The sequence below is a fragment of the Lytechinus pictus genome, unplaced genomic scaffold, assembly GCF_037042905.1.
Source record: "Lytechinus pictus isolate F3 Inbred unplaced genomic scaffold, Lp3.0 scaffold_26, whole genome shotgun sequence".
Classification (NCBI taxonomy): Eukaryota; Metazoa; Echinodermata; class Echinoidea; order Temnopleuroida; family Toxopneustidae; genus Lytechinus; species Lytechinus pictus.
Window position 1 is genome coordinate 59,919 of NW_026974146.1, and position 72,089 is coordinate 132,007.

General features: G+C 36.4%; 2 protein-coding genes and 2 long non-coding RNA genes across 4 annotated transcripts; 2 read left to right on the plus strand and 2 right to left on the minus strand.

Moving 5' to 3' along the window:
• The first annotated feature begins 1,524 nt into the window (after window positions 1-1,524).
• On the plus strand, window positions 1,525-4,073 carry LOC135158046 (uncharacterized). Its single transcript, XM_064115311.1, has 2 exons — window positions 1,525-1,546; window positions 3,112-4,073. Exons 1-2 carry the CDS (start codon window positions 1,525-1,527, stop codon window positions 4,071-4,073), a joined length of 984 nt encoding a protein of 327 aa, XP_063971381.1.
• A 1,075-nt stretch (window positions 4,074-5,148) lies between these two features.
• LOC135158030 (uncharacterized) lies at window positions 5,149-10,872 on the plus strand. Its single transcript, XR_010296860.1, has 3 exons — window positions 5,149-5,251; window positions 5,560-5,732; window positions 7,792-10,872. It is a non-coding gene; the product is annotated as an uncharacterized LOC135158030 (long non-coding RNA).
• A 10,594-nt stretch (window positions 10,873-21,466) lies between these two features.
• LOC135158031 (uncharacterized) lies at window positions 21,467-41,435 on the minus strand. The gene is made up of 6 exons (XM_064115291.1): window positions 38,871-41,435; window positions 38,066-38,416; window positions 29,685-29,769; window positions 28,050-28,098; window positions 27,517-27,617; window positions 21,467-26,605 (listed from the first exon to the last, which is right to left on the minus strand). Exons 2-6 carry the CDS (start codon window positions 38,299-38,301, stop codon window positions 26,459-26,461), a joined length of 618 nt encoding a protein of 205 aa, XP_063971361.1. The 5' UTR covers window positions 38,302-38,416; window positions 38,871-41,435; the 3' UTR covers window positions 21,467-26,458.
• A 10,622-nt stretch (window positions 41,436-52,057) lies between these two features.
• Window positions 52,058-53,033, minus strand: LOC135158041 (uncharacterized). Its single transcript, XR_010296867.1, has 2 exons — window positions 52,489-53,033; window positions 52,058-52,135 (listed from the first exon to the last, which is right to left on the minus strand). It is a non-coding gene; the product is annotated as an uncharacterized LOC135158041 (long non-coding RNA).
• Window positions 53,034-72,089: the final 19,056 nt, after the last annotated feature.

The window sequence follows — 72,089 nt, forward strand, 5'->3', positions numbered from 1 at the left end:
TGGGTGAATTTGATTCCAAGCCATGGTGTGTTAACCTTCAGCAAGAAATTTACCCAAGTTGTGCTGCACCCAACCCCGGTGAGGTAAATGGGTACCAGCAGGAAGTAATTCCTCAAAAAGCTGTGGGTACCGGCAGGAAGTAATTCAAAAAGCTGTGTGTACCGGACTCAATAGGCTATCTTAGCCAGGGTATTGTAGGTGCACCTTGAGCACCGAGCAAGGTGGATACGTGTGCTATACAATATATCATATATTATTTTATTTATTTAAAGAGGATGAATTCAAAGAGGAGACTAGTAAATTTTTAAAGCAAATCAGACAATTACAAATTTAGGAATTTTCGAAAGGTTTAATTACTATTCATAATTCATAATTTTTTTATGATAATACTCTGTTTCATGACATGCATTTTTCCTAAGATTGTATTCAACACATGTCTATTGCAAAAAAGTTGAAAAATCTGACTTGTTTTTTTTTCCACACAGAATAATTTGTCCTAAATCTTTTTTTTACAAGGACCCTTTGCAAGAGGAATTTCATATTAGGAAAAATGGTGATCTCACTGTGCTTTATTAAAAATGGGGATAACAAGTCAGTTTGTAAATAAATGCCCTTGATGTGCATATAAGATACGCTTACACTGTTCATACAATATCTAACCCATCTATTATATACTGCTTGTCCCTGCACTAAATTCATGTGGTTGAAAATTATTGTAGTTAAAATTAGACTGATAATTTGCACAAATTCCTGTTATTCAACCTCCCCTGCACAAATGAAGATTAATGAATAAATCATACTTTGAATTTATGATTATTGATGAGATATTTTAAGATGCATATTTATTAAATAGATGTGACATTGAAATAGAATTGTGGTACTTTAATGGAATATCATAGAATATGTAAACCATAATGAATAATAGAAATCTATACAATTGTACACACATGAGCATACCTTCTGTTATTCATTATAAAAATTCAATGGATGAAGTTTGTCTTGCATTAAAATAAATTATCTGAATTTAAAGATAAAACCATTAGACCTCTATCTATGGTTTATTCCCCCTTTTTGACTAATTATACATGTAAAATATAGTCTGAAGTCAAATCTACATTATAGATTATAGATGAACATATTTAGTTTTGTTTTTGAAGAGTTCAAAGCCAAAAAAACCCACTGCATATATGTCTTATAAATCCTTAGGCATTCTAATATTTGTGGATAGTTAAGTGGTGCGTATGGGGGTTTTGGCTTTCCATATACAGTGCATCCACAAAAAACTATAAATTGTGAAATGGCTGCCAAATAGAATATATATTACTTTGGGGAGAAAGACTTATATGTGTGGAAAGCCAAAAAAGTCAACTTTCAAGTTTCACTCAAAATTTGGAAAACTATTCATGCTTGAGCAAGCACTGCCCACTGAAACAAAGGCTATGGAAATTAAATGCATTAGGGTTCATAAACTGCCATTTTTGTGCAGCATTTTGACTTTAACACGTGGATCTCAGCAATGTGTTTATGAGAGTCAGGAGAATAGGGGGTAAGATAGGACTTAAAGTGAAGTATGTTGATGGGATAAAGGTCAACAAAACATTTGGCAACCCCTCCCCTCATCTCTACCCCCCCCCCCTTCTTTCCTCCTGAGAGACTAAACTCTGCCAGGCTGGGCAGGAATTAGCCTTAGTACAGTTTGTAATTAGGTTAGTCCTTTGGAACTTGCATTGCTAAGGGTGTTATGCTTAATTAATAAATGAGATCAGTTTTAGTTTCTTAGGCAAATTTCATGAATTACTAAATTGAAAGTTATTGCATGAGTGAACAGGAATTGTAATTTTAGTGTAGCATATTCATCTTGTGGACCTCAAAGGTGTGTTCGTGAGTCAGAGTAATGTGATGGTACCTGTTACAAGCAAGATGTTGAGATATGTAAGACTTGGTTAAAATGGCGTTCCTCTATTTTTTGTCCTTTTGTCCTCTATTTCCCAGGCTCCTTCTCTCTAGACTGTCTCACTTCCTGGATTGTAACCTATTCAAAACTTAACTGACAAGTGACTGGTGACTGAAGGTCTTTTGTTTTCATTGAATGATTACCAATAAATTGAATGATTATGATGATTTATGAAATAATTTATTGAAAAAAAACTGAATGTTTGATTTATCACATTGCACATTAAATGAGTTGATTTATTGATAAATTGTTGATTAAATGATTGATAGGAAAAAGCTGATGCCCCAATTCAGAATTTATCATTAAATCAACATTCTGCTCTGGACTTCACGTGTATAACAATAGCAAGTCTCTCAACAGGAGGGGAGGGTGGGAGAGAGGGAGGGGGCTAAATGTTCTGTTGACCCTTATTCCATCAACCTACTTCTCCCACTTAAGTCCTACATGTATCTCACCCCCTATTTTCCTGACTCCAATGAACACATTGCTGAGATACACATGATGAAATTCAAATGCTGCCAAAAAAAAAGTGAAATTTGTGTTCACTCATGCATTAAAGTCCAATTAACTAATTTATGAAATTTGCTAAAACAAGCAAATCTGGTCACATTTGGTCATTAATTTATCACAATGCCCTTAACTTTGCAAGTTCCAAAGGATTTAGCTCTAAAAAACTGACATTATATCTGTTCCCCTATAGTGAAATTTTTTTTTATTTCGCAGCAATTTCATGTGTATATTTTTTTAGACGCACTGTAGTACCGATCTGCGAACGTTTAAAAAAAAGACCTCTTTGGAACAGTTCTCATGATATGCATACAATTTTGGAGCTTAAACTTGCTTAAATGTCATCCTCAATAGGTCAAATAAGTAGTCTCTTTGCCAAAACTGTACATGCAATTGAACCGGGGTTGAAAACTTGCATCAAAATAAATGCTCATGAATTTGTGTGTTTTTGAAGTCTCGCTCGCCGATCTTGCCGCGAAATCCATGAAAATTTACACTTTTACAGTAATATATTGTAAAGACAATCCACGAAAGATAGAAATTATGTTCAAAATCACGGAAAAAGAAATTGAGAGAGATGAGTTAATCACATTTTAAAAATGACACATACTAGTAATTCAAATACAATCAAATACAATCCACCCACACAGACCGCTACCTCAATTTCCGCTCACACCATCACCCATCCGTCCACCAATCAGTCGCCGACACTCTCATCAGACGAGCCCACCAACTCAGCGACAAGGCACACTTACAGCAGGAACTCAAGCACGTGACCAATGCACTCACCACCATCAACCATTACCCCAGGAGAAGGATCAACACTCAACCATCCAGCCACCAACCCAGCACCAACAGCACCGAAAACCCATCCGAAACCAAGCCTATCGCCACCATAGCACTTCCCTACATCGGCAAGACTTCACACCGACTACAACGCATCCTTCACTCTGCCAACATCCTCGTCAGACACCAATCCTCTCGCAAGCTACACTCCATCCTGCACCCTCATAAGGACAAACACCAATCCAACAAGCAACCAGGCGTCTACAAGATTCCCTGCGACTGTGGCAATGTCTACATTGGAGAAACCGGCCGAGACTTCGACACCAGACTCAAGGAACACAAGACCCACCACCGACGCAGCGACTGGGACCGATCTGCCATCGTCAAACATGCACAACAGGAAAATCACCGCATAGACAGGGACAAGAGCCACCTAATCACCAACATCCGGCACTGGAATACCAGAAGGGTCAGGGAAGCCATTGAGATACATCAACACAACACCGTGCCTCAAGACCCAGGCCTCCACATCAACAGCATCTGGCACCCAATCCTACGTCACCACCCAACTTCCAACCAATCCACAACCAACTCCACAAGTAACCCGCCGTCCACCGTCACCCCACCAAGCCCTCCTACCCAACACAACAGTCTGATCGAATCACCAACTCAACCAGCGACTTCGCCGACGCACACACCACCGACACCTCGCTACAACCTCCACCGAAGACCCAACACCGCATCCGTACACCAGGCCACCCACTCACTCCCGCCGAAGCCTACCCGACAAGTTCGCCGACCAACACGCACAGAACGCCACCACTGATGTACCTACCACGCCGCCGACACACACACACGCCGCCGTAACTCACCCCGCCGTCTACACACTGCGTCCGCATACCACGCCAACTCGTTTCCCGCTAAAACCGCCGACCCACGCACAGAGCGCCACCTACGACGTCAGCCCGCCGTGACCGCCATCCCAGCGCTTTCCCCCACGTCCGCACGCATGCCATAAGTACCGCCGCACGCCAAGCGAACACTCACTCCTGAAGACGGACAGTCAACCTGCCCGAAACATCGAGTCTCTCTACTACTCATCATCTCTACTCGCCGACTCAAGCCAGCATCTCCTCATTAATCTTTCCTGGTTTACAGTCCTTTTCAGGACTACTTTCAAGAAAGAATACTCTACTCTCAAATCTCCACTTTCTCGCCTATCCATTTCTTCTCTTCTTCTATCCACTGTTTCTATAACACTTCACATGGTGTACCGTAAACCACATCAGCGATTGTACATACCACCATGCAAACCTTCAAACAACATCCAAATATTAGTAGGTTTAGAATCGGAGCTTGACTACTACCAAAACAGCAAAATGAGTGTACACACATGCAACTTCAGCACGCACACATGTGAAATGCAAATTCAGGATCCTGCTGGATCTCGCTAGCGTGTTCCACGGCCCGACGCTGAAACCCATCAGAGAAGATAAAATCGTCTTCCTACTAAATCATGCACCACTTTTGTGATACGCGTAAGCTGCATAGCGCGCAGTCGGCATCGAGCAGGATTGCCCCGGGATCCGCAGCGCGTCGCTGATGATAATTTGAACGGCTTCTCTAAAGCAATAGTTCGTAGACCTAACTGGCAACTTCATTCTTGATTGAGGCTAATACAATTTTTTTTTCTTTCAAATCATGAAAATGGCCCCCCAAATCATAAATAAGTTTGTTATGAATGATTCAATAACTTATTGGCTTATTCATTGGTATAAAATGATTTGATATTGTTCAAATTTTCAGACTTTGTCATGGAATTGTTTACTAGTAACCAACAGCCCCCCCCCCCTTCCCCCTCCCCAAATGACAATACAATAATGAAAATTTCATGTTTTTTTTTCTCCCTGTTCAATTCTTAGGAAACTTGTTAAGAATCAGAGGGTAAGATGTCTCAGTACACCTGGAAAGACTCTCCCTGGAGTAATGTTGGTGCTGCACTAAGTGAGTTCTTTTTAAGACTTCTAATCTAATACTTGTAGCTGGCCAAGTTTTCTTTACATAGGAATCCAATATATATGTTATGTATTTGATGTGTTAATGAAGTTTCCAATATTGCTGGTAACATTCTCATTGCTGTATGGCTATTATTTGTCTAGCTTCAAATATCTTTATGATATTAAGATCTTTTTCAGAGTTAATTTTAATATTATTAGTATCTTCTTTGGAGTTGATTTGCATGTACCAATACATAGTCTTGACAGTGAGGATACCCTTGCAAATGGCAGTTATTTTTACTTTGTTGATATCAGATCAGATACAGCAGAACCAGTCATCATTAGGTGCCCAGCCTGGTGTAGTAGGTACCCCTACCACTGTCTATGGTCAATCTATGGTGAGCAGTAATGGGTTAACAGGAGCTACAACATTATACTCTACTCCACAGCAAACCATGCAACAAAGACAAAATATTGCCATACAACAGGTAAAAGTCATTTAATTGTTGAGACATACAAAGTCCCAAGGAATTCAATGAACACTTAACATTAACAACATTTTAAAAGTTGAAGATGAATTATGCTGGATATCAAAAAATATCTGACAATCACTGAGCGTAAAAAAAATGAAAAAGAAAAGTATCTTGGTATTCCAATTGGTATTACTCATAATGATAATAATAATGTCATATGTTACTCTGTGTAGCAACTTCATTTCCAAAAACTGTTCTCCAAGCAGGCTCTGCTTAACATGATAATACTATTATCATTTCACTCAATTTGCAAACAATTTTAAATGAATAAATGTCTGACTGGTATTGGTTTATTGACTTTTTACAGGGTTGCAATTAATGTTCGTGCAATCCTTGTGTACAGCGTTGTTAATGTATAGTGTACATATACTTCCTGTACGCACTGTACATTTAGCATGACAAAGATACAGTGTATGCAACTTTTTTGTTTACATCGGATTCATGAGAATTTTTTTTAGGTTTTTACCGGGGCTTTTTTTTGTGACCTTAAATTCCTGGTTGCGGTAAGTTGATGCATTATGCCCTCTGAGATCGCTGCCATGGATCGTGACAAAAATTTGCTCAAAAGTAGATGACATAATAAATTGCACTACTTTCATATGATATGAATTATGCGTATTTATGCGTAATTCCTACTTTTTGATCTAATTCACTAAATGAAGTTCAGAGAAGGCTATTTTTGGGGGTGAAAATGTTATTTATATTATTCCTCACAGTTTTTTTTTGTAGTTTTTTAGACAATGTGAGGGAAAACGAACAGTAAATGAAAAGTACCTGGTTGTTTAATATAAGTTTCTCAGGACAAATTGATATTCTAAACAAGCCCTGAAAATTTGAGAGCGTTTACTTCAAAAATGGCGAAAATATGAGGTGATGAATTTTACATGCAGAAAATAAACTGTTTCTACATTTGTAGATGTTGGTTAGATATTTAAAACATTTAGGATGTTATCGCAGAGTTAATTGCACAGCTCCGCTGGGCATGCTTTCTCTTCCTGACTTCCTCTTTCTTACCCCCTCCCCATCCCTGATTCTCAACCTTCCATTCTCCTGTCTCCTAGCCCTACCCCCCCCATCCCTTATTCTCAACTTTTTATTCTCCTATCTCCTAGCCCTACCCCCCCCCTCCCTTATTCTCAACCTTCCATTCTCCTGTCTCCTAGCCCTACCCCCCCCCCATCCCTTATTCTCAACTTTTTATTCTCCTATCTCCTAGCCCTACCCCCCCCCCATCCCTTATTCTCAACCTTCCATTCTCCTATCTCCTAGCCCTACCCCCCCCCATCCCTTATTCTCAGCCTTCCATTCTCCTGTCTCCTAACCCTACCCCCCCCCCATCCCTTATTCTCAGCCTTCCATTCTCCTGTCTCCTAGCCCTACCCCCCCCCCATCCCTAATTCTCAACCTCCCATTCTCCTGTCTCCTAGCCCTACCCCCCCCCATTCCTGATTCTTAACCTTCCAACCTATCTATATAGCAGCAGAGTGTGTTAATGAGATATGTGAAAACTTACATTTGAATAATGTTACTGAAGTTCATTAGATGAAAACGACTCTTGTGTTGAAATATCATTTGAGAATTTATGGTATATTATATTTTTATAATCTCAACCAGCCCTTGCAATCATTATGCTTTGAAAGTGTATAAATATCATAGTACTAGTTCTTGCTTTGTAAGACATTATTTTGAAGTCAATGGCTACATCAAGAGAGACTTATTTGATTATCGCATCTTTTTACCTACGTGTACATAGCAATGATGTGCATACACCAATGCTAACCCCAAACCAATTTATAATCACTGCATTACCAAAAAAGTTAATTTCATTCCAAGATTGATTAGATGTACACTTAAACCATTCACCTTGTTGAATTGATCTGAAACAAAAAGTCTGGTTCAAATGACATATTCTGAAAAACATATGGGTGTGTTGTGGTGTAGTTGTTAAGACTCGTCTTTCAATCCGAAGGACATGGGTGAATTTGATTCCAAGCCATGGTGTGTTTTCTTTCAGAAAGAAATGTACCCAAATTGTGCTGCATTCAACCCCGGTGAGGTAAATGGGTACCAGCAGGAAGTAATTCCTCAAAAAGCTGTGGGTACCGGCAGGAAGTAATTCAAAAAGCTGTGTGTACCGGACTCAATAGGCTATCTTAGCCGTGGTATTGTAGGTGCACCTTGAGCACTGAGCAAGGTGGATACTTGCGCTATACAAATCATATATTTATTTAAAGAGGATGAATTCAAAGAGAAGACTAGTAAATTCTTTTAAGCAAATCAGACAATTAGAAATTTAGAAATTTTTGAAAGGTCTAATTACTATTCGTAAGGAGATCATATTTTTTTAGTATTTCATACTTTCTTTTTTAAATGATAATACTGTGTGTTTCATGCCATAAATTTTCCCTAAAATTGTATTCAACACATGTCTATTGCAAATAAGTTGAAATCTGATTCGTTTTTTCCGCACAGAATAATTTGTCCTAAATCTTTTTTTACAAGGACCCTTTGCAAGAGGAATTTTATATTAGGAAAAAGGGTGGTCTTACTGTGCTTTATTAGAAATGGGGACAACAAGTCAGTTTGTAAATAAATGCCCTTGATGTGCATATAAGATACGCTTACACTGTTCATACAATATCTAACCCATCTATTTGGATTACACATATATACTGCTTGTCCCTGCACTAAATTCATGTGGTTGAAAATTATTGTAGTTAAAATTAGACTGATAATTTGCACAAATTCCTGTTATTCAACCTCCCCTGCACAAATGAAGATTAATGAATAAATCATACTTTGAATTTATGATTATTGATGAGATATTTTAAGATGCATATTTATTAAATAGATATGACATTGAAATAGAATTGTGGTACTTTAATGGAATATCATAGAATATGTAAACCATAATGAATAATAGAAATCTATACAATTGTACACACATGAGCATACCTTCTGTTATTCATTATAAAAATTCAATGGATGAAGTTTGTCTTGCATTAAAATAAATTATCTGAATTTATAGATAAAATCATTAGACCTCTATCTATGGTTTATTCCCCCTTTTTGACTAATTATACATGTAAAATATAGTCTAATGTCAAATCTCTATTATAGATTATAGATAAACATTTAGTTTTGTTTTGGAAGAGGTCAAAGCCAGACAAACCCATGGCATATTTATATTCACATGTCTTATAAATCCTTAGCCATTCCAATATTTGTGGATAGTTAAGTGGTGTGTATGGGGTTTTTGGCTTTCCATATACAGTGCATCCAAAAACAAAACAAAAACACTTATATATTACTTTGGGGAGAAAGACTTGTATGTATGGAAAGCCAATAAAGTCAACTTTCAAATGACACCCAAAAGTTGGAAAACTATTCATGCTTGAGCGAGCACTGCCCACTGAAACAAAGGATGTGGAAATTAAATGCATGAGTGTTAATAGACTGCAATTTTTCTGCAGCACTTTGACTTTATCATGTGGATCTCAGTAATGTGTTCATGAGAGTCAGGAGAGTCGGGGGGGGGGGGGGGGGTAAGATAGGACTTAAGTAGGTGATGTATGTTAATGGGATAAAGGTCAACAGAACATTTGGCAACCCCTCCCCTCATTTTTACCACCCGGGGGGGGGGGGGGCACTCAGTATATAATGCATAGTGGGTATGTGCCGCGGAGGGGACCCCCATTTTTACACTCAAATTTCCGTTCCAAGGCATAGCATTTTTGTCTTATTGAGAAAAAGAACATAGAAAGCCGCTCCAAAGCATAGCATTATCTTCTCATTGAGAAAAAAAGAAGAAATGTATGTTGATACATGTAGTTAAGTGGTGTGTATGGGTATGTTTGTTTTTTGCTTTCTGTATTGTTACACAGAGTGCTACATGTATATTTGTGATTATGTGTTGATTATAAAAGGATATGTTCAAAGTGATTTGAATTCAGCTACATTTATATGGTTTAAATGAGAATTAATGTGCAATAAAATTTATTTATATGTACCAAATTAAAGTTTATTGATTACTTTTGTTGTTGTTCTGATGGGTAAATTAGGAGGGTTTTTTTTATCATCTACAAAGCTGTTGATGACATTATGCATGACATTGCTAACAATTTTGATTTCAAATTCATTTTACGAGAAATCACATATTCTGATGTTACGATATGCAGATAATTGTCAACACACACAAATAGTGCAATGTTTATTTCTGCAAACAGTATCAAAGAATATTATTAGAAATATAATCATATTCTGTTCAAAAGGCAAAAGTATTTTTGCCCCTGATTTGGCAGTCATGTCACAAAATCTGGTTACTAAATTAATCTAATGATTTTAAGTTTAAAGGAGAATGAAACTCTTGGAGCAAGTTAGCTTTTGTGAAAGCAGAAAAATCAAAGAATAAGATCAACAAAAGTTTGAGTAAAATAGGACTAGCAATAAAAGAGTTATGAGCATTTGAATGTCGAGATCAATAATGCTATGGAGATCCTCCCATTGGCAATGCGACCAAGATCTGTGATGTCACACACGTACAACTCTCCCATTTGAACACTGAAAATATACCCCAAAACATCTCTTTTTGCTCATTCTAATCATATGACAAATGATTCATCAATGATATAATGTTGTGAAACCTCTGTACTTGTCATCTCATAAAGAGAACACCTCACCTTGTGATAGACTCTATAAAAGTGAGAATATAAGTGAAATAAGTACTAAAGTAATGAGGGAGTTGTACGTGTGTGACATCACAGATCTTGGTCGCATTGCCGATGGGAGGATCTACATGGCACTAGTGATCTCAATATTCAAATGCTCATAACTTTCTTATTATTCATTCAATCTTCCTCAAACTTTCAACAATATGTTTCTTTGATTTTTCTCTTTGATATTGATTCAGCTGGTTTCAAGGGTTTCATTCTCCTTTAATGTTTGTGATGTTTGCAAAGATTTTTTTTATAAATGTTATAATTTTGCAAGGTAAACATTCCAACACTCTACATTGGAATTGAAGGAAAAGTCAGTTGATTTGTATTTATCATGATAACATTTTTTACAGAGACTTCCCATAAATGAATATTGAAATAAAAGGCTGAAATAGAAAAGAAGGCCTTGATGCATCGTTTCATTTTGTTGTGTGTGTATTTTTGTAATTATCAATTATTGTTTATTATACCTTGCAAGCAGATATCCAGTCATGGCTTCAATGTGTCTATAATTATTGAATGGAATAAGAACATAAACTTGCATCTTGCTATAATTGTACAATAGGAAATAAATAGCCTTTCCATTCCTGTTCATAGTTTAATATCTTTATTGCCCAACAAGAAATATGCAACAGATATGTATGAACTGAGAGAATACAATAAATAAATAACAACTTTATTTGATGCAAGGCACCATGTGACAAACAAATTGTAACAGCTGCTTGACTTTAGAAGAAAACAAATATTTGGTACATGTTGTACCATTTCCTAGGGTGCGTTTATCCGCCAGTTTTTTACCCGAGAATCATGATCTGAATCATGATTCAAATCATTATTCTGCAGAATCACGATTGCGTTTAGTCGAAATTGAATATAATCATGATTAGAATCACAAACATGAAACACGAAAAAAGGGACGTTTGGAAAGACGTTTCTGCAGAATCACGTACGAAAATGTTCGAATAAACAATATCGTGATTACAATCATGATTCTATGACCTCACTGTTGTGTCGGGCTACTTCCTGTTTGACTCTTGCCAAGCTCAAGGCGCTCTATATGCTCATTGTATGTACATGATTATGTACTACGCATGCATTTCTTGTCATGTTCAAGTTCTGTGTTGGTCATCGCATCGTCCACTACTTTTCATTTTTTGGTCATGTCTTCAAGTTCTAGTAAATGAATTAACTGGACAGACAATGATCTCAGTTGTTGTTGAGTATACAGTATCAATATTAAATTGGATCTACGCTGAAATTCACTTCCGAACACCATTTTGGATAAACTAACAAGATGAATAGAAGCATATGGACCCTATATGATAGAAGTAAACAAAATGAGGTATAGACTGAATTCTGGAAGCAAAAGATTTTTCGAGAGCCGAAACACGTGCGAAAAACTTCCTCTGTCAAACTGCGCACTAGTGATGCACACTGGATTGTCCCGAATATGAGGAGAAACAGCATTGGAATGAAGGTCGTCTAAACGCTGATTCTGTGATATTGTGATTCATGTTTGTGTTTTGAATCATGATTCAAATCATGATTCTGGCTTGAGGTCGCATAAACGCAGCCTTACACAATTTACCTTTTACAAAGATCATTTTGTACAATCATGTTTTCATTTACACTTCTCTGTACATTTCCTTCTTTGATATTACCATAACTTCGGTCCTTTATATTTCCATAATTTCTGTTTACAAAGATGAATTATTGTCAGGGAGATTGTGAAGATGAAAGTCACACTAAATAGTAGAATGATTGCACTATAAATATTTTTACCTGAAACTGGTTTGAAATCCAGGTCTTTCTTTGAATCTCCATGAACTACATACATGCATATACTGATTTATTAAAGGACTAGTCCACCAAAACAAAAAGTTGATTTAAATAAAAAGAGAAAAATCCAACAAGCATGACAATGAAAATTTCATCAAAATGAGATGTAAAATAAGAAAGTTGTGATATTTCTTAGTGTCGCTTAATTTCACAAAACAGTTATGCACATCCTGGTTGGTATGCAAATGGGGAACTGATGACATCACTCATTTACTATTTCTTTTGTATCTTATGATATGAAATATGAAATGTTATTTTTTTCTCCTCCCTTAACATGTGGAATTTCCATTTTTTGTCTCACCTGCATAGCAGAGTGAGACTATAGGCGCCGCTTTTCCGACGGCGGCAGCAGCGTCAACACCAAATCTTAACCTGAGATTAAGTTTTTGAAATGAAGCATGACTTAGAAAGTATATGGACCTAGTTCATGAAACTTGGCCATAAGGTTAATCAAGTATTACTGAACATCCTGCATGAGTTTCATGTCACATGACCAAGGTCAAAGGTCATTTAGGGTCAATGAACTTAGACTATGTTGGGGGAATCAAAATCAAAATCTTAACCTAAGGTTAAGTTTTTTTCCGGCGGCGACAATGAATTTTGGCCACGTTGGGGGTATTTGTTGAATTACCATCATATCTCTGTTGTTAAGTGTATTGGTCTAGTTCATTAAACGTGGAAATAAGAGTAACCAAGTATCACTAAACATCTTGTGCGAGTTATAGTAGTTTTCAATATCAGCACTGCTGCTATATTGAATCGCGTGATGCAGGTGAGACCGCCAGAGGCATTCCACTTGTTAACATTTTATAGTTCAGTCAAGTTGTCCTTATTGTCAAATCTGTAAAAAATGAAATATTGTATAATTCAAACAATAAAAAACACAAGAAACAGTGAGGGACATCATCGATTCTGTCATTTACATGTGACTAATTTGTGCATATAACTATTTTTTTTAAATAAGTGAAACCTTAAATGTCATAACTTTTTATTTTACATTTGATTCTGATGAAATTTTCAGCATTATGCTTATCTGATTTTCTCTATTGATTCAAATCAACAATTCCTTGAGATGGCCTTGACCTTTAACAGTATTGTTTCTGATATGACATAATAATGGAAGCCAATACTAGCATACACAGATGTGATATACAGTACTGCAATCTTCTTGATTCCAATGCTCTACATTCCTTTAAGAAATAATATATCTTAGAGATTTATTTAGATTTTTACAATAATCACAAAATATCACAAAGATAATCACAAAATGTAGATTTTGTGATTACACAAAATCTTGTTTTGAGATTTGTGACCAAGTATCTGTTTCACTGTTATAAGAAGAATCTTTGCCTTTGAATATCCAAAAATGAAAATCCATGTTTGATTGTTCGAAAAAGACATGAAATGAAATACTCAAAAAATCTGCTTTGCCCTCTATTAATCGTAGACCCGACAGGGGCTGTGCAGTGCCAGATTGACGAGGCTCTATCCCTTCAGTCATTGAATGCCAAACAGGGTAGCATCAACTCCCATCTTTTAACATCTTTTGGTCTGACGCGGCCTGGGTTTGAACCCCCGACCTCCCGGTTGTGAGATGGATGCCCTACCAACTGAGCCAACACACATTTTCAAAATGAAATGGTATTATAGTATTAAAGTTCTAGATTTAACAAGTTCTGACAAAGTTTAAGTAAGTAAACATCATGAAACAATAAAAGCTAGCAAACTGAGTTCATTGAAAATTGCTTTTAAAAAGTAAGCACATGTTGGTACATCTGATAATAGTGGTTTGGGAAAAAAAACATGTTCACTGAATAATGGCAAAAAGAATTTCATCTGGAATATTTGTTTGCTTATGAATTAATACTTTCAGGGTCGTTTTGTTTGTATTCTGTTTGAATTTATTTGCCCATTATTACAACTATAAAATGTCTTTAACCCCCCCCCAAAAAAAAAAAAAAAAAAAATTAATGAATAAATAAATAAATAAATAAAAAAATAAATAAATAAAAAAATAAATAAAATCATGTTGAAGATGGCAGAATAATAAGGAAAGGAAACAGACATGCCAAAAGATTCAATAAATAAATTTGATTTTAAGGACGTTCCACAGTTATGTTTGTGCGCATTATGATCTGCGCATAGTTTACACTCTGCGCGCTGACGTCACAATGGATGAACAGGTGATTGATTAGAGCTGATTTTTCTCATCTTCTGCACTTTAACTGCAGATCCGATGCGTTATTTCATGAAGCTAAAAAATTGGATTATTCCATGGACCATTCAAAAAAAAAATCTACAATTTCAAAATACTTTACTCTGCACTGCTGCCAAGAATCACGAATATTACCCCGATTTTGAATAAATGGTCGAGTGGTTTTGATTTTTTCTTCACATAGATAAAAAGCATTCGGCGCATTTTTGGTGTTTTAAAAAGCACATTTGCTCTAATAAAAATGCAGATAGTTTAAAAACAAGCACATGAACCCCTATTTTTTAATGTTTGTACCTCTTAGGTATACTTTCCTCTACAACTCTGCAAATTTTGGTGAAAATGACATGGATTTTGAATAAAGTGCAGCATTTATTGTACGTTTGTAGTTTGTTACTGAAATTTTACATTTTTTAGATTGGGGTTTTGTTATTGTTTACGCCTTTTTTAAGAGCTGATAGTGCTGTTAAACTTAAAATTGCAAACAAATAGCACTATAAATAGATTCTCCATTCTAACGATACAATTATTAACTCTCTTGCGAAATTTGATGACTTTTTCATGTATTTTGACTGAGTAATAGAGGTTTAAACTCATTGTAGTAATCTTGGGCGGTCTAAAAATGCCAAATTCTTTTGAATGCGCAATTCTTAAGAACATCGATTTGGGTGAACTTTGAAGCTTAATAGCAAAAAATCAAGCACATGGACCTATGTTAATTTTTGCATATTTCGAATATTAAGGTTCTAAAGTATCTATGTGCAAAGTTTGGTGAAAATGACATGGATTTCACTTTAACTGTGGAACGTCCTTAAATAATGAATTCGAAAAAATGTGATTTGAACATGCATAAGAAAGTTTAACAACCAAAGTTACCAAGCTCATCTACTGTTCAGATTTAGAACATACAATGGTAGCCCGAGTGATGAACCCTTAAAAAAATACACGTGGTAAAATGGTGGTAATTTTTTCTACCTGATTGCTAAGCATCAATGCTTGTAAGCAAGTAACCTGACGACTGACGGCTTAAAGTCCTCTCAGAGGGAACTGGTAATGAGGATTAATGCACTGGCGCACCAAGTGGGAATTGAACCTAGGTCATCAGAATATGAATGAGCTATCGCGCCTCCATGTTAATTTGTTACGCCTCAATGTTACTTTGTTAATTTATATCAATTGAAAATGTTCATCCATGAAGACCTGATCACACAAAATAAACAATACTATCGTATTGTGTGATTCAATTATGACATCCATAATGATAGGGTATAGTACATGGTACTATTGTATTAAGGTAAATCCTTTTACATCCATATTTATTTAGTACAGTACAAGGTTATACTGAACCCGTCTGTGATAAAAAATCTTTTCTTTGATTTGCATACCAATATGCACACCATGGCAACCAAACATGCATTTCTCAGAATACCTCTATAAATAAACCCTAAAGATATCAACATTAATTTGTCAAATACCTGTCATACTAATAAGCCAATGAAGGTTGAATTTAATGTCTTAATATCTTTACCTGTTTGAGTCCTTTCCCTTCCACTTTTCTCTTTTTATTTCCTTGTCTGTCCCTCTTTCTTTCTTTACATCCTATCTTTAGCTTTCTATCGTTTTTTTGTAGGCTAGGCAAAATTTGAAATGATTACAGTTATTGTCTTGCCAAAATTGAATTTTTTAATTGAAATTTTGAATTGAAAATTAAAATGTATTATACTAATTGTTCTTTTGTTGAATCTATTTATATATATATATAATTCATTTTGTATCTCATATAGAATATTCATACCTTTAAGTAGTGTCAAATCATAATCGACAGTATTTTTACTTCTATGTTCTCCATGTCACTCTCCTCTTCTTCACCACTTTCTGTTTTTCTCGCTACCTCACTCAATTTTCTCTTTGAACTTGGAGAACATACCCCCTCTCTCCCTCTCTGTCTTTCCATTACTATCATTTCTCTCTCTCTCTCTCTCTTCTTCTTCTTCTTCTTCTTCTTCTTCTCTATCCCTCTTCCCCTTTGCTTATTTCTCTCTTTCTCAAACTTCTAAGTTATGAGATACATCTTTTAATTGGATCTAAGTTTTGGTATAGAATACTGTAATTACGTTTTTATTCATTTGCTTGGTTATATCTGTATATTGTACTTCATGAATTTTTGTAAATTGGCCCTTTCGGCTTGTTCTGCTAGTCAATTTTTATATGCATATATACCAATAAATAATAATAATATTAAAAATATTTTTTTTAAATGTCCATTCATGATAAACTAATCACACTTAATTAAAAAAATAAATAACAAATAGTAGGCCCTATTGCTTGGTCCTTTCATGATATCCTATTGATATAGCACAGCACAGAGTATCAAGGTATACCTAATCAAGGTAATATCTAATCAGGTACTAATTTTCAATGTTCTACAGGAACCGAAGAGCACAATAAAAACTTTCAATAACTGTATGAATAGCAATATCCCATGAAATCCCAGATGACAAATGTCAATATGTTCTCTAAAAGACAAAAAAAAATGTAAGATAACTGTCATGTCTGTATAAATGTTATAAATAACACTATATAATATACAAATCATAGCAAAAAGGCATGAGTGCAATAATAAACAAATAAATAAATAAGGCATTTAGGAACGCTATACAGAGTACACTATTTCATAGTGTTTACACTGTAGATCAATTGGCAATACTTAGAGGCTACATCTATTCTGGATAAAAGTAAGTTTTCAACTGTTTCTTAAATCTGAAGAGAAGTTTTTAGATTTCAAAGTAATGGGAAGCTTGTTCCATTCTTTTGCCACAGCAACAGTAAAAGTATGTTCACCCGCCTTGCTCCAAGTTGCCTGATAGGTTAGTTGATAAAGACCTTCTCGTTTAGGATTGTGAATCTGAAGCATCCCCCCCCCCTCAAAATAGCAGGGGGACACAACTCCCTACTATTTCTGTTCTTTTATGATTGTAAAAAATTCATCATTCAAAATCGAAATAAAATATGTATTTTAGTATGAGATGACCTTACAAAATGACATGGAATTTATTTTTTTTTTGCTTGTCAAATTTCTTTTCATCGAAATTTCCTGAAATTTGGGATAACCTTTTTTTTTCTCGCTTGTCAAATTTTCCAGCCCCTTGTCCCCCTTACCTTTTGGGAGAGATTTCCGCCCCTGATCTGAAGTGCCCCATTGATATACATTGGTACATGATCATGAAATGATTTATACACATTTTTTTCCAATTTTATTTTATTTAACAGAAAAAAGTAAAGTGGTCAAAATAATTACAATGAACTTAGTGGATGGTATGAATTGAGGCATGTACAATATATGATATTTTTCTGTAAGTAAAACAATACAGATTATTACATATAAGGAAAATATAAACATTATATAATAAAGTTCTGAGAAAATGGAGGGATCCACTAAAAAGCAGTGCATGTATTGTGTGGACCCCTCTAAATAATAATTGTAGAATTACCTACGAAGACGGACACAGAGGTGACAAAACAGCAAAACAAAAAGCACAGAACAAGAAAAAATGGAAACACACACAAGGGATATGAAAATAAAAGGGAAAAGAGATAAAGAAAGATAATAGAGAGAATAAAGAGAATCTTAAATAATATTCTTTGTTTAACTGGTGGCCGGTGTAATGCCCTTATTAAAGGAAACCAAAACCCAAGAAGAGAAGCAATTTTATTGGAAAGAGTAAAATTTGAGGAAAAATATAAAACTAGTTTCATCAAAATCGGTTATGAAATAAGCAAGTCATGGATGTTTAAATAAATTTGTTGTACTTTCAATGGGGATCCTCAAATTGGCAAACGTGCTTCAAAATGGCTGATTTTGTGGACAACTCTCCATTTCTCAGGTAAAACGTATGTACAGTATCAATTTTGCTTGAATGACATTACTTCTATCACAGAAGGTGATGTGATACAGATGCGATGGATGAATAAAGGGATACAGGTCGGGTAAAGTACAAACCCCCCCCCCCCCACCATTATCTGTTGTTCAATCATCCGCATCTTGGTAAGAAAAATGATAATGATAATAACTGAAAGAATAATGATTATTTTTAGTATTTTATTTTTAGAATAATGATAATGATGATATTAATAATAATTATAGTCATTATTATAATCATTATTATAATAATAATTATGAAAAGAATAATGATGAAAAAAAGGCATTTGTATAGCGCCATCTATCTAAAAATAATCTATTCCAAGGCGCATTGCTTATTATCATTATTATTATTATTAGCTTTAGTTCGAGATGCACTTCATACTTATCCACTGGGTCACAATACTCCACACATTAATCGTTCCCGTTGAACATCGATTCGGAGCCCCTATTAAAAATATCAATTCAGCGCCCCCCCCCCCCCCACCAGGTTGAACATCGATTCGGTGCCCCCCTCTGTCAAACATTAATTCGGCGCCCCATAGGTAGAACATAAAGACGGTTGAACATGTTGAAGTTCAATTTGGCGCTTCCCTAGTTCGAACATCAATTTGGCGCCCCCTTGTTTGAACATCAATTTGGCGCCCCCTAGTTCGAACATCAATTTGGCACCCCCTAGTTTGAACATCAATTTGGCGCCCCCTTGTTTGAACATCAATTCGGCACCCCCTAATCTAAAAACAATTTGGGGCCCTCCTAGTTCAAACATATTGACGCCCGGTCAACATATTCTTTCCTTCTCTCTTTATTTCCCCTCTTCCATTCCTCCTCTCCCCCTCTTGTTTTCCCTCTCTTTTTTCTTTTCTTTCTTTCCCCTCCTCCTCTCTCTCTCTTCCTTTCCCCTCTTCCTTTCTCTCTTTTCCTCTTTTCCTTCTCCCCCTTTTTTTTCTTTTTCCCTCTTCCTCTCCTTATTTCTTTTCCTTTCCCCTTTCCTTTTTTCTTCTCTTCTTTCCCCTCTTCCGTTTTTCCTTCTTTTTCCCTCTTTTTTTCCCCCCTTTCTTTCCCCCTCTTCCTCTTTTTTTTGAGTAGGAGGGGGGCAAGACCCCACTGGCTTTAAAGATCCCTATTTTTAAATCAATATGAACAAATAAATCTGCTCGCAATTCGATTGGATAGATGTACAGGGGTAGATGACCGGGGTAGATGTCCAGAGGTAGATGTTCAAGGGCAGGGGTTCTCAAACTTTTATCTTTTAAGGGCCAGATCAGACTCCAAGTAAACCTGAAAGGGCCAGGGTGAAGTGGATACTTGGGGGGAAAAAATGTGCACGAAGCACAAAGACCCTTGCGGTCGGAGTCCTAGATGCTCTCTTGTGCAATCTGGCCCTTATTTTGGGAGCATTTAATCCAACAAATTTATAAGTTTCATATGGAACGCAGCGAGAGTCAATATTAATAACAAAATTGTAGTACTTTGTTAAAAGGAATCTAGATTGTACCTATACATACCTGGTATTGGGGAGACAGATAATGTCTTGAAGTATCAATATTTCTAAAAGTCAAAGTAGAATGAATAATAGAGCATGTCTGTTGTAGACTCTAACAAGGATTTCAGTCTCCTGGTCACTTTCACTATGGGAAAAGTGACACTGTCAGCAACAAGTTGCTTGAACTTTGGCACAAAAGGTGTAATTGCTAGACGAAGGCACTGGTGCAAATGTTCACTGGACAAGCAGGGGCCGTGGAAGTGGAGGGGGCTTCACCCCCCCCCCCACTTTTTTCCAAAACCATGTACAAAAACAAAAATGACCACATGATTGTGATTTTTGCATGGCCAGCCTCCCCCCCCCCCCCCACTTTGAAAACCGTTCCGTGGCCCCTGTCAGGGTACTTCAGTACGAGTTAGTTCTTTAAAATGTGGAAAATGCACTTTCGCACCTAGATCCAAACATGGTGAGAACAGCACTGGTCATCTACTAAGAAAGTAGATCAAACAGACAGAAAAGACTCCACTAAATTTTGTTTAAAAGTCAAATTAATTTGACTGTCATTACTTTTATTACGGTTAGGTCTACATGGCTACACAATGTAATTATATTGAGGTATGTTACATATTGTGACTTAAAGGTAAAGTCCACCCCAGGAAAATGATGACTTGAATAGAGAAAAATAAAACTGCCACAACACTGAAAATTTCATCAAAATCGGATGTAAAATAGGAAAGTTAAGGCATTTTAAAGTTTCGCATATTTTCACAAATCAGTGATTATGCACAACTAGGTGAGCCAGTCGATGTCCATCACTCACTATTTCTTTTGTTTTTTATTGTTTGAATTATACAATATTTCATTTTTTTACAGATTTGAAAATAAGGACCAACTTGACTGAACCATATATTATTAAACAATGCTAATTCCACATGTTCAGGAAGGAATTAATCGTTGTTTCCCTTGACAATAAGGAGAAAATTGGAATATTTCATATAGGAAAATACGAAAGAAATAGTGAGTGGATGTCATAGTCTCATTAGCATACCAGCAAGGATGTGCATATAACTGTTTTGTGAAATTAAGCGAAACTTTAAAATGTCATAACTTTTTTATTTTACATCCGATTTTGATGAAATTTTCACTGCTATGCTTGTTGGATTTTTCACGTTTTTATTCAAATAAACTTTTGTTGGGGTGGACTTGTCCTTTAAAAGTGATTTAAATAAACACAGCAGAGTCTCGCGGGCCGGATTGAGAAGCTCCGCGGGCCATAGTTTGAGAACCCCTGTTCTAGGGGGTAAATGTCCTAGGGGGTACATTCCAGGGAGGGGGTAGATGTCCGGGGGGTGGATGTCCAGGGATAGATGTCCGGGGGGCAAGGGTAGATTCCAAGGGGGTATATATAATACCTTTTATTTCAAACACTAATGGTCACTTTGGGCCAATCACCAAACACTTCCACATTATAAATCTATAGAGACAAAAAATGTCTGAAGTATTAAAAGGCAAAACAACTTTCAAAGAATATATGAACTTTAATATCCATACTTACATACAAATAATAAACTAATAATTGTAAGCTTTTGCACACATCAAAATATTTCATGTGTGGCCAGACTCGGGCTAATTCCACATTATACATCTAAAGAAACAAAGAATGCTTTAAAGAAAAACCAAACAACTTTTTTTAAATCCAACCTCTTTTTAAATATACTTAACTAGATATAATAAACTTATATATGTACTTATTGCACAAATAATGTTTCAAATATTTCCAGACTTGGGCTAAATCAGACAAAATGCAAGGAATCTTTCCGAAAGCTAATCATAAGGTTACAAAAATAATTGAAATATGGAAGTTTTTATTCACACACATACAAAAAGCCTCTTTGGTTTGCATTTTGGCACTTCATACTCCCGGGGAGCATTTTATGAAATAAATATATGAATTTCATAATATAATATGAAAAAAATATGACCTTTCACTGACTACTGTTCTAAGTTCCTGAAATCCTTGTATCTGATTGGTTCAGAATGAATTAGTCAGTGAAAACCACTGGCAAGTGCTTCACTAAATACTCCACCAAGGCTCTGTTGTATAACATAAATTGTGTGCTACGGTCACTGATTCCTGTATGAACACCGTATAGTACAAATGATTCTATACTAAACAACTTGAGCGCCTCTGGCAGTCTCACCTGCATCACACGATTCAATATAGCAGGAGTGCTAACTTTCAAAACTACTATAAAATAATCATTCACAAAAACACCATTTATATAATGATACAATAATACGTTCATTGACGATAAAAGACATTTGCCCTTGATCATGCGACCTAAGACTTGTGATACTTGATTACCCCTATATCCACATCTTATAAACTTTGAAAGATATGGCAGCAATCTAATAATTACCTCCAAAATGGCCAAAGTTCAATGAACTTAAATAACCTTTGACTTTTATTGTGTGACCTGAAACTCGCATGAGATGTTCAGTTATAGTTGATTACTCGTATGTCCAAGTTTTATGAATTAGATTCGTACAATTTCAGAGTTATGATAGCTATTCAACAAATACCCCCAAGTTGGCCAAAGTTCATTGATCTTAATTTAAATTTGACCTTGGTCATGTGACCTGAAACTCGCACAGGACGTTCAGTGATACTAGATTAAACTTATATCCAAGTTTCATAAACTAGGTCCATATACTTTCTAAGTTATGCTGTCATTTCAAAAACTTAACCTTTGGGTAAAGATTTGATGTTGACGCTGCACACGCAATCGCCACCCCCGTCGGAAAAGCAGTGCCTATTTTCTCACTCTGCTATGCAGGTGAGACAAAAATGTACTAAGTGGTACTAAAAAGCAATAGTAACGATGAATTCCTCCCATCTGGTCTAATAGTTTATGAAAAAGAAAAATATATATATTTCACTGATTATATAATACATTTTACTTCAAATACTAATGATCACTTTAGGCCAAACACCAAACACTTCCACATTATAAATCTAAAGAGACAAAAAATGTCTGAAGTATTAAAAGGCAAAACAACTTTCCAAAAATATATATAATTTAATATCCATACTTACATACACATAATAAACTAATAACTGTAAGCTTTTGCACACATCAAAATATTTCATGTGTGGCCAGACTCGGGCTAATTCCACATTATACATCTAAAGAAACAAAGAATGCTTTAAAGAAAAACCAAACAACTTTTTTTAAATCCAACCTCTTTTTAAATATACTTAACTAGATATAATAAACTTATATATGTACTTATTGCACAAATAATGTTTCAAATATTTCCAGACTCGGGCTAAATCAGACAAAATGCAAGGAATCTTTCCGAAAGCTAATCATAAGGTTACAAAAATAATTGAAATATGGAAGTTTTTATTCACACACATACAAAAAGCCTCTTTGGTTTGCATTTTGGCACTTCATACTCCCGGGGAGCATTTTATGAAATAAATATATGAATTTCATAATATAATATGAAAAAAATATGACCTTTCACTGACTACTGTTCTAAGTTCCTTAAATCCTTGTATCTGATTGGTTCAGAATGAATTAGTCAGTGAAAACCACTGGCAAGTGCTTCACTAAATACTCCACCAAGGCTCTGTTGTATAACATAAATTGTGTGCTACGGTCACTGATTCCTGTATGAACACCGTATAGTACAAATGATTCTATACTAAACAACTTGAGCGCCTCTGGCAGTCTCACCTGCATCACACGATTCAATATAGCAGGAGTGCTAACTTTCAAAACTACTATAAAATAATCATTCACAAAAACACCATTTATATAATGATACAATAATACGTTCATTGACAATAAAAGACATTTGCCCTTGATCATGCGACCTAAGACTTGTGATACTTGATTACCCCTATATCCACATCTTATAAACTTTGAAAGATATGGCAGCAATCTAATAATTACCTCCAAAATGGCCAAAGTTCAATGAACTTAAATAACCTTTGACTTTTATTGTGTGACCTGAAACTCGCATGAGATGTTCAGTTATAGTTGATTACTCTTATGTCCAAGTTTTATGAATTAGATTCATACATTTTCAGAGTTATGATAGCTATTCAACAAATACCCCCAACTTGGCCAAAGTTCATTGATCTTAATTGAAGTTTGACCTTGGTCATGTGACCTGAAACTCGCACAGGACGTTCAGTGATACTAGATTAAACTTATATCCAAGTTTCATAAACTGAGTCCATATACTTTCTAAGTTATGCTGTCATTTCAAAAACTTAACCTTTGGGTAAAGATATGATGTTGACGCTGCACACGCAATCGCCACCGCCGTCGGAAAAGCAGTGCCTATTTTCTCACTCTGCTATGCAGGTGAGACAAAAATGTACCAAGTGGTACTAAAAAGCAATAATAACGATGAATTCCTCCCATCTGGTCTAATAGTTTATGAAAAAGAAAAATATATATATTTCACTGATTATATAATACATTTTACTTCAAACGCTAATGATCACTTTGGGCCAAACACTTCCACATTATAAATCTAAAGAGACAAAAAATGTCTTAAGTATTAAAAGGCAAAACAACTTTCCAAAAATATATAAACTTTAATAGCCATAATTACAAATAATAAACTAATAATTGTAAGCTTTTGCACACATAAAAACATTTCATGTGTGGCCAGACTTGGGCTAATTCCACATTATACATCTAAAGAATCAAAGAATGCTTTAAAGAAAGACCAAACAACTTTTTTTAATCCAACCTCTTTTTAAATATACTTAACTAGATATAATAAACTTATATATGTACTTATTGCACAAATAATGTTTCAAATATTTCCAGACTCGGGCTAAATCAGACAAAATGCAAGGAATCTTTCCGAAAGCTAATCATAAGGTTACAAAAATAATTGAAAAATGGAAGTTTTTATTCACACACATACAAAAAGCCTCTTTGGTTTGCATTTTGGCACTTCATACTCCCGGGGAGCATTTCATGAAATAAATAGTCAAAATATGAATTTCACTGACTACTGTTTTAAGACCCTAAAATCCTTGTATCTGATTGGTTCAGAATTAATTAGTCAGTGAAAAAAAGTGCTTCACTAAACACTCTACCAAGTCTCTGTTGTATAAATAACATAAATTTTGTGCTACGGTCACTGATACCTGTACGAACACCGTATAGTACAAATGATTCTATACTAAACAAGTTGAGCGCCTCTGGCAGTCTCGCCTGCATCACACGATTCAATATAGCAGAAATGTTGACTTTTAAAACTACTAAAAAATAATTATTCACAAAAAAAAAACATTTATATAATGAAACAATACTACGTTCATTGACAATAAATGACATTGACCTTGACCATGTGACCTAAGACTTGTGATACTTGATTATCCCTACATGTATATCCACATTTTATAAACTATATCTATAAACTTAAAAAGTTTATAATAATTACCTCCAAAATGGCCAAAGTTCAAATAACCTTTGACTCTGGTCATGTGACCTGAAACTTGAATGAGATGTTCAATTATACTTGATTACTCTTATGTCCAAGTCTTATGAACTAGATCCATACATTTTTAGTTATGATAGTTATTCAACAAATACCCTTGGCCAAAGTCCATTGACCTTGTTCATGTGACCTGAAATTTGCACAGGATGTTCAGTGATATTACTTTTAAGACATCCCAGTTTTATGAACTAGACCAATACACTTACAGAGTTATGATGGCAATTGAACAGATACCCCCCAACATGGCTAAAGTTTTACCGACCTTGAATTACCTTTGACCTTGATCTTGTGACCTGAAACTCGTATAGGATGTTCAGTGATCCTTGATTTACTCTTATGTCTAAATGTCATGAATCAGATCCATAAACTTTCAAAGTTATGATGGTAATTCAACAGATATCCTCAAACATGGCCAAAGTTGATTGACCTTTGACCTTGGTCATGTGACCTAAAAATTCAGGGATGTTCAGTGATACTTGATTACTTTTATGTCCAAGTTTTATGAACTAGACCAATAAGCTTTCAAACTTATAATGGTAATTTAACAAATACCCCCAACTTGGCCAAAGTTCATTGACCCTGAATGACCTTTGATCTTGTTCATGTGACCTGAAACTCATAACAAAATATTCAGTAATACTTGATTGACCTTACGGCCAAGTTTCATGACTAGGTTCATATATCTTTAAGTTATGATGACATTTCAAAGACATAACCCTAAGTTAAGATTTTGATGTTGACTCCCCCAAAATGGTCTAAGTTCATTGACACTAGATGACCTTTGACCTTTGCTCATGTGACCTGAAACTCAGGCAGGATATTCAGTAATACTTGATTAACCTTATGGCCAAGTTTCATGAACTAGGTCCATATACTTTTGAAGTTATGCTGTCATTTCAAAAAGGTGAGACAATAATTGTTCATCTGCTGTCCGTAGGTATTTGTGACCATACATTAACGATAGTCTCATGTAGAACTTTAGATGGATAAGCTAGAAGACCTTGGATACTCCTTTTTCACCCCTCTCATGACCTCTTCAGCATGGGTGTGGCTAACCCCATGCACATCCATGTATATTTTTGTCATGGCCTCTGGTACAAGAACTTTAGATACATAATCAAGATACTGTATAAATAAAAACAAAGAAAATATAATAATAGTTACAGTAGTAGCTTTTTTTATAAGCGGTTTACATAATTATTATCCTGCACGCAATATATGCACTTTGGTATATAAACATTAGAATATAATAAATATATCAGTGAATTCTTGTCATAATTTTAAGATTTCTAGTGTGAATATGTAGAGTCTATTTACATTAAAACAACATCCAGTTGATACTTGATTTCGATCTTTTGACTTTTGACATTTCAAAGTAAGGGTACAAGTTCGCAACAGTATCAAGAGATATACCTTTAATATATTCTTGCTTTCTTTTTTCCAAAATATGAAAACTAATATACTTTGGCTATTGTCAAGTTTCTAGTTACAGCTATAGGCCTTGACAACTCAAATAGTTCTATTTTACAATCACCTTTTGTACAAAATTTTAAACAGAACATTTTTTATAAAATCTTTGAAAATAACTCAATTGTCAAATCCAAACAGTCACACAATTAATTGATTCAAAAGTTCAACAATCAAATAATACAGAAATTTTTCATTGGTTGGGGGATAATGATATTGTCGCGAGGTACCAATCTCTTTCCTTTCAGCGCATTCAAAAATTACCCATCATGTCCATTCCATCACAATGGTCATTCACCAAGCCCGAATTCATCGAGTCCGACATCATAATTTTGTTTTTCATAACTCAACTTTTTATTTTTCGCCGAAGATGGCTCACTTCGTCATTGTGAACACCTTGTTACAATATAATTAATTTTTCAAGCTTCTACTTATCAATTCTTTGAGAGATTTTTTTCTGCTCCTGGGATATTCTCATGCCACGTATGGATATGTTACTTAATAAGAGCTGGACAAAGTCCACTTGATATGACATAAATATGACAGACTTATTTGTGTTCAAGGTTTACCTTAATGTGCTTGTTGCAGTAAATCTTGACCAGTTCCCCCATGACTGCATCCATCTGATCTTCTGAGAATGGTCCCAGTCTAACGCTACTCCCCATTCCAACTGAAAAAAAAGAAATGACATTATTCAATCAATTATCCTTTTTGACTGATCCTAGCCTTACATTACTCACCATTCAAACTGAAAAAGAGAATTAAATCATTTCACTACAGTAATTCTCTTTTTTTGAATGGCACTGATCTCACATTTCTTACCATTTCAACTGGTAAAAGGAATATTATATTTGCATAATACTTTTTTTGATTGGTATTTGAATAGACCCAAAAGAATAACATTATTTCATTACGTATCTCTTCTTTGAATGGTACTACTGACTAATCTCACATTACTTGCCAATCCATTCATTTTTCTTCAATGCTTGAAAAGTCCCATCCCAACCCCATCCCCCCCCCCCCCTCCATTTCATTATTTCTATTCTTTGAATAGTCTTACAGGAAAAAAAAATCACATTTTAATTTGATTTTACTTTCTTACTTCTCTGTGGCCCACCTCTCTTGTAACATTGGTGCCTTTCACAAGCTCTCTGAAAGAAAATAAATTCAGGCTAGAGATAAGAATATTGTTGTAAATCAAGCAGCTGAGCATAAAAAAATCCTATCAATGTAAAATCAATTTGTAATTCTTAATTGTTGAGAGATTTCTTTTACTTTTATTAAAAGAGGTAATTGAATTGGGTTCAGTTCAAAGCATATTTATTTTAAGGAGTGAATATATTGATAGTTACACTGTATGTAAGTTTTTTTTAAAAAGATATTGAGCTTACATTGTTCATGTTAAAGCAGATTTTAAAGTAAAGATGAGCGCAAATCATTGGAGCTTTGTACATTTCAATGAGTATTAGTATCGTCTCTTTTGCTCTTTTAGCGTGATTTTAGATCCTGAACAATGAGATTCACCACTAAGCCTGATTCCATTTCATCATCAAGGCTAATTAAAATCTAGCTGAAATGATTGCAAAACAAAATGATTTCATGAGCTATCAATAACACCATCTGTATCATTTATCTGAAACCAAGCTCTCTGCTTTAGCTCAGTCTAGCAGACCTAATCACCCACTGAACACCCAGATCAACATATACCCTTTTTTACACACGCTAAAATGTCCTTAACCCCATACTATAGGTGGAGCTAAATTGCCATTTAGCCCCACCTACATGTATAGTACGAGGTTAAGCTTAGCCCATTTTCTTTTTACACAGCATTTTTGCAAAGTGGGCTAACCCCACCTTTAGTACGGGATTATTCGGCCCTGCAAAAAAGCAGGGTTATCCCAGCAATTGCGGTGCTACGAGCGATAGTACGGGGTTAAGATTGCTAGTGTAAAACGAAAGTGGGCTTAGCTCAACCCCGTACTATAAATTGCCATTTAGCCCCACCTATAGTACAGGGTTAAGGAAATTTTAGCATGTGTAAAAAAGGGTACGAGTCAAGTACTTGTACTACGAATGATTGACAAATGTTAGCGATTTTGGATATGACCCGAATGACCCCTCAGTGCGCTCGTGAATATTCATGAGCTACCACAAGTCCAGGGTTAGCGAGTTTCGTGTGTGAAAAGCAAGCATTCCTTATCCGAGGTTAGCAATAACGATTTGGCATGTGTGAAAAGGAAAAAAATAGTACGGGGTTAAGGATAGTACCGGGTTAGCGATAGTCGGGGGCTAAGAAAATCCTGTGTAAAAAGGGTAATACAGAGACATTAAATCAACCCACATACAGTATGAAGTTCTGCATTTAATCAAATACACAGAATTGGTTGTAGCTTGAAAACTCGAAGTGAGTTGATTGTTCATTATGCAAAATAGGGACAAGCAAATTGCCCTGGAACCATTATGGTACCCTGTTATCAATTTCTAGGTCATAAAAACTTCTATTATAGCTATGATTCAACTTGCTTACCTGTCAAAGGCATATTTGTTCAGGGGTGGTGTCAGGGTACTTTAATGGGAGGGGGAAAAGATGACCTATATCCTTTTTATGATTTGAATTTTAGGGGTATTAGCTGTCTTTTTATACTCCTATTTCTTTTCTTTTACTTTATCTTACTCATTAATTTTCTCCCACTACTTGAAAAACTGTCATTACATAGCATTCAGTCAGATAGTATACCTGGCCTAGAAAGACTTCGTTTAAATACCGCCTGTTTCGATGAGTCCTTAACACCATGTCATTGATCTTCAACTCTTTCACCAGCCTAGAAAAGAAATAAACAATTAGGCATACAAGTTTCTGCTCAACTGAATAGAGGTTATTAAAACTAAAGTAAATGGGTCATCCTGTTTATGTGTCTTCAGATTTGATGTGCAAATAACTGTTTTCACAAAATATCGATAAACTTTAAAATTCAATTACTTTTTTATTTGTTATCCGAGTTTGAAATTTTCAGCATTTTGCTATGTGAATTTTACTCGATTTATTCACATATAAATATATTCAGCCCGGACTATTCCTTTAAATGGTGACGCGCACATGACATGTAATGCGCAATCTTATTAATTGATACACAGCAGCACACGTCCTCTATAAGATGTGGCCCACATAGAAAAGTGGCTAAACCTTATTTTTTCATAACCACACAATGTTTTTTTTTATGGTTTCTTGTCAATTTGAGGGTGCTGATTACGAATCTGGATGCCACTTGTGTAACCTTGTGCATTTTCGCAAATTGGCAAAATCCAATATAGCTGCCAAAATATGCAAATTACCCATGAAATTCATAAAATTGCCTGCAAAATGGCTATAAAATGCATGAAATTGTGTGGTAGGAGTGAAATACTCTCTGAAAAAATAATTTTTGACAGAATATTCATTTTCTTGATATTAAAAATGGCCGCCATAGGTAAATGTTTACTCTATTATGTCTTTAGGGAAAACAAATTTTCACAAAAATGAGCACTTAACTGCAAGAAATCGTGATATATGAAAAAAGAACTGTATGCACATCACCATTATTAAAGAGATATATCATTTACTATCAAGCCTCTAAGATGACAAAAGAAAAAGGGTGCTTTGTTGACGAGAATGAAGGTAGAGTCCTTGAAAAAGCCCAAGAGATCCTGACCAATGAGAACCATGCCCTTCATAATTATTATAAATTGATGAGGTCAGGCAAACATTTGAGATCCCTTCCCGGCAGAACCTTACGCTTTGTAAATTCTTTCGTTCCAGTTTCAATCCAGACATTTAATAGCCATACTTGAAATTATGTTACCCCCTTCTTGCCTTTATCTTAAAGGGAAATGAAACCTTTGGAACAAGTAGGCTTGTGTCAAAACAGAAAAATCAAAGAATAAGAACAAACAAAGTTTGAGAAAAATTGGACAAATAATGAAAAAGTTATGAGCAATTGAATATTGCAATCACTAATGCCATGGAGATCCTCCTATTGGCAATGCGACAAGGATGTGTGATGTCACATGTGAACAACTTTCCCTTTGATGGACTATAAAATACCCCCAAAATGTCTCTTTTTGCTTTTTCTTATGGTGATACAAACTCTTTATCCATGATGTATTCTTTACAAATCTGTATAACGTGCTCTCCTATAGAAAGAATACATGATCTACTGATAGATGTGATAAAAGAGGCAGTTTTAGTGAAATATATACTAATGTAATGGGGAGAGTTGTTCATAAGTGACATCACACATCTTGTCGCATTGCCAATATGAGGATCTCCATAGCATAAGTGATCACAATATTCAAATGCTCATAACTTTCTCATTATTTGTCCGATTTTTCTCAAACTTTCGTTGGTCTGTTTCTTTGATTTTTCTGTTTTCACACAAGCTATCTTTTTTTCAAGGTTTCATTTTCCTTTAATTTCTCTTATTTTGGTTGTTGATTTGTATGTTTACAGTAAGTAACGGACTATAAACCGCACCCCTAACTTTGGACTAAAAAAAAAAATCCTTCTCACATTTACATGCATATTTGAGGTACGAAGAAACAAAAACTAAGTTAAAGATTTCAAAGCATCCAAAGAGATTAACGGTAAATGCGGAAATCTGCTGTTCTTGATCAATTCATCTACAAATGTTAACAAAAAAAGGTCCCGACAATATTGGCCACTTACACACTCACTCACCTCACAGTCACAATGTACACACACACAGCACTGCCGTTCTTGTACATTGCAAACTACGATACAGTACCAGTACATATGTATCTTAGTAAACTTTGATCTGTGTCTTTCCCGGCGTAGGAGGAAGAAACATTCACATTTCTTGCATCACAACCTCATAATCACTTTCAGAAACTGGATGTCTTAGAATGAATTTGGATACGGGTTTACAGGAAGGTTCAAGAAACAAAGAAATTGGCTTTTTTTTTTAGTTGTTTTTTACAGCTTCGTGTCGTCTCGTGTGTGGTTTACATGGAATCTTATGAAAAGCAAACGGGAAAGAAAAAATAAGCTGGCGCGAAACAGGACTTTCGAGGGAGGGGTTAAAATGAATAGCGCCAGCTTAAGTCTCACTATAACCACAATACAACACAAGCTCGATCAGCTCACTCAACAGTCAACTCTCGCTCAGCGGTGACAAAATCTTACCGAGTGCTACTTTGAGTCAAGAATAAAGTCAAAATTAGTGTCATGAATGTGGGTGCGTTTGTTATGGACAATATTTCATTAAGATCGTAATAATCGATTCCCATTACCCGCGGCTCATAACCCTCTAAACGACATTGCCTGGGCGGCTACGCCCGGCCACTCGATGTGTTGTGAACTGGCAGACATCATACATGTTCGGGAGGGGTTACCACGGGCTGGCTCAGACCCGTCACCATGTATAAACCGCACCCCCGACTTTTGCTTCTATCCCGCCAAGAAAAAGGTGCGGTTAATAGACCGTTACTTACGGTATGTATCGTGTAATCTTTTGTATGTATCATGTAATATTCTAAATTATTTTGTGCGAACAAATTTAATTTCAACTTGTACTCAATTGCAATTGGACAATAAAAATATCTGAATCTGAATCTTAATATGTCAAGTATTGGAAATTGCTGTATTTTTATATCAAAAATAGCCGCCACTGGCCCAAAAAGTATTACGTACAATGGCAATGGGGGCAAAAAATTTCACAAGAGTGAGCAAGATGAACGAGTGGAATACTGACAAGTATTCCCTTAATTGAAGTACAGCGATATTTTAGTTATGTCAAGAACATCGCTTTTACCTTTACCTACATCATAGGGTTTAGTATGGCCCCACCGCCAACACTCTAAACACGTAGTGTTGACGGGGCAAAAAGTACATCCTTTATAAAACAATTTAATCTTTTTTATACCCTCGTAAATTTGGCCCTAAATACGTAGCTTTCCTAGCAAAATAGATACCCTTTTTTCATTATTATAGTGTTTTTGACAACCTTATTACTTCATGTACATAACGTGCCCTATCTTGAAAAAGACATCCTTTTAACATGCTTCTTGGGTCGCGCAGGGTAGCCACTCGTTAATGTAAGCGCCACATCCCGGGTTCTAACATACATGTATATGTTTATATAGGGCAAGAGGGAAAAAAATCATAATTCCTTTATAAATGTAAAATCTGGCTGAGGTTACAATTTCAAAATGAGTAACAGAATCAGAAGAGATGACTAGGTAGATGTTTGTGTGTACAAAAAAGTACATTTAACCTCCACTTTCTTTTGGACATAAACTACAAGCCTGCCTGTATAAAGAATATTGAAATTAATTATTTACTTTTTATTATTTAATTTCTTATTTTACTATTAATTAATTGCAAATTTATAAACATCTTTTTTTGTATATCAAATAACAATTTTTTCTTGACATTTCATGTGAGGATATGTGAATATGCAATGAGGAAGGAAGACAATGGAAAGAAATGGCAAGATACAAAGAAGGGCAGAAGAGGGGGATGGACAAGAGAAAGGAAAGAGGGAGGGGGAAGGGGTGGGGTGGGAAAGGCAAAGAAAGAGAGAGGGGGATGGACAAGAGAAATGTAAGAGGTAGTGGGAGGAAAAATGGAGGGGTGGATAAGGGTGGGATAATCAAAGTAAGAGAGAGGGGATGAACAAGAGAAATGAAAGTAAGAGGTAGTGGGAGGATAAGGGGAGGGGTGGATAAGGGCGGGATAATCAAAGTAAGAGAGAGGATGATGAACAAGAGAAATGTAAGAGGTAGTGGGAGGAAAAGGGGAGGGGTGGATAAGGGTGGGATAATCAAAGTAAGAGAGAGGGGATGGACAAGAGAAATGAAAGTAAGAGGTAGTGGGAGGACAAGGGATGGGGTGGATAAGGGCGGGATAATCAAATTAAGAGAGAGGGGATGGACAAGAGAAATGAAAGTAAGAGGTAGTGGGAGGAAAAGGGGTGGGGTGGATAAGGGCGGGATAATCAAAGTAAGAGAGAGGGGATGGACAAGAGAAATGAAAGTAAGAGGTAGTGGAAGGAAAAGGGGAGGGGTGGATAAGGGCGGGATAATCAAAGTAAGAGCGAGGGGGATGGACAAGATAAATGAAAGAGGTAGTGGGAGGAAAAGGGGAGGGGTGGATAAGGGTGGGATAATCAAAGTAAGAGCGAGGGGGATGGACAAGAGAAATGAAAGCAAGAGATAGTGGGAGGAAAAGGGGTGGGGTGGATAAGGGTGGGATAATCAAAGTAAGAGAGAGGGGATGGACAAGAGAAATGAAAGTAAGAGGAAGTGGGAGGAAAAGGGGAGGGGTGGATAAGGGCGGGATAATCAAAGTAAGAGAGAGAGGATGGACAAGAGAAATGAAAGAGGTAGTGGGAAGAAAAGGGGAGGGGTGGATAAGGGTGGGATAATCAAAGTAAGAGCGAGGGGGATGGACAAGAGAAATGAAAGTAAGAGGTAGTGGGAGGAAAAGGGGAGGGGTGGGATAGTCAAAGTAAGAGAGAGGGGGATGGACAAGAGAAATGAAAGTAAGAGGTAGCAAGAGGAAAAGGGGAGGGTGGATAAGGGCGGGATAATCAAAGTAAGAGAAAGAGGATGGACAAGAGAAATGAAAGTAAGAGGTAGTGGGAGGAAAAGGGGAGGGGTGGATAAGGGCGGGATAGTCAAAGTAAGAGAGAGAGGATGGACAAGAGAAATGAAAGTAAGAGGTAGTGGGAGGAAAAGGGGAGGGGTGGATAAGGGCGGGATAGTCAAAGTAAGAGAGAGGGGGTGGACAAGAGAAATGAAAGTAAGAGGTAGTGGGAGGAAAAGGGGAGGGGTGGATAAGGGTGGGATAATCAAAGTAAGAGAGAGGGGATGGACAAGAGAAATGAAAGTAAGAGGTAGTGGGAGGAAAAGGGGAGGGGTGGATAAGGGTGGGATAATCAAAGTAAGAGAGAGGGGATGGGAAAGAGAAATGAAAGTAAGAGGTAGTGGGAGGAAAAGGGGAGGGGTGGATAAGGGTGGGATAATCAAAGTAAGAGAGAGGGGATGGACAAGAGAAATGAAAGTAAGAGGTAGTGGGAGGAAAAGGGGAGGGGTGGATAAGGGTGGGATAATCAAAGTAAGAGAGAGAGGATGGACAAGAGAAATGAAAGAGGTAGTGGGAGGAAAAGGAGAGGGGTGGATAAGGGTGTGATAATCAAAGTAAGAGAGAGAGGATGGACAAGAGAAATGAAAGAGGTAGTGGGAGGAAAAGGAGAGGGGTGGATAAGGGTGGGATAATCAAAGTAAGAGAGAGGGGATGGACAAGAGATATGAAAGTAAGAGGTAGTGGGAGGAAAAGGGATGGGGTGGATAAGGGCAGGATAATCAAAGTAAGAGAGGGGGATGGACAAGAGAAATGAAAGTAAGAGGTACATGTAGCAGGAGGAAAAGGGGAGGGTGGATAAGGGTGGGATAATCAAAGTAAGAGAGAGAGGATGGACAAGAGAAATGAAAGTGAGAGGTAGTGGGAGGAAAAGGGGAGGGGTGGATAAGGGCGGGATAGTCAAAGTAAGAGAGAGGGGGTGGACAAGAGAAATGAAAGTAAGAGGTAGTGGGAGGAAAAGGGGAGGGGTGGATAAGGGTGGGATAGTCAAAGTAAGAGAGAGGGGGTGGAAAAGAGAAATGAAAGTAAGATGTAGTGGGAGGAAAAGGGGAGGGGTGGGATAGTCCAAGTAAGAGGGAGTGGGATGGACAAGAGAAATGAAAGTAAGAGGTAGTGGGAGGACAAGGGGAGGGGTGGATAAGGGTGAGATAATCAAAGTAAGAGAGAGGGGATGAACAAGAGAAATGAAAGTAAGATGTAGTGGGAGAAAAAGGGGTGGGGTGGATAAGGGTGGGATAATCAAAGTAAGAGAGAGGGGATGGACAAGAGATATGAAAGTAAGAGGTAGTGGGAGGAAAAGGGGAGGGGTGGATAAGGGTGGGATAGTCAAAGTAAGAGAGAGAGGATGGACAAGAGAAATTAAAGTAAAAGGTAGTGGGAGGAAAAGGGGAGGGGTGGATAAGGGTGGGATAATCAAAGTAAGAGAGAGGGGATGGACAAGAGAAATGAAAGAGGTAGTGGGAGGAAAAGGAGAGGGGTGGATAAGGGTGGGATAATCAAAGTAAGAGAGAGGGGATGGACAAGATAAATGAAAGTAAGAGGTAGTGGGAGGAAAAGGGGAGGGGTTGATAAGGGTGGGATAGTCAAAGTAAGAGAGAGAGGATGGACAAGAGAAATGAAAGTAAAAGGTAGTGGGAGGAAAAGGAGTGGGGTGGATAAGGGTGGGATAATCAAAGTAAGAGAGAGGGGATGGACAAGAGATATGAAAGTAAGAGGTAGTGGGAGGAAAAGGGGAGGGGTGGATAAGGGCGGGATAATCAAAGTAAGAGAGAGGGGATGGACAAGAGAAATGAAAGTAAGAGGTAGTGGGAGGAAAAGGAATGGGGTGGATAAGGGTGGGATAATCAAAGTAAGAGAGAGGGGGATGGACAAGATAAATGAAAGTAAGAGGTAGTGGGAGGAAAAGGAATGGGGTGGATAAGGGTGGGATAATCAAAGTAAGAGAGAGGGGATGGACAAGAGATATGAAAGTAAGAGGTAGTGGGAGGAAAAGGGGAGGGGTGGATAAGGGTGGGATAATCAAAGTTAAGAGAGAGGGGATTGACAAGAGAAATGAAAGTAAGAGGAAGTGGGAGGAAAAGGGGAGGGGTGGATAAGGGTGGGATAATTAAAGTTAAGAGAGAGGGGATGGACAAGAGAAAGATATCAAAATACAGCAATGTTTCCATATATGACATTATAAATTATATTATCTTGTTAATAATGATGATTTGCTTATATTACTTTGTTCGTACATCATGATTTTTTTGCAGTTCAGTGCTAATTTTTTTTCATATTGTACATAATAGAGTATACAAGGGCCTATGGCGGCCATTTTGAATATCAGAAAAATATTTTTTTTTGTCAAAAATTATTTTTTCAGAGAGTATTTCACTCCTGCCACACGATTTCATGCATTTCATTGCCAATAGGTGGTAAATTTAATGATTTTCATGGGTAATTTGCATATTTGGTAGCCATATTGGATTTTGCCAATTTGCGGAAAATGCTCAAGGTTACACAAGTGGCAAGAAACCCCCAAAAAATACTGTATATGTAAAAAAGCAAGGTTATGCCTCTTCTATCCTGGACTATAAAACACATGATGAATTTTGTTGGGTATTTTTCTCCTGGAAAAAATATTTTGAAGCATCAATCAAAATTACCATCAATATTCAATAGATCTATAGCCTACACATAGAAGCATATTTCATAAATTCACTATTTTTTCCCAAATATTATATTTGAAAATTAAAATAATAGACATTTTAATAAAACAAAATAAAAGGAACAACCAAGTATTAGAAAAAAATCTGAAATAAAAGATCAAAAAATATTATGGATTTTAGTGGTAGAGGTTAACCCTTATCCAATATCATCATTGTCATTATTTCAGTTTAAGTGAAAGAAATATTGTATTATAATTGATATTCTGATTCTATAATAAACATGACCATTGTTTAATAATTGCTAAAATTTTACTTAGCATAAAATAAACATAAATAATTCAGAGATATAACGACATACCATCAGCTCTTCCTACATGTAAGTCAAACGATCTAATTAAATACTGTTTGTATAAAATAATGTTATATTTCATAAAAGATTGTGAATCTTCTAAGTCACAATGTTTACTATAATCTTAAGTGTTTTGACTTAGACAAATGATACGATAAATGTTACTTCAGAAATGAGATAAAACATTTTAATTGGCTGAAATGTTTCAACTGACTAAGCATTTATTTGAGTTAACAGGAAAATGTATTAATGATCAATACTAATGACAAGTTTTATTAATCGTTCAGGATTTTAGAAATGAGGATGGTTTATCTCATAAAACATTGATGCATATCATTTTAGTCACACAATAGAATAATTACACACACTTGTTACCTTGGAAACAGTCCAAATGACCTTGTCTATACATCAGGCGTATAAGAACTGTCCCCAAGGTATCTCTAGCATGTTGCCCTACATAATGTGTATTGTTTGTATATTACCTGACGTTTGGTAAACAGACGGTGTTGTCGTTGTGGTGACTCAGGGCTTCATCATCTCCAGATGAACTATCATCGGAGATGACTATAACATTATCCTTCATCCCTGGGGAATTGAGTTTGTTCTGCCTACTACTACTGGACAGCGGCAACTCTTTCATCTTAGTTGAATGTGTTGCCTTGCTATAAAGAAAGCTTGGTATCATAAGCTCATCAGATGATGATGACTGCAGAGCCATTTTATGTTCATGTTTATCCTGATCATTCTTTGCCTCTTCAACAGATTCTATCACATCATCACAGAGAACTTTTTACTCTTTCAATCCAGTAGCCTCTGTCTTTGTTCTTTTGGCACTGTATAGGATTTCAAAAGACAGATAACCAGCTAATCTGGTGTGAAAAGTCTACATTTTGTTAATATCACAGCATAATAATTGATGAGGATAATCAAATTGCTGGATCATCATATAATCAAGACACAGGTTTGGGGGAGTGTGACTTTGTTGACAATTTGTACATGTACAATAAATCTACACAAGTATTCTTTTTTACTCTATTGAAATTTTACCTAACTTTAAAATTTTCTCACTCAAGAGAGTTTTTTTTTAATTTATTCAATGCTAATCCTTCTTTTACATCGAAGATAAATGATTAAAGATAATGGAGTTCACGGAATAAAATTTACTTCATTTCAGAACAAATGGAATACATGTGTTAGCATGCAGATCTATGATATGTAAACTATTTTCAGAGATTAACCTTGATTCTACAGAAAAAAAATGAAATTAGCAAGAACATAGGAACTTACAATTTCTTCAACTTATTCCTCTTCCTGCGGGCTGACTCGGTTACAGACTGACCCACAAAGTCATCATCTGCTTTGGGAGCAAAATAGCTGCTGACATGTTTGGAAGGGGGTGAAGTAGCACACAATGATTTCATCAGCTGCGATGTGGTATAGTCAATGGTGGATTGTTGGTACCTACAGACGAACACCATCAGCTTCTTGGCAAAGATTCTGGCGGTATTGAATCCTCCACCTGAAAAGAGATGAACACAGTAAAATTGAGAAAATGTTTTCAAACATGTTGCTAAATCAAGGCTTAGTGCACAAATTGTAGAAAAACTCAGAACAGTTGGACCAAATTCAACAAATTTAACATTTTTGCCTGCCATTTCTTAATTTCAGTGAATAAAAAAGTGAAATACACAGATTGAATTACTATCAACTGACTGCAATACTTCAACAAGTGGAGTGCCTCTGGCAGTCTCACCTGCATTGCGCAATTCAATATAGCAGCAGTGCTGACTTTGAAAACTACTATACACTTTTGAAATGGCTGCTAAATAAAAAATGTAGCACTTTGGGGAAAAAGACTTACATATATGGAATGCCAATAAAGTCAACTTTCAAATGACACCAAAAAGTTGGAAAAATATTTATGCTTGAGCGACCACTGCCCACTGAAACAAAGGGTATGAAAATTAGGGTGGGCTGGAATTAGCCTTCCAATTTATGTCAGTTTTGGAGAGGCAAATCCGTTCAAACTTGCAAAGTTAAGGGCGTTGTCATAAATTAATGATCAACCGTGACCAGTTTGGGTTGCTTAAGCAAATTTTGTAAATTATTGAATTAAAATTTAATGCATTAGTGAACACAAATTACACTTTTTGGGCAGCATTTCAACTTTATCATTTGGATCTCTTTTTGGGCAGCATTTCAACTTTATCATGTGGATCTCAGCAATGTGTTCATGGGAGTCAGGAGAATAGGGGGTGAGATAGACTTAAAAATTGGAAGAAGTAGGTTGATGGAATAAGGGTCAACAGAACATTCAGCCCCCGCCCACTCCCTCCCCTCCTGTTGAGAGACTGATGGCAATTGTCATGTACGCGTGAAGTCCATTCAATGTGCAATGTGATCAATCAAACATTCAGTTTTTTCAATAAATTATTCAATTAATCATCATAATCATTAAATTTCTTGGTAATCATTCAATAGAAAAACCTGACCATCAGCCATCGGACACTTGGCAGTTAAGTTTTGAATAAGCTACAATCCAGGAAGTGAGACCGTGAGAGAGGGGAGGGCACATATGACTTTTAATTTGTAAAAGGACAAAAAGAGGAATGCCGTTTTAACCAAGTCTTAGCATATCTCACCCTCTTGCTTGAAACAAGTACCATCACATTACTCTGACTCTCACTAACACACTTCTGAGGTCCACAAGATGAATGTGCTACACTAAAATTACATTTACTGTTCACTCATGCACTAAATTTTAATTTAGTAACTCATGAAATCTGCCTAAGAAACCAAAACATATCTCACTCATTAATTTAGCTTAGCAAGTTCCAAAGCTAGGACTAACCACTCAAAAAAAAAGTAAGGCTAATTCCTGCCCAGCCTAGCCGAGCTTTGTCTCTCAAGAGGAGAGAAACGGGGGGGGGGGGGTTGAGATGGAGAGAGGGGTTGCTTAACGTTCTGTTGACCTTTATCCCATCAACGTACTTCACCTACTTCAGTCCTATCTTACCCCCTCTTCTCCTGACTGTCATGGACACATTGTTGATATCCACATGATAAAGACAAAATGCTGCACTAAAAATTGCAATTCATGATCACTCATGCATCAATTAAATAACGCATTAAATTTTCACAAACAACAAACTGATCCCAACTGATCTTTAATTCACCAAATAACCCTCAACTTTGCAAGTACCAACAAAAAAAACTTGAAAGAAAATGGAAGGCTTATTCCGGCCCACCCTAATTTTCATACCCTTTGTTTCACTGGGCAGTGCTCGCTCAAGCATGAATAATTTTCCAACTTTTTGGTGTCATATGAAAGTTTACTTTATTGGCTTTCCATATCTAGAAGTCTTTTCCCAAAAGTACTACACTTTTTATATGGCGGCCATTTCAAAGTGTATAGTTTTTTGGGGGACGCACTGTATAAGGGACCATATTTTTATTATCGCTGGCGTTCGCAGCCATTCCTGCATGTGGAATAGCTGACGATTTTAGCCCAACCTCCTTGACAGAGTTGAAAAGGAGGAGGAGCCTAAATCGTCGGATTACAGGAGAACTAATCCGTTCTGCTTCTTTCCGCCGCAATGCTGCGCTGCGCTATGGCAGATCAGCGGGACACGATTCTGCAATGACTCACGCTCATTGAAGCTTCTTTAAAATGGGAAGATTGCAGCGCTAAAATTGATCAGCATATCAATTAGCAACAATAAACTTACTATTCAATTCCGTGTAGTTAAGATCCTGATTCTGTGAATGGCAAACCACGATGCGGGCCACGATGTACAGGGTGTATGAACTTTGATGCTCTCCTATTTAAACGCATGTAGACCCAATGTTGTGTAATGTGCATGTGTATGTTGAGTGAATCTCATCTGGTCAGCACTCGTATTTTTAGTTTAGTTTAAAATGGATCGTGCCATGTGGGTGTTTGCCTCAGAATGTGTAAAGACTAAATATTGGGTGTTTACTAATTTGATGCATGTAAATACATGTACATAACTCTTCATTGATTTTAACAGGCCCTATTTTCATTTTGAATGATCTATTTAGAAGCTCTACTTTTAATTCATGTTTATCATCATGTGTCCTTTTCCTCCCTCTCTCTCGAGGTTAATTTGGGTTCCCTCCCCCCTTCATTTTGTCTACGTTGAATTTATTATTAATTAGATTGCGAGCACAGATACTCTTTGGTCACACGATATGAATAGATGATATTGTTATTGTTATTATTTCATATACCTGGTCCAAATATTGACCAGTTAACTTATATTTTTTAAATGAAGAAGGATCAAAATACCACAGCATTCTAATTTTCACCAATAATTCACAAACCGATAGGCGATAAACACTTTTATCCACTTTATTTCCCTGTCATATAAGCAAATAAGTACTGAAATCAATGATAGTTTGCTTTGGTATTATTTGGTAAATCTAAAATCTTGCTCAATAAGTTTGTGCACTCAAATCTTGCTCAATAAGTTTGTGCATGGACCTATTTGTAATAGGTCCATGGTTTGTGCAATCCAGATTACTAGAGTTGAAGACAAACTCCGATTGACCTCATTTTGACCTCTGAACAAGGGTGCATGGATATGACCATAAGATGTTTTATGAAGAATTAACAGTGAAAGGATAAAGTGCAATACACATGGAAGGCGAATGGAGAGAAGGGGTTCGTTTAAGAGGTAAAAAGAGCAAGAGATGAAGGGGGAGAGGTGTATGGGAGATAGATTGAGAGAAAGAATGAAGGTTGGATAAAAGTGGGCCAATCTCATTAGCAATTCATTTATTTTATTACTTAAGGACGTTCCACAGTTATGTTTGTGCGCATTATGATCTGCGCATACATGTAGTTTACACTCTGCGCGCTGACGTCACAATGGATAAACCGGTGATTAATTAGCTGCGGGTATGAGCTGATTTTTCTCATCTTCTGCACTTTAAGTGCCAATGAAGGAATCTGACATTAGACGATTTGGTAATTGGATAGTTCATCAAAATTGGTCTAGTGTCACGAACGCACATGATGTCAGTACCAAGTGTGATAACTTTTACAGTGAACTTAACTCTGCCATTGAAGTCTTCTTCCCATCAAGAAAAGTAAAGGTTCACTGCAAGGACAAACCTTGGATCACACCTGTGGTAAAGGAATTGATAAAGAATAGACAGACCGCTTTTATTAAGTGCAGTTCCGAGTGGTCATCATTAAAGAACAGAGTTATAAGAGAAATCAAAAAAGCTAAAGTGGATTACTACAAGAATCGGATCCAGAGATTAAAAAGTCAGAACCCAAGTGCATGGTTTAAATTTGTTAAAATTGCAACTAGTAACTCAACACCATTGAATGTTATAGAAGTACCTGGACTGGAAAGCCATGATGACCAGGCGATTGCTAATGCAATCAACCACCACTTCACTGACATCTCCGCGAATGTTCCTCCATTGGATGTACGACTACTACCAGCTTATCAGCCCATAAATCCTTCAAGTGTCGTAGAGGTCACTCCATGGAAAGTATACTGTGAGCTGAAGAAGACACCAGTTGGGAAAAGTTGCGGACCAGATGGAGTGTCTGCAAAGCTGATTAGAGAATTCGCAGTAGAGTTGAGTTCACCCATATGTGACATTATTAACACCTCTTACAAGGAAGGAAAGGTCCCATCGCAGTGGAAAAGATCTATTGTGGTCCCAGTACCTAAGAAGTCTCCTCCTACAATAGATCAATTAAGACCAGTCTCCTTGACTGACCACTTTGCAAAGTTGGCTGAACTCTTCATCTATCGTCAACTGATGTCAGATATTGATGCAAACATCGATCCCCAACAGTATGGAAGTCGAAGAGGGAATTCTACTAAACATTATCTCGTCAATCTTCTTCATTTCCTCCACACAAACGCTGATCGGCTTCAGACTGTTTCCACCGTCGTGATTACCGATTTCTCAAAGGCATTTGACTTGGTCAACAACAATATCGCCATCAATAAGTTGTTCGCGATGGGTGCTCGACCATGTCTCTTGCCTTGGATCAGTAGTTTTCTTCATGGGCGAGAACAGATGACGAGATATAATGGAGTGGTTTCGTCTCCCCTTACTCCTGCTGGAGGGGTACCCCAGGGTACTCGACTTGGGCCAGCAATTTTCCTGGTGCTAATAAATGACGCTCTGAGAAACACCACTGGAATATCGAGATGGAAATACGTCGATGACCTAACCTTTGCAGAAGGCCGTAGGATGGGCTCAAACAGCGTGATACCTTCCACCTTGATAGAGTTTGGTCAGTGGTGTCTAGATAATGGACTTCGTATCAACTCGTCTAAGTGTAAATTCATGAGAGTGTCATTTGCACGGACTGGCCCTCCACCTTTGCATCTTGAGTTAGATGATGCAACTCTCCAAGAAGTCAAAGAGCTGAAGCTTTTGGGTGTCATGCTGCAGCAAAACCTACGTTGGGACGGACATATTCGTGATATCACAAGACGTGCATCGCGGAAATTCTACATCATTCGAGCCCTGGAGCGGTATCGCGCTCCTGTTGCTGACCTCTTGACTGTACTATACACATGCTATATTTGACCTGTACTTGAATATTGTGTTCCTGTGTGGCACTCATCAATCACGTCGGAGCAGGCCAGTGATATCGAACGAGTCCAGAAGAGGGCACTCCGTATTATCTTCCATGATCGATATCAAAGCTACGAGCATGCTCTCCAGATCTCGGACCTTCAATCGCTCAGTGAGAGAAGAGAACACCTATGCCTACGATTCGCTGAATCACTCTACAGACATTTCCGTGATTGGCTGCCGGACATGCAAAGTATGAACCGAAAGTTGAGGCACAGTGAGAGATTGAGAGACTTTAAATGCCGAACAGAAAGACTACGAAATAGCACTCTTCCTTACTTGGTTAAGACTCTAAATCAACATTTTACTTACTAGGCCCATGTTCTTTCTTTTTGAATTTTATGTGAATCGAATGGACAGATCAGTTATCTCCGTGTTATTGGATCTTCTTAGTACTCAGAATTTTAATAATGTCGTCGTTTTACTATTCATTGAATGTTTACACAATTGTGAATAAGGTATTTATTTATATTCATTTTATGTTTCTTTGTATTTTGATCGTGTGCAATATCAATATTTATTTACCAATTTCAATACAGGAGCATTCTTTATTAAATGTTGTAATATTCAATTAAAATATTTTACTTAATATATTCCCAATTGCATATTTTGTTTAATCACTGAATTAGTACGATTTATAATTGATTACGTTTAATCATGAATGATATTAATTTTATCACAATTTGAGTAGAGATTGCATGACTTTAGTTTGATTTTTTTTTTTACCATATATTAACCCAGATCATTCAATTTTATTTTAAACCTGTGCAATATCAATCTACAAACAACCAATTTCAAAATACAAGCATTCTTGTATAATAATATTCAATTTTAATAACTTTCTAGTAATATCATACTTCCTAGATTGCATTGTCATTCCCAGTGAAAACACTTTTATTTCTTATTAATAATTGTTCCAAAAAGTACTACTTTCAATTGTGCATGCATGTAACTATTTCATTTACTATTTATTTTTCGAACCAAATGTTTAATTGTATCATTTATTTTATCTTGTACATACATTGTAACCATTGCAATTCAGTCTTTGGACTGCGAGAATGGATATTTTCAATAAAATCCTTCAATCAATCAATCAATCCGATGCGTCATTTCATGAAGCTAAAAAATGGACTTATTCCATGGACCATTAAAAAAATTTATCTACAAATTCAAAATACTTTACTCTGCAGTGCTGCGAAGAATCACGAATATTACCCCGAGTTTGAATAAATGGTAGAGTGGTTTTCATTTTTTCTTCACATAGATACAAAGCATTCGGCGCATTTTTGTGATTTAAAATGCACATTTGCTCTAATAAAAATGTTGATATTTTAAAAACGAGCACATGAACCCCTATTTTTTAATGTTTGTCCCTCTTAGGTATACCTTCCTCTACAACTCTGCAAATTTTGGTGAAAATGACATGGATTTTGAGTAAAGTGCAGCATTTATTGTACGTTTGTAGTTTGTTACTGAAATTTTACATTTTTTAGATTGGGATTTTGTTATCTTTAACGCCATTTTAAGAACTGACAGTGCTGTTAAACTTAAAATTGCAAACAAATAGCACTATAAATAGATTCTCCATTCTAACGATAAATTATTAACTCTCTTGCGAAATTTGATGACTTTTTCATGTATTTTGACTGAGTAATAGAGGTTTAAACTCACTTTTAGTAATCTTGGGCGGTCTAAAAATGCCAAATTCTTTTGAATGCGCAATTTTTAAGAACATCAATTTAGGTGAACTTTGAAGCTCTATAGCAAAAAATCAAGCACATGGACCTATGTTAATTTTTGAATATTTCGAATATTAAGGTTCTAAAGTATATATGTGCAAAGTTTGGTGAAAATGACATGGATTTCACTTTAATTGTGGAACGTCCTTAATTTATAATCATACATATTTCTTCACAACCAGAATAATTTCATTTTTAATCATCATCTGTACTGCATTGTTACTAGGACCTTACATTATTTTACCGTTGCTACAATTAATACCTCGGTCACATTTTTTGGAATAGCTACACATGTGGTATGAATAAAATTGCTGTTTTCGACGGCCGTCGTAGAGCAAATGTGACCAAGGTAAAAGGGAGAATAAACCAAATGCCACCCTTCCCTCAATTTTTCAAATGACGTCCTCTATTTGCAGTTTAGGCCCTCATTATTAAAGGGATGCTCCGGGCTGGAGATATTTATATATTAAAAATAAAAATTCAAAGAGCAAAATGCTGAAAATTTGATCAAAATCGGATAACAAATAAAGTTATTAATATTATTAAATATTTGCATTATTCTGGTGAAACAGCTATAGGCTCGTCTTCATGAGTATTCATTAGGTGGGCTGATGATGTCATATCCCCGCTGTCTGATTACGTACTTGTACATAGGTATTTCTAGCTGCAACATATTTCATAATAATTGAGACACATCATTTACACATTTTATGAAAAATGAAACAATTATGATTTCGTGTTATGACATTGGAAAAAGGAAAGTATATGACACCATCAGCCCACCAAATGAATATTCATGACAACGTTCTCGCCAGGTTCATTCTGACGCTTGGCGGCATGAAGCGACGCAAGCCACACAGCAGCCTCGGTTCGTGCGAAGCACGCACGGGGGGAGGGCTTGGGTGTCGAGGGTTTGGGGGTGTCCCCCCTTCCGCGCGAAGCGCAGTAGCTATCGAAAATACCAATATCGACGAGCTTAGATTGCTGCTAAATGCACCATATTTTATGTCTATTTAATGCTTCTCCGGCCACAAAAAGTGCTATTAATTTTGTGAATGCGTGTTAATGACCGACTACATCTACGGACCGCATGTGTTGCCCTTTGAGCTTGCGCCGCGCCACGGCACGCCCTTACTAAATCCAAAGACTGTTCCAAATAATGGGCATCGGTATTCATCAGACGGGGTCCCCAACTTATATAATTTGCATGTTTGTTTTGTTTTCAGATACTCACTGAAACTATAACTCTCATAAGACTTCTGTTGATGTTTATGCTAATAATACCCAATCAAGATTCGTTTATCACTTTCAATTATTGCTATGTTCATTTGTATTGTTCTATACTCACCAACATGTATAAAATAATGAATGTGCCCATCACGAGCGGGAGAAATATTTTTAGTCATTAATAATTCTTTAATATTACGATCTTGTTCTTATTTTTATTTGCGATTTAAAATGTTTTGAAAGTAAAGTTTAACTGACAGGAAAGCAGATTTCTATGTTTAAATAATGCACTATGTAGGTATATAAATACAGCGTGTGTGAAAGAGAGGAAGGGGGGATTGTAGCTAGGATGGTCAAAGGGAGAGAGCGATAGGGGAGGGGTCGTGGCGTGGACAATGACAAGGGGATGTTGAGATCGTGTGTGTGGGATTGGTGAAGAAGTCAATATTCGAAGCGATAACATTTTTATAGACGTGTCTATACGTCTACCGATGATGACGGCCGAATAATCTTTCTTTACATGTATCTTTTGGTGAATTTAAAAAATATTTTCTTCCACCATGAGTGGGATGATCGAGGTACGTGATTCAATAAATTGCATCACAATATCACTATAGGTGTAGTTTGAAAATCACGAACAGTTTATTAAAAATGAATAAAAGAGAAAGATCTTCTTAATTTTATAGCCCCCATCCAGCGTAAACACCATGAAGAGTTTTTGAGGTCACGAAATCAGCTGATTCGCACTCAAACAACAGGTTAACAGGTCACACATGTGGGACACATTCCAAGGGCGGGAATTCGGGGAAACCCGTTTTCAAGCACAATGATTGGCTCAACCCAGAAAGTGAATACTAATTAGATCACGTGCCATCGGCTTTGGGGCGTCTCGTTCACATTCCAACTCATTTCATAAATATCCACTCGCAGTATAATTAGGCTAACGACGTTGCCAAGATATAACTCCTATATTAAAAGCACAATTCCGATATAAAACATAAAGACAAAGACAAACTTGAAAAATTCATCCAACGATATTCAAATTATACTAGCAAACTCATTGTGGGCGTGAAAAAACGATTACATATCCGATATCATCTAAAACGTTCACACATATCAACTTCAATAATTCGTACTTGAAACGAATATCTGTGAATGAATTGCCAATTCCACTTTGTTGAATGTGTACTTCTATCGAAATCTATTGAATCACGTACCCCTCCCGCCCCAAGGTGGATTTTCCAATCGCCATAAAGATTATGCAGCCACAATCACAGTAGACACATCCATAAATGAATATTAATTTCATTCGCTACGAACAATCCCCTCCCCACAAAGTCACAAACATCCCATCATTTTCATCTACATTGCCCACGGCCACCCCCCATTATCTTTTTTTCCTGTTTGGAAAAGCGCAGACAGCGAAAACGAATCGGAAACTCGCTTTCCACTTCCTGCTCTGTGAAGGTCCGAAAAGAAAGTCTGCCCCCCCCCCCTTACGAGCTTGAAATACCTTGTTTGCCCCCCCCCCCCCCTGACGAAAATCCTGGAAGATCCTAGGTACGCTAGTGCTGTCTGCGTTTTTCCAAACAGAATCACGGAGCGGAAAGCGTGTTCTGATTTTGTTTTTGATATATAACACAAGTATAGAATGAGAAATCAGAAAGAGCCCTAAAGTATTTCTGATTTCATTCTTCAGTTTTTGATCTCCAAAAACGAAATCACAACAGGTTTTTCTCGTTGTGATTTCGTTTTTGTGTTTTCAAAGACCGAACCATGAGGTTGATTTCCGTTTTTGCTCTGCTATGATCGGGAATGAAAAACGAATTATCCATTAGTACCCTGATTCTCAAATCGAGGTCGTATCGTATACAACATAGTAGCGAGTCAAAGAAATCCCGGGAAGAAATAATCGACAAGTTTATTCTAGGATCTGAAAAGCATATATTATTCATTTTTTTTAGTAGATCTCGGCCTGTTTTTAAGTTGTCGGCCACGGTTGTCGGGGAAGTTCACGGTTGGCGAATTTGCCCTGACAATTTTCAGGGTTGTCGGTGACGCGTGGTAGCGAGATCGTTGATTCATGAAGACATGCCTAGAACTGTTTCACCGGAATACCGGGGATGGGTAATGCAAATCTTTGAAATTCAAAAACTTTGTAATTTGTTATCCGATTCTGAAGAAATTTTCAGCATTTTGCTCTGAATTTTATTCTATTCATGTAGATCTAAATATTTTCAGCCCGGAGCTGTTTTCTCATTCTTTGTGTTTTGGCTGAATATGCGCTCCCTGCCTACCAGCAATTTTTAGCATCAACTAATTCTTTTCCGTGATATTTTTTTTCACGCAGATGTTGTATACTGTCCAATGGTAGTGACCTTCGCCAAGTATACTTTAAAGGTACCAGAACTCTGGCCCAACGATGGATCGTTGGTCTTAACAAGGGACATAAGACCAGGGACGTCAATGGTTCGACGATGAGGACTGACCTTCATTAAGGCACAAATTCCACTGGACATTTTAAGGTTAGAAACAACAAGAAACAACATGTAGGCCCGTCATTGATCTTTATTTAAAGGACAAGTCCACCACAACAAAAGTTAATTTTAATAAAAAGAGAATATTCCAACAAGCATAACACTGAAAATTTCATCGAAATCGGATGTAAAATAAGTAAGGTATGGCATTTTATAGTTTCACATAATTTTACTAAACAGTTAGCCTGGTTGATATGCAAATGCAACTGATGATGTCATCCACTATTTCTTTTGTATTTCACTATATGAAAAATGAAATATTTTGATTTTTTCCTCATTATCAACTGAAACAACAATCAATCCTCTCTGAACATGTGGAGTCAGCAATGTTTAATACATCAGTCAAGTTGGTCCTTATTGTCAAATCTGTAAAAAAATGAAATAGGCCACCCCTCCATGCCAACATAAGTAGCGCTACTAATTTTATCTGAAGGAGAGCAGCAATATACATTCTAATTGGTCGATGAACATGCTTTAGTCCTCCAACATCGTTGAAGTAAACTAAACTAATTAATTCAAACAATAAAAAAACAAAAGAAATAGTGAGTGATGCATGTCACTTTGTATGTCACTGAGTTGTGCATATCACTCTTTTGTGAAAAATAAGCAAAACTTTAAAATGTCTTAACTTTCTTAGTTCACATCTGATTTTTGCTAGTTTGATTTTTCTCTATTTATTCATGCAACAATTTTCTGGGGTGGACTTGACCTTTAACATCTACTGCAATATACCCTCTACAACAGGGGTTCTCAAACTACGGCCCGCGGGCCGGACTTGACCTTTAACATCTACTGCAATATACCCTCTACAACAGGGGTTCTCAAACTACCGCCCGCGGGCCGGTGCTTCTTAATCTGGCCCGCGAGACGATGCTGTTTTTTTTAATCACTTTTTTTTAAGTCACAATATGAAACATAGCTCAATATGATTACATTGTGTATCAATGTAGACCTAACCGTAATAAAAGTAATGGCAGTCAAATTAATTTGACCTTTAAACAAAGTTAAGTGGAGTCTTTCTCTCTGTTCGATCTACTTTAATAGATGACCAGCGCTGTTCTCACCATGTAAGATCTAAATACAGGTGCGAAAGTGCATTTTCCACAATGAACACTTTAAAGAACTAACTCATACCGTAGTACCTTGACAGGGTCCGCGGAACAGTTTTCAATCATATGGTCATTTTTATGTTTTAGTACATGGTTTTGGAAAAAAAAGTGAACATTTGCCTTCGTCTGACAATTACACCTTTTGTGCCAAGGTTCAAGCAACTTGTTGCTGACAGACAGTGTCACTTTTCCCATTGAGAGTGATTAGGAGACTGACATCCTTGTTAGAGTCTACAACAGACCCTCTTCTATTATACAATCTACTTTGGCTACAACAAATATTGATACTTCAAGACATTATCTGTCTCCCCAATACCAGGTATGGATAGGTATAAATCTAGATTCATTTTAACAAAGTACTACTCTCGCTGTATTTTGAAATCTTTTCTAATTTTGCCTGCGTTCCATATGAAACTGTTATAAATTTGTTGGATTAAATGCTCCCAAAATAAGGGCCAGATTGCACAAGATAGCATCTAAGACCCCGATCACAAGGATCTTTGGGCTTCACACACATTTTTTTTTCAAAGTATTCACTTCACCCTGGCCCTTTCAGGTTTACTTGGAGTCTCATCTGGCCCTTCAAAAAAAAAGTTTGAGAACCCCTGCTATACAAAATCCTCTAACCATACCTGCATTGCCCGCAGGTAAGGCTAGAATAATGCCCACTGGTAAGGGTCTGCTATTCATAAAGTGTAAGTTCCTTTATAACCAAAGGTTTGCTATAAGGGAAAGTGGGTCATTAGTCATAGTAATAAGGACCATAAATCATAAGGTCTGATATTCAACCATGAGGGCCATCACTCTTATAGCTTGGTCACATTTGCTCTACGGCGGCCGTACGGCGAGTCAAAAACAGCCGTTTTAACATTTTTGTACCAGCTATGTATAGGCAGAGATGCCAACCTAAAGGGATGGTTGTCAGGAATATTTACCATATTTGTCAGGAACAAATGGGAGTTTCTCAGGAACATCCTGCGAAGTAGCATCGTTTATACAGGGATGCCACTAGGTGTCCTCCAAAAATACTGAAACTCATCGCAGGCCGGGACATTGTCCAAGAAAAAAAAATTTAGGGGGGTCCACCTTTAATTTTGGGATGGACACATGTCACAGGTAAAAAATTGGACAAGCAAAAAAAAAAAAAAAAAAAAAAAAAAAAATTGGAGGGGGGTCTGCCCCCACCTCAAATTTAGGGGAGGGGGGGGGAGGACCAAGTGGCTTCTTACCTTGTTGTGATCGATGACTTTGAAGTCAATTAGGTTTGAAAAACTGACGGTAGTTAGTTGTGTGTTTCTCATAGAACGCTAGACCAAAAGCTTCAGTCTCTGTATTTTGATTGTTCAGCTGAACCGCGTTGGCTCCACTCACCAATACATAGACTGAAGAGTTGTTGGCCCGTACATTACGACAACGTATCAGCTAACCCAGGGAGCTCTGGGCTAGCTGATAGTGATACGTACGTAACCCAAGGAGCTCCGGCCCGCTTTTCAGGCCGGAGCTCCCTGAGTTCCGTATCAGCATGCAGCAGTAACGTTAGATCTAACATTCGGCGGAAACCCAATTTTCGGATCGTTTTTGGTACATCAAATGTCACATTATGAAAAAATAATTACATCCAAACTTACGAGAAAATATATAAAATTCAGAAACATCGTACCTTAGACCGCAGTTACCGCTAATTCCTTTCAAATGATGATCAAAACTTAGTCATCCTCGATTCCTTCGTTGGTCATCGTAAGTTGCCATCTTGGATGACGTCATCATCTTTACAGTCGTATTTACCAGTCGCTATTATACCGCGATTCGTGCCGCTGATTTGTGCTTGTCTATGTGCGTGTGTTCGGAACTTGTCGCTCGCATTGATTGGCCAGGATATCGATAATTCTAATCAGAAAGCCTTGATAAAAGCATAACTCAATGAACGTAGTAGGCAGTGCGCGCGTTTATAAATTATAGAAGAGAAACTCCCGTTGGTTTACCGTTGGCCACACACACGCTGCATGCACGATACATGTATACACAATACACGCATATACATGCACAATACACAATACACGCATATATACACATGCACAGCAAAGCAATACACATGTATTGTAGTTGTTTTTTCCGTAACCTTTTTATTGTTGCCGTAACACCGTAATTGGAGGAATAAAATCGGAACAAATACGGCGAATCCGTAACGGTTGGCATCTCTGTATAGGTGGTTTGAATAAAAATGAATAAAACGGCTGATATCGACTCGCCGTACGGCCGCCATAGATCAAATGTGACCAAGGTATTAACAATAATCAATAAAGATGGTCACTGCTCATAATACTAATAAAGAGGGGCGCTATTAAAGTAGCTTAGTCAAAAGGAATTTTCATTTAGTCCAATACTAATTCGTCAATTTACCAACTTGTCTAATAGAAATTGTGTCTACCATCAGTTCGTCCAATATCCGCATGGTATAATTGCCATTTCGTCTAATAACAAGTTCATCCAAAAGTCATTAAGTCATTATACCAATTGGTCTCAAGTGTTAATTAGGCAAAACAAATACGATTATTATACCAGCTGGTTATGAGACGAAATGGTCATACATGTAGACCAACTGGTGATTAGACAAAGTGTTGATAGCACCAAAATAATGGTTATTTGACCTATAATGGTTGTTAGACATTATGTTGATGGACGTGAGTAGATGTGTTGACAGTGGACGAATTGGAAATTTACCTTTTTATTTCCCTCCTTTGAAAACTTGATTTCATGACCTGACAAACCGGACATTCTAAACACTTAATTTTGTAACCATGATCTAATATGAGCAGGAAGCATATTTAAGGACGTTCCACAGTTATGTTATGCAACATAAATACATAGGAGTAATGCAGAAAATTTGTTTACAAATTGTAATTTCCTCCTATTAAAGCCTCTTAATTTACCGTCCATTGTCCACGGCGGACTGCATTTGCATATTAATGAGTCAAAAAGAAGATGATTGAGGGTATTTGAATTCCAGTTCATTGTGATTTAGCCGTGAACCAGAATTGCCTGGTAGTTATTTCACTGCCCGGAAAGCAGTAGATGGCAGGTTTGAATCCCACTGGTTCCAATTTTTTCTGACTTATGATTTTCATTACAGATCAAGCATGCGATCTTAAGGAGTAATGCCGAAAATTTGTTTACCAAATGGTCTAAGTTCATTGACGCTAAATGACCTTTGGTCATGTGACCTGAAACTCAGGCAGCGGAGTTGGCTCAGTCGGTAACGTGTCTGCCCATCGAACCAAAGATCGTGGGTTCGAGTCCACCCCGGGCGGATGACTGAAGCCAGTACGTTGTGTGTAAACATCTCTCCCATGTTTCATAGATGCAGGCTATGTTACAATTGAAAACACTCCGTCCCTCGGATAGGACGTTAAATGGAGGCCCCCTGTAGAGGGGAATCACCACCTTTGCACGTTAAGAACCCACTGCACTATTCGTATAAGAGTAGGGGGAAACCCCGGTGTAGTGGTCCACCTGCACTCCCTCCCAATCAGTTATATCGGGAGGAGAGACCTGCGGGTCACAGTGATCCAGTTCGCTTTTCGCCTCCCAGGCACAGGTGACGCCAAAACAAATAATAATACTTCATTAACCTTATGGCCAAGTTTCATGAACGAGGTCCATATACTTTCTAAGTTATGTTGTCATTTCAAAAACTTCACCTTTGGTTAACATTAGGCGTTGATGCCGTCGCCGCTGTTGTAAAAGCGGCGACTATAGTCTCACATTGCTTCACAGGATAGACAAAAATATTGGCAGAAGATAAAACAGCATCTCTCTATTATAATAGACCTCAGCTGCCAAAGATTTGTAGTTATCTTGAATTCTTTTTATTCCGTTTTCATGTACAGAGATTATAATGGAAACCTCTACTGCTCTGATGATCTTTATTAGCAATGTGTCAGAGGAAAGAAATCAAGGAAATTTTGAATTCCATTAACTGAAAAAAAGAAAAAAATGGAGTATAGATTCAAATTTCATTAACTGTAAAAAAAAAATGAATTGCAATATCTTGTTTAAACAAGTGGAATGCTTCTAGCGGTCTCACCTGCATCACACGATTCAATATAGCAGCAGTGCTGACTTTGAAAACTACTATAACTTGCACAAGATGTTCAGTGATACTTGGTTACTATTATTTCCACGTTTTATGAACTAGACCAATACACTTACAGAGATATGATGGTAATTCAACAAATACCCCCAACGTGGCCAAAGTTCATTGACCTTATATGACCGTTGCCCTTGATCATGTGACCTGAAACTCACACAGGATGTTCAGTGATACTTGATAACTCTTATGTCCAAGTTTCAAGAGTCAGATCCATAAACTTTCAAAGTTATGATGGTAATTCAACAGATACCCCCATTATGGCCAAAGTTCATTGACCTTTGACCTTAGTCATGTGACCTAAAATGCGCACAGGATGTTCAGTGATACTTGATTACTCTTATGTCCAAGTTTTATGAACTAGACCAACATACTTTCAAAGTTATGATGGTAATTCAACAAATACCCCAAATTTGGCCAAAGTTCATTGACCCTAAATTACCTTTGACCTTGATCATGTGACCTGAAACTTGCACAAGATATTCAGTAATACTTGATTACTATCATTTCCAAGTTTCATGAATCAGACCCATAAACTTTCAAAGTTATGATGGTAATTCAACAGATACCCCCCATTCGGCCAAAGTTCATTGACCCTAAATGACCTTTGACCTTGGTTATGTGACGTAAAACTCATGCAGGATGTTCAGTGATACTTGATTAACCTTATGTCCCAAGTTTCATGAACTAGGTCCATACATTTTCTAAGTTATGAGGACATTTCAAAAACTTAACCTTAGGTTAAGATTTTGATGTTGATTCCCCAAACATGGTCTAAGTTCATTGACCCTAAATGACCTTGGTCATATGACACGAAACTCAGGCAGGACGTTCAGTAATACTTGATTGACCTTATGGCCAAGTTTCATGAACTAGGTCCATATACTTTCTAAGTTATGCTGTCATTTCAAAAACTTAACCTTAGGTTAAGATTTGGTGTTGACGTCGCCGCCGCCGTCGGAAAAGCAGCGCCTATAGTCTCACTCTTATGCAGGTGAGACAAAAATGAATATGAATGTCATCTACAGTAGAAAGAGATTGATTTGAATTTCATGATACTGTAAATATGAAAAGAAATAAATTTCATTTTTACTGATTTAAAAAAGAAATATTTACCTGTATGTCTTGAGTTCCTATCCTTCCAGACTGGTGATTCAATCTCAGTTGGTGTCAAACATGAGTGTTGATGCACGTTACAATCTACAAACTTATAACCAATCTTAACAGACTGACCTGAAAGGAATAGGAATCATAATTGATTTCAGTGGTGGGTCATCAGTCATTTTTTTGCAATCTGAGTCCGAACTGCATTGTTCCAATCGTGACCCGGTACACCAAATTAAAAAAATAAAAATAAAAACTCTAAACTAGTTTAGAGTGACAAATATTCTAAACTTTATCCCCCCCCCCCCACAAAAAAAATATATCAAATAGATTCAATAAAACACATACAGAAAACTAAATGCCATTACAAACAGCGAAAAAAAAATATCACAGCAGTCAAATAGGCCTACTATTAAAGTCTGAAGAGATGTAAATCCAAAAGAATGGCAGAACTATTTATTATAACTTCATGCATTATTTCATTTGATCTGTGATTGGTTGTTCCTTAGAATCATTTCCTTCTTTGACATCAACCCATTTCTTCTTCCTAGTTTGTTCATTGTGGGAAACCAACTTAGCCTTAATGGGGTCCCGAAGTAGGATAATGACCTCCTGTTAAAGTAAGACAAAAGACACTTGGATTCATAAAGTTTCATAAAGAATTTGATCTATGTAATAAACTATTTCACCTTTCATTTATTTATTATTACCATTACTTCATTAGGTAGACATTTATAAGAAAAACATGGTGGCCTATGCAATAATCTAGGTTCTGTTTTCTGTTACTGAGTAAAAATATTAAAGTCATCATCCAAAAAGAAAAGAAGAAAGGCAAATAAATCTTGGACTTTAATTTTCATAGTAGAACAGTACAGAGTTGTGATATCAACTAGAGTTGAAAGTAGAACAGTACAGAGTTGTGATATCAACTAGAGTTGAAAGTAGAACAGTACAGAGTTGTGATATCAACTATAGTTGAAAGTAGAACAGTACAGAGTTGTGATATCAACTAGAGTTGAAAGTAGAACAGTACAGAGTTGTGATATCAACTAGAGTTGAAAGTAGAACAGTACAGAGTTGTGATATCAATAGGAGTGGGCTATACATGGGTCAAAAATACTTTTTTTGTAATTTCAATATGACAACAGTTTTTTTTTATTCCTTGTAATGTATCTCAACATGAAATGACAATATTTTTTGTCTCGGGTCCGAGAAAAAAGTGTGCCGGACCAAAATCCAAAATGGCCGCCAAAACCCCCCAAAATCACAGTTTTGGCCACAATTTTTTTATTTGGTGGTCAATTTCTCTGGTTTTGGTGTCTATTCATATGTTTTGGGGGGCAGGCAATTTGTTTTTCCTATAATTAGTACTTTTAAACCATTATTTGTAGAGTTAAAAGGTAATTATACCTAAATTTTCCCATGTTTGTAGCCTTTTTTCAGCCAAAAAGTAGGTTTTATCATCCTGGGGTTCTGGGATATTAGATGGTACGAGGTCAACAATAGCAAGCAGCTTCATATAGCTATATTGCTTTTATTCCTCCACTTTGGGTTTTACGGATATTTGTGAAATATATCTTATAAATAAAAAAAATGTCAATTATCCATTGGGGCTATACAGTATACATATGTACAATGTACTGTACATACATACTGCACTGCATAAATGCATTGGCCACCATGACAGATAACAAGGCTTGTATAAACTATAGTGTCATAGAAATGAGCTCTCAGGTTTAAAATTAGATGCCTCAGAAATTGAAGATATGTTTTGTCTCAGAAATTGAGGACATGTTTTGTCAAATATGCTAATTCAGGGGGCGGAGAGAGGTCATTTACACTGTAGCTATTCTGGGCCCTGTTGCATAAAAATTTACCATTATGTTAACTTAATGGTAACTTGCATGCAATCCTTTATTCTGATTGGCTGTTGATCAGCGTTACCATGATACTAGTAGTTACCTGACCCCATAAACATAGGCCAGTTAGACACCAGAACCAGGTTAAAAAAAAGCCTCCAAATGAAGAAGATATGGCTAAAAATGTGATGTACGTATATATACATGTTTGTGATATTTACATGTAAGTGTACTTTACGTTGCTGGTTTCACCATGTACATCAGCTGACAAGGAATCAAATTCACAATCTAATTCTAAACCTTTGAAGCTCATTTCTATGACACTATAGTTTATATACAGGCCTTGTCATATGCCATGGTGGTCGATGCATGGATATACATGCAGTGTAGTATGTACAGTGCATTGTACACCGTATAGCCCCTATGGATAAATGACATTTTCTTTTATTTGATAAGATATATTTCACAAATATCCGTAAAACCCAAAGTGGAGGAATAAATGCAATATAGCTACATGAAGCTGCTTGCTATTGTTGACCTCGTACTGGTCTAATATCCCAGAACCCCAGGATGATAAAACCCACTTTTGGCTGAAAAAAGGCTACAAAAATGGGAAAATTTAGGTATAATTACCTTTTAACTCTACAAATAATGGTTTAAAAGTAGTAATTATAGGAAAAACAAATTGCCTGCCCCCCAAAACCAGAGAAAATGACCACCAAACAAAAAGTTGTGGCCAAAACTGTGATTTTGGGGGGTTTTGGCGGCCATTTTGGATTTTGGCCCGGCACACTTTTTTCTCGGACCCGAGACAAAAAATATTGTCATTTCATGTTGAGATAAGGTAAAAGGAACACAAAAAAACTGTTCCCACAGTAAAACCAAAAATCACCCATTTATAGCCCACTCCTAATATCAACTAGAGTTGAAAGTAGAACAGTACAGAGTTGTGATATCAACTAGAGCTGAAAGTAGAACAGTACAGAGTTGTGATATCAACTAGAGTTGAAAGTAGAACAGTACAGAGTTGTGATATCAACTAGAGTTGAAAGTAGAACAGTACAGAGTTGTGATATCAACTAGAGTTGAAAGTAGAACAGTACAGAGTTGTGATATCAACTAGAGTTGAAAGTAGAACAGTACAGAGTTGTGATATCAACTAGAGTTGAAAGTAGAACAGTACAGAGTTGTGATATCAACTAGAGTTGAAAGTAGAACAGTACAGAGTTGTGATATCAACTATAGTTGAAAGTAGAACAGTACAGAGTTGTGATATCAACTAGAGTTGAAAGTAGAACAGTACAGAGTTGTGATATCAACTAGAGTTGAAAGTAGAACAGTACAGAGTTGTGATATCAACTAGAGTTGAAAGTAGAACAGTACAGAGTTGTGATATCAACTAGAGTTGAAAGTAGAACAGTACAGAGTTGTGATATCAACTAGAGTTGAAAGTAGAACAGTACAGAGTTGTGATATCAACTAGAGTTGAAAGTAGAACAGTACAGAGTTGTGATATCAACTAGAGTTGAAAGTAGAACAGTACAGAGTTGTGATATCAACTAGAGTTGAAAGTAGAACAGTACAGAGTTGTGATATCAACTATAGTTGAAAGTAGAACAGTTCAGAGTTGTGATATCAACTAGAGTAGAAAGTAGAACAGTACAGAGTTGTGATATCAACTAGAGTTGAAAGTAGAACAGTACAGAGTTGTGATATCAACTAGAGTTGAAAGTAGAACAGTACAGAGTTGTGATATCAACTAGAGTTGAAAGTAGAACAGTACAGAGTTGTGATATCAACTAGAGTTGAAAGTAGAACAGTACAGAGTTGTGATATCAACTAGAGTTGAAAGTAGAACAGTACAGAGTTGTGATATCAACTAGAGTTGAAAAAAAAAAAACTTTAATGGAATAGAGCCCTGATGGCAGAATTTTTAATTTGAGAGAAATCGTTCCCAAGCAAAACAAAATTGTATATATTTATATTCTAGAAATTATCAATTCTGTAGATTTTATATATTCATATTCTAGAAATTATCAATTCTGTAGATTTTAGTTCTATATCCCCTGAGATATAGAACTAAAATCTACAGAAAATTGTTTGCACTACCAAGCAAAATTTATTAAATTGTTAATAGTAATAATGGTCAAAATTCATGAAAACTGTACTGCTTTTCCAATAGCATACTAAAAGAAAAATCATTTGTGACGCATGGTCAAAATAAGTAATGAAACTGTACCGCCAAAGCCAAAGGAAAATATTCTACACTCATGGAAAGAAATTTCATAAATCTATCAAAGTGAAGTCTCTAGTCACCTGTAAATGCCTGTCTTCAAACCAGGTCTGATTAAACTCATCATGAAGGATGTAAAGTTCAGTATGGAGTCTGCAATTCTCACTCACCTGTAAATTCAAACAAAGAAAAAAAGGTTAGCCTACCTTTATTTTCAAAAGCCTATCTTTAATATATTTCAGACATTTTCCAATTACTAAAATTAAATACATCCTGCCACTCCAACCAAAATACCAATTCGTTAATCGTAAAAACAGGAATTCCTCAGGGTTTGACACTTGGGCCTTTGATTTTTAGTATATATATCAATGATATTGCCAATATGAAGTTTATGCCATATTCAAAACTATCTTTATACGCTGATGATTCAGTGATATTTTGTAGAGAAAAATCTGAAGATAATTTGAAGCATTCTTTACAATCACAGTTCGATATGATAACTGATTGGATGAACAGAAAAAAAATGTATATTAACATCGACAAGACTAAAGTCATGATCTTCGGTTCCACAAAGAAAATAAAAAGTTGTAAAATTGATATATCATGTAAAAATCTAACACTGGAAAACGTAAACAGCATCAAGTATCTTGGAGTTACTCTCGACCCAGTTATGAAATGGACAAAACATGTTAACAGTGTGTTAAGCAAACTTCATCGGGTCACTGCTTGTATTAGGAGGATTAAGACCTACTTAACCCAAAAGACACTGATTGATCTGTATTTTGCCATGTTTGTCCTCCATCTTGATTACTGTTCCGTAATCTGGGGTAACACAACAAAAACGAACATTAAGAGACTACAAAGAGCCCAGAATCCCTACGCCAGAATGATTCTCAATGCCGACCGATATACATCTACTTTATACTTACTGCATAAGCTTAATTGGCAATCCGTTCTCCAATATTGATGTGATTTCTTTTTCATAATGTGACATTTTATGTACATAAAAACGATCGGAAAATCGGGTTTCCGCTGTTGGATCTAACGTTACTGCTAAAATACGTTGTCTGTACGTACGGGCCTCCAAGCTCTTCAGTCTATGTATTGGTGAGTGAGCCGACGCAGTTCAGCGGAACAACCAAAATACAGAAACTGAAGCTTTTGGTCTATCTAAACACGTATAATCCATATTCTGAAAATGCACCCCTTAACAAGTATTGGCGTCTGAAAACCTACCCTTAACAAGTATTGGAAACAAAATGAGACTCTTGGCAAGTATTCCCTGAAATGAACCCCTAAACAAGTACAGCGATATTTTATTATGTCACAGGTCCGTCGGTTATCGGTTTTTGTTTACCTTTACACACCTTTGGTTTAGTACGGCCTCACCTTCCACACCTTGCGCAAAACGGACTCTAAACACGTAGGGTTGGGGCAAAAAAACATCCTTTTAATTTTGTTTTATCATCCCCGCAAATTTTACCCTAAACACGTAGCTTTCTTAACGAAATAGATACCGGTACCCTTTTTTCATTATTTTTGTGTTTTTGACACCCTTATCACGTTACGTACGTAATGTGCCCTGTCTTGAAAAAAGACATCCTTCTTACATGTTTTTTTGGTCGCACATGGTATCCACTAATCAATGTAAGTGCCCCCCCCCCCCCCCCCCGGTAGCGTGTTTTTTTTACCGTACTGCTAACGCGTCAGATTCTCTAATTTAATGCCGCAGAGCATCTTTAGCAGAGGCCATTATCGCTTTTGGTACGCAAAAAAGTGCAGAAGTAGTACTACAGAAGTAGAATTGTGCAATACGCATGCGCATGGACTTGCCTAATTAGTGATTGCAGTTACTATATTGATGTTTCCTATAATTGTTGGTTACGTGCTTTGCATTTCAAGTATGCAAATCAGCTGGAGAGGCGGGAAAGTTAAACTGTGTGCAGTCATGTAAGAGTCGCTTGAATCATTGACCGTTTTCAGCACGCAGCGGACAAGTCACGCTTCTACATGTAAATCCTCCTCGTTGGATCCATGTTTTATTACAACTTTTTCTAGCTTAGCGACGTCGTATAGCTGTATTTGCACACTAGGTAAGAGCCATACTATGGCGGAATCCTCCGAAAAATTTGTTTTGGGATCATTGCCCTCCTCATTGAGAAAGCCTGATAATAATTTATCGCCTAATGCGGGCTCGGTCCCAGTAATTAACAATTCGGTAAATCCTAACCCGTATAAAGGACAACAGCCGGGCCAGCAGCCAGGCCAGTTTCAAATCATCAGCGCCAACAATATATCAGATATTATCAAAGAGGCTCTTGGTGGATTTAGGGAAAACGTTGGTCAAGCTATAGCTTCACAAAAAGAAGCTACCTCTAAAGTGATTGAATCAGTTGAAATAAATTTCAAATTTAAAGGTTATATATTTAAGCTTTAATTTGAATTGAACAATTCCCAACTTGAGCGTGTGCATACCGCGAGGAAGGCGATCAAGAAGGAAGATACTGCTTCCGTGATTTCAGAGCTTCAGGAAGTAGAAGATGATATCCACAAGCGTAACGAGCTCATTAGGATTAGAGACAAGTCTGATCATGGAGATGGTTATAAGGTGGTTGATGAGCATATATGTCATAACCTTGTTATATCATAACCTTGTTATATCATAACCTTGTTATATCATAACCTTGTTATATCATAACCTTGTTATATCATAACCTTGTTTTATCATAACCTTGTTATATCATAACCTTGTTATATCATAACCTTGTTATATCATAACCTTGTTATATCATAACCTTGTTATATCATAACCTTGTTATATCATAACCTTGTTATATCATAACCTTGTTATATCATAACCTTGTTATATCATAACCTTGTTATATCATAACCTTGTTATAACCTTGTTCATAGAATGAGGGGTTGATGAGTACTTATCAGAGGAACTCGCAAGTGATTCCGATGACGACAAGAAAATCAAAGCTGCTCGAAACAGAGCAGCTTCAAACGTCGGAACGCTAAGTTTAAAAGAAACTTTTCCCTAATCCTGATGCTACTTTTCGTAGCTATTTGCAACAAGGTCGACCTCAATTTAACCAGGTTCGTACATCAAGATCATTCAACTTATGCTTCGGTTGCGGCAAGTTGTGACATTGGAGGAATTGCCCGAATAGCAAACCCACCAAAGAAGGCACAGGCCTATAAAGATACCAGATTCGGTAAGCATAATTTTGACAATATTTATAGACATGTTTCAAGCATTCGTCTGGATATAATCCTATAGCATCGGTGTGAGTACGTGGTACCAATGGTGTGAACTTAATTGTATGTTTAAAAAAAAAAAAAAAAAACATGATTTATTGATTAGATTTTAAGAAGTCAAATTCTCCCGAGAAATACTGTCACTTTGTATGGGTCTTCCAGAAACCATAAAAACTGTCACTCTTGTAAGAATCAAACACATGCTTGCAATGAGTACAATATCCGTGCTTTCATCGGATATCAGTATGTTTTCTCGGATTCTTGTTTTCAGCATTAACTGAATTAAATGAAAGAGTAGAAAGAGATCTGGAATCGGAGAGGGGAGATTATGAATCGGTTTGAAATTGAAGATTACAGAATCGACTATTTTAAATACGAACAAGGTAGAGCTGTATATATTGTTAGAGGAAGAATGAAAGTCAACTTTGACTTCTGGAAATTAATAGGAGCCAAAGAAGAAAAAGTGAAAATGATCAATTTGGTTATGAGATACCATTTCTTGAGACCCCTCCTCCAAAGTCTTTCAATAACAAATCAGCCCTTGAGCATACAGACTTCGTTTCGGAAGCTCTTGATGAAGTATTGAATAAAGATTTTATTTCGACATGTTCGAAGTGAGTTCTGTATCAGAATGCGTCAATCCTTTTACAGCCTGCTCAAAATTCTGACAAGAAGTGCCTAATTTTAGATTTAAGATATCGTTTGGAAATAAAGATTATTCTTTGAAGATTGGAATGTAGCACTGGAATACCTCCAAAAGGTTGACTATACATGGTTTCCTTTAACCTTAAGTCGGGTGATCACCATATTAACTTGAAAACGATAAGTATTAATGTTTCAGCTGGAACTTCAACGGAATTATTACATATTACTCTTTAAAGGTACTTCCTTTTGGATTGTCCTTTGCTCCATATATTTTCACTAAAATTGTCAAGTACTGGAGGAATAAACATGTTTTTGTATTTCTAGATGATGGTTGGATTAGAGCATCCTCCTTTCAAGAATGTGAAGAAATTGCCTCAGCTAGCAGTCAGAAATGACTTGTTGAATGCGGGTTTAGTGCCTAACGTAGAAAACTCTGTATGGATACCAACTCAGAAAATTGATTGGCTTGGTTTAACGTGGGATTCCAATAGTGGCACTTTACATGCATCAGATCGTAGAATTGTCAACATTTTGAATTTCATACACAATATGATAACAGAATTATCACATACTACCTCTAGGAAATTATCGGCCTTTATAGGTAAAAATTATTTCCTTGCTACCTGTAACTGGGCAGATCGCACAGTTGAGAACTAGATTTTCATCAATTGTTGTTGCATCATGCAAACACTGGGCCAATGAAATTAATCTATCCACACGAAATGCTATCTTAAAAGAAATGTTCTTCTGGAGAGATAATGTGAAGTCAATAAATGTACGAAATATATTGCATTATTCTATACCACAGATACTTGTCTTTTCAGACGCCAGCCACGTCGGGTGTGGAGCTTTGTCAGCAGAGTGTGGCGGACTGAAATTCACCACATTTGGTCAGCAAGGTAAAAGTTCCACTTAGAGAGAACTTAAAGGTGTTGCACTGGCAGTAAATGCATTTGAAAAGAGTATAAGAAACCAAACAGTAAAGATATTCACAGATAATACTGGAGTAGAGAAGATCATGAAGAAGGGCAGTATGAAAAAATGATCTCCATCAGCTGAGCATTGAGTTAGCAGATTACTGTAATCAAATGAATATAGTAATGGAGGTACAGTGGATACCGAGAAATCAAAATCAAGAGGCAGATGCCTTGAGCAGAGAAATAGGTTTTGATGATTGGGGGTGTTTCAGAAACCTTTTTCTCTTATGGATAGACCATAGAGCTATTACTGTGTTTAATAGCTCCATAGATAGACTTTGGGGAACACACACAGTTGATAGTTTTGCAAACGAACGCAATGCTAAGATTCTGAATTCAATTCCAAATTTTCATCCCCAAGACTAATCAAGTAGATGCATATTCAGTGTCCTGGGAACATCACAATAATTGGTAAGTTCCCCCAATCAAATTGGTACCAAAAGCTATCAGACACACTGAAGCAAGCAGAACAGTAGTTACTCTTGTGGTTCCTATTTGGCCTTCTGCACCCTTTTGGCCTTTACTTTTCTCCAGAAAAGGCATTTTTTCAAGCATTATTTGTCAGATTAGCAAGTTTTCTGATCTAAATCAAATTTTTGATCAAGGCCGAAATAGAAATACATTTTTCGGATCCGATAAATTCAAAAGTGGATTCATTTGTCTACATATAGATAGATTGACAGCAGAGCGATAGTATCTCACTGGAGATGATAAATTACACTGTCTCACTGGAGAATGTGTATTAAAAGTAAACACTGGTTTTCCTTAATTGTGAAGTGTTGTCTGTTTGCATCTGCACTGGCAGTAGCAAAATAAATATATATTCTATTAATGATTGCACTGGCAGTTTTTCATGGAGAATTCATCTTCACAAGAGGAGGATGTATCCTCTTTGCTTTCATTTTATAATTTATACAGGACATTGACTTCAAAGACACGCTCACGAGATTTTTAGAAGCTTCCCGGGCAGAGATCACGGTCAAGAAATATAAACATGCAGTAGAAGCATGGAATGCTTGGTGTAGTAACAGTGGCACGTCATATCAAGACTTAATTATGTACTTGGAGGATCTACATATAGCAAAATAGAGACGGCTTTTTGTGCTTTAAAATAGTAATTTGATTGTTCATTCAATACAAGGAACAGAAGTAATCCTTGCGAATCTAAGTTCTTGAATTTGATTTTAGAAGGGATCAAGAGGATCCTAGCAAGACCGGTGAATTGGAAAGAATCTGTTACCCCCGACATGCTTTTGAGTATCGTTTTTAAGTTTGACTCGGGATCTGTGAAAGATCTTCGTTATTGTTCTATGTTATTGTTAGCATATGCAGGAATTTTAAGATTCGATGAACCTTTCATCATTAAGCTTACTGACATTGAATTATTTGATTCTCACATGAAATTTTTCCTTGAGAAAAGTTAGACTGACAAATTTCGAGAGGAGCCTGGGTAATCGTTTCTATCACTGGAAAAGAAACATATCCAGTAAATATTATGATGCGCAGATATTTAGAGAGTACACAATCAGTATCTATAGATGAAAATGAGTTTAGGTTCAGGCCTCTCATTTTTTTGTACATCTCAGAATTGTTACAAACTCGGAAAAGGAAAGATGTCCTATTCGAGATGTAGGGAGAATTTCAAAGAAGTTCTGGAAGCTATCGGGGTGAACTCAAAAACAGTTTGGGTTACATAGCCTGAGGTCGGGTGGTGCTACGGCAGCAGCCCAAATCGCAGTACCAGATCGCCTATATTAAAAGGCACGCCAGATGGGCATCAGATTCTTTTAAAGACAGATATATCAAAGAATCTCTTGAAAATAAGATGTTTGTGTCATTGAATCTGGGTATTTGAATTTTATGCAAATCATAGTAATATGGTTTTAAAGTTGATCTCAGCATATCATTCCAGTATTGATCATTGCTTTGATAACTTGTTTTTTGTTTTAATGAATATCAAAAATTAATCATAAAATGAATAACTATCGATATTGATACCCTATATACACCATGCCCGTTCTTTTGTCTTGACCTAGAGAGAGCAGAGAAAATGTCTTGTCCCTGCAGCTGAAGTACGGTGCCTCTCAAGGTAATATAATTCTAATTTATTAATTATATAGTATATATGTTTCTTTTGCAAAGAAAGAGGCTCAATAGGAAAATATTTATTTCCGGTTGAGCTAGCGAATTAGGAAATAATGACATGAGTACATTTATATCGAGGTTTCTACCTGACTGCTAAGAAAGCACGAATGCCTGTGAGCAAGCAACCAGGGGACCGATGGCTTAAGGTCCTCTCTGAGGGACCTGATAATGAGGATAAATTGGGTTGTTTTGTAATGTTAGTTTGCAACAAGCCCTTCCCAACCTCCCAATTCATGCAGATTTATTCTATGAATATACTTAGAAACAAATCCTAGACTACCAGTAAATAATCTGCTCTAAGTATTGTGATCTCGTAATTTAAAGGGATAGATCAGTAGTGGTTTTGATTTTTCAACCATATGCAAATATGATGCTAACATTGCATTTATGGAGTGGAATATCATTTAGCAATTTTAGAAACCATCAAAAAATAGATTGCTTCTTTACACTATTAAGAGATGAATTCAATTGAATTAATTGACAATTGATTATTATTATAATCGGTTATAAATTTCTCCCAAAATGAGGATGATAGCTAGTCCATTAAAAATGTAAGTTCTTGATCGCTAATGACAAATTATAGTTCTAGCATATATGCATTACCCCCAAAATAGGCCAATCAGCGCATAGCATGTAAATAATGGTTATTTTCAAATTGCAATTATTGTCGGGTATACCCAAATGTTAATTACAGTAGTTTTTTCTTCATATTCCAGTCATTTCTGAACAGATTTTCTTCAAACCAAAGGCATATTTCTTCATAGATGATAATTCTGCTTCAATACTCATGGTAGTTTTCATCCTCCCTCCCGGAGTAGTTATCAACCTGAAGCACCCTCTACACCATATACTGAACTTCCCCTTTAAGGGCAGTGTAATACTAATTTCAATATCAATTCAGAAATAGAGAGGAATGTATCTATAACACAATTAAGTCACACAAATTATCATGATTGTATGCAGTTGAACTTTATCTCAGTAAGTGATTCGATCCAATCACTCTCAACTCCCTGGTCCATCCAAATAACATGTACGTAGGTATGGGTACCTATATAAAGTGGGTATTGTTTTAGGTCAGGTCCCCCCCCCCCCAAAAAAAAAACAAAAAAAAATCTAAATGCATGATGGTCACCTCATATGATCTGTATTAAAGTAATATCATATAAATCTGAGTCATATGATTAATCTTTAAAAGAAAAACAAATCTTAAAGGTCAAGTCCACCTCAGAAAAATGTTGATTTGAATCAATAGAGAAAAATCAGACAAGCACAATGCTGAAAATTTCATCAAAATCGGATGTAAAATAAGAAAGTTGACATTTCAAAGTTTCGCTTATTTTTAACAAAATAGTTATATGAACGAGCCAGTTACATCCAAATGAGAGAGTCGATGATGTCACTCACTCACTGTTTCTTTTGTTTTTTTATTGTTTGAATTATACAATATTTCAATTTTTACGAATTTGATGATTAGGACCTCCTTGCCTGAAGCACAAAATGTTAAAATAATGGAATTCCACATGTTCAGGGAGGAATGAAACTTCATTTCACATGACAATGACAAGAAAATCAAAATATTTCATATTTCATATAATAAAATACAAAAGAAATAGTGAGTGATGTCATCAGTTCCCTCATTTGCATACCGACCGAGATGTGCATATTACTGTATTGTGAAATGAAGCGAAACTTTAAAATGTCATAACTTTCTTATTATACATCCGATTTTGATGAAATTTTCAGTGTTATGCTTGATGAATTTTTCTCTTTTTATTCAAATAAAGTTTTTGTTGGGGTGGACTTGTCCTTTAAATAAGCCGCCCTTTAAGAAAACTCAGATTCTGATTATATATACCTACTTACATGTACTAGCTACTTGATCGCGATAACATTAACATTGAATGTTTCCTAAAATATCCCATCATAGCTGTGGTTTCCCTTATGTTGCATGGGGATTTGTGACAGCAAAAAATGTTAATTGTACTTGCATGTGAGCTGACATTGTATAAAAACAAAATGATATCGTCAACAGGTTGCCAGTTTATTATTTTATTCATGTTACCTGACTGATGATTGACAAATGTCATCCCTATACTCTCAGTGGAAGTTTGTTTAAGGGATGGGGTTATTTAAAAAATATTCTAAAATTTATGACACAAATTTATCACAATGTTACAAGATATGTCATACATATTAATAAAAATCAACATGTATTTAAATTTCTATGACGTTTAAATTGATTTTAATTCGATCATTATTACACCACGTCACCACCAGTACATATTGAGCTTCCATCTTACCATCATCATTTCTATATATCAATTATCACCATCAGCATAATCACTATCATATCACACACAAATGTATGGTATAGAATATTCACATTACCACAACTGCCTTTATAAATATCATCACCCACACCATCCTTTATATCATATTATCATCGTAACAAACTTCATAATTATATCATTTTCCAACACCATCTTCATCAATCTGTAACAAACACAACACTGGTGATATTATTCATATCCCTGTAATGCCCAATGTAAATCAATTCAATCAAATGATGAGAAACTATTGAGTATCATTATTGGTGTACATGTTTTTTAATTGTAATGTTAATAGTAAAATATTTGTTAACATCAACAAAAGTAAAGAAGTATGTTCCAACCAGTTTGAACATCATTCTTCAAAACACTTTTCTGACCATACATGTATGTTCTTTAGTTGTACCTGCAAGTATTTATCACAAGAAATCATATTCATATATAGTGTTCATGTGATAAACATGTAAAACATTATTAACACTATACCCCCCCCCCCCCCCCCCCCCCCGAGCAACTTTTTCAGGGTTGGCGCACCGGAGGAAAATCTGACATTCTCCTTCCCCCATCCGACCCAAACTGAGTCACTTTTTTCAGGGTTGGCGCGGTGGGAAAAATTGGAGAAGACATCCCAAAAATGTAAAAGAGCCACCCCCCCCCCCCCCCCCTGGGCGACTTTTTCAGGTGCAATGGGGAAAAATTTGTCATGAAAAAATGTGCAACAGTCCATCAATGACAGTTTTAATTTCAACTTTATTATTGGTTTTCATCGGAGTCTGAGTCTAAAGCTAGTAACTTTTTCAGGGTTGGCGCACTAGGAAAAAATTGAAGACATCTTTTAAAAAAATGCGCAAGAGTCCCTCTCTCTAACATTGACCATTAGGACTAATTATAATAACAAATTCCCACAAGAAATAAATATATAAATACATGCAATCATTGTAGTTCAACTTGCGATGTCAATGACAGCACCATTTATGGAACGTATCATCACTGGGCTGTTAAAACTCGTTTCTCATTTTTTTCTGAAATTAATTCATTGATAAATGTGAGGTGTAAGGTGTAACTCATCTTGTAATAACCACATGAGTTGCATATCCTCAAAATATGTCAAAATTCATCTTTGTGAAAACCTCATATCTCTTTTTTGGATTTAATTTAGTGCAAAAACCTTGTAACTCAATTTTCCGCCTTCCAAATTATTTTTTGTGCATTTTAATCAATGCATATCAAATTGATTATCAAACATGGTCTTAATTACTCTTATTCTACTTACATAATTTGTTAAAATAAGAATTTTTTCGCTTTCCTGAAAACTGTTCATTTTTTTAGTTTCGAGGTAGCACAGCGACGATATGAAACTTCAATAAATATGAGTTTTTAAACACATCACATGCACAACTAGACCAAAAGCTTCAGTCTCTGTATTTTGGTTGTTCCGCTGAACTACGTTGGCTCCACTCACCATACATAGACTGAAGGGGATGGGGCCCCGTACCTACAGCCAACGTATAGTGAACTAGCGTTTTATAGATCGCGATTTAAAACTGTTTTTTAAGCAAAATTGAAAGTTTCATGGTTTCCATTATCAGGTAAATATAAATAACTTAAGTAATTGCATACCTTGGGCCGGAGTTATTGAAAAAAATCCTCTGGATGATTGAGAAATCTGTCATCTAAGACATTTTCACCTGACCTGACGGTTTTTCTTGCAAGTTGCCATCTTGAATGACGTCATTATCGTATTAACTTAATGTCTCGAATCGATATATCGCGATTATAACTAGTACTAGTACTAGTATAACTAGTATCGCTTATCTTCGGTTTCGTTCGCATATGGAGCAGATCGTATAATATCGAAAGCAATATCGATATCACATTCGTGATTGTTGACGTTCGTTTGTAAATATTTTATAGTTTGGCTGCCATTTTGACCATTTTTATCGTGTTCAACCCAATTAAACATCGGTAAAGTATATTTTTCATGCCTTTTTCATCTATATCGTTTAAAGTATTTAAATGTTAAAATATAAAGTTTTAAAAGTTTGTTGTTTATACATCCTTAGATTGTAAATTCGATGTGTAAAATTACATCAAACTTTGGACTGTGAATTGACAAAAGGGAGGGAATGAGAACACATGCGAGCCCACACGTACACCCTACCGTCGGTAAATGGGGATTACAGTAAAATGTCAGAAATTGTTGAATAAATCCCCAGAAACGACGGTTATTCCTGTCTAATGCACAACTAGCTTCAACTGATATGATAATTCGTAGGTTTACTGATCGAAGACATAGACGTAGTCGAACTCGAAGATATGCCTACATGTAGCGAGCTAAGGTACTTTTCTATAGCGCGCGCGAGAGATCGAGATAGCTGAGGCATTCGTAGACAGGAATAACCATCTTTTCTGGGGATTTATTCAACAATTTCTGACATTTTAGTGAGCCAACGCAGTTCAGCGGAACAACCAAAATACAGAGACTAAAACTTTTGGTCTAAGAGTAAGGCATTCGTAGACAGATAACAGCCTCTGCCCAAGTCTCTCTTTGGCATTAAATTAG

Coding starts and splice junctions, on each gene's coding strand:
- LOC135158046 (XM_064115311.1), top strand. CDS start 1,525: ATGAGAGTCAGGAGAATAGGGG. Junction 1,547..3,111: donor GAGAGTCAGGAGAATAGGGG/GTAAGATAGGAC, acceptor CCACCCACACAG/ACCGCTACCTCAATTTCCGC.
- LOC135158031 (XM_064115291.1), bottom strand. CDS start 38,301: ATGGCTCTGCAGTCATCATCATCTGATGAGCTTATGATACCAAGCTTT. Junction 28,099..29,684: donor ACGAAGTCTTTCTAGGCCAG/GTATACTATCTG, acceptor ATTTTCTTTCAG/AGAGCTTGTGAAAGGCACCA. Junction 26,606..27,516: donor ACTGCAACAAGCACATTAAG/GTAAACCTTGAA, acceptor TTATTTATACAG/TATCTTGATTATGTATCTAA.